This window comes from Saccostrea cucullata, unplaced genomic scaffold (genome assembly GCF_032062105.1).
Source record: "Saccostrea cucullata isolate Sc308-1 unplaced genomic scaffold, CSIRO_AGI_Scuc_v1 ctg49, whole genome shotgun sequence".
Taxonomy (NCBI): domain Eukaryota; kingdom Metazoa; phylum Mollusca; class Bivalvia; order Ostreida; family Ostreidae; genus Saccostrea; species Saccostrea cuccullata.
The window spans coordinates 23763-84710 of NW_026925976.1; the positions used below are offsets into that span (position 1 = coordinate 23763).

The 60948-nt window shown below is 32.4% G+C and overlaps 2 protein-coding genes and 1 long non-coding RNA gene across 4 annotated transcripts in view; all 3 read right to left on the reverse strand.

Annotated features, from left to right (window-relative positions):
* LOC134270226 (zinc finger CCCH domain-containing protein 10-like) overlaps positions 1–6818 on the reverse strand; it is a 17306-nt gene extending 10488 nt beyond the window's left edge. The window contains exon 1 of one of the 2 annotated variants that reach the window (XM_062752416.1): positions 6563–6818. The gene's annotated coding sequence lies outside the window, so the exon portion shown is untranslated. Of the gene's footprint in view, positions 113–6562 lie in introns of those variants that run through there. The other variant, XM_062752417.1, reaches the window with a different exon arrangement.
* Positions 6819–36968: 30150 nt separating this feature from the next.
* LOC134270201 (uncharacterized) lies at positions 36969–38574 on the reverse strand. Its single transcript, XR_009992743.1, has 2 exons — positions 38257–38574; positions 36969–37511 (listed from the first exon to the last, which is right to left on the reverse strand). It is a non-coding gene; the product is annotated as an uncharacterized LOC134270201 (long non-coding RNA).
* Positions 38575–39183: 609 nt separating this feature from the next.
* LOC134270227 (ATP-dependent RNA helicase DDX42-like) lies at positions 39184–51532 on the reverse strand. Its single transcript, XM_062752418.1, has 20 exons — positions 51333–51532; positions 50984–51110; positions 49174–49241; positions 48570–48723; positions 48203–48343; positions 47481–47600; positions 47198–47305; positions 46347–46415; positions 46017–46145; positions 45704–45803; positions 45327–45374; positions 45082–45179; positions 44481–44574; positions 44137–44217; positions 43418–43519; positions 42327–42428; positions 41782–41906; positions 41203–41313; positions 40748–40852; positions 39184–40343 (listed from the first exon to the last, which is right to left on the reverse strand). The coding sequence occupies exons 1-20, from the start codon at positions 51524–51526 to the stop codon at positions 40224–40226; spliced, it is 2196 nt and encodes a 731-aa protein (XP_062608402.1). The 5' UTR covers positions 51527–51532; the 3' UTR covers positions 39184–40223.
* Between the last annotated feature and the right edge of the window lie 9416 nt (positions 51533–60948).

Below are 60948 nucleotides of genomic sequence, written 5' to 3' on the forward strand. Positions count from 1 at the left end.
CTCTTAAATTTTGGTACTGGTCTCTGAAGCAAGAAAAATAATCAAACACCTTTTCGTCGACATTTTTCTAATAAACATGCCAGTTTCCTGTAGCAAAGCGATCTTGGCAGCACCAGAAAAATCTAGAATTCGTGATGACTTTACCATAATACGGTTATGACAGCCCCTTTTTCTTTTGTTTTCAGTTCTTTTAATCAACACTGAGCCCGAGCGAGATTTTTCAGAACAAGAAGATATTTTCGGTTACGCCGTATTTACATTCTGCACAAAAGCCATGCCTCTTCGCCAGCAATCTTCGGAAAGAAACGCACAAGAAGATGTTTAAGAAGGCATGGAGAAGATAGCATTTTCTTTGTTATAATATTAATTATGTTTTTAACGTCGATACCGATTAAAGCTGGAAAGCTTTTAGAGGTGGATTATTTTACACTTTCAGTAGCAGATGTTTACACTCATGATGCTGCGAATGAAATTAGTTTTGTCTTCGGTGTGAAGCGAAATCTTAGCCTGTTGTTACGTAGGGGGTTGGGAATTTCGATTTGTGTATTTAAGAAGTCTCCCATTATCAATAAAAACATCAAAATATGCTGGGAATCTTAAACCACCATATAGAAACACAGATACAGATGGTGAATAATCCACCAAAATATAAATATAAAAGCTCCATAGAATGCATGCTGAAGACAAGTTGCATGAGAGTTTCATCGCTTTCGTTGTTAGCAATATAATTTCGATCACGATGTACGATATTATTTTCACATTTCGTGTTACTTTATGGATAAAAAGATATATCCTATCAGATAAAGTTCCCTCTTCTCTAGGCTGCTGTGTTTTTCAAGTAGCATATGCTGCCTCTGAACAAAAGTCAACTTGAGTACAAGTTAAGCTCTGTACGGCTACTATCTTAGAAACGTTTTCTCCTCTACAAACTTGTTCAAAGACCATGAGAAACAAATGAACTTTGAAAATACTAGTTTACTAGTAGTATTGCTTCAACTTTGCATCATATTACACATGTACATCTCAAGGACACGGGAAAAGGGTGTATTAACTCGTTCTTTCACAACCTGTATATTCTCTCTATAATCGAAATCTGACAAGATTTCTTCTCAACACGCCTGACTAATACACGTATGTATAATACTAACTACATTGTTCCTTTTCCCATCTATACGAGTCAGTTGTCAAAAACAGGGGTAACATACATGCAAGTCATTCATTCTACAAAGTGCAAACACCATCCATTTACCCCTGTTGGCGTCACTTCTAGTAGACATCATACTTTTCGTAACCGTATTTTGAACTATACCAACCACATTATGCTTTTGTTTTGACGTACACTGATGTTTTTAGTATACTTTAAGCATACGAAATACTAAAAGGAAATAGATATCAGCGGGAAGCTTAAGATGTAAAATTATACATTGTTGCAGAGAATACGACACATCTATCACATATTTTCCAGACTTCCTTACATCAGTATACGCTCAGAATAAATGCCCTTTCTAAAATCGAATTAAGCGAGAATAAAATTGTCAACATAAATGCGGTGTCCAAATTTGAATAAAAAAAATGAAGCCGAATAATTAAAAAAAAAATGCGAAAGTGCAGCTGTCGTTACTTGGAAAATACTATAAATAGAACTGATACTTCGAAACTTGTAACTTCGAAAACATTGAAGACAGCTATTTATTTATGTGTTTCAAAACTCAGTCTGTCAATTGCTCAAAGAGTCAAATTCAAGTCAACAGATGCAACAACTGAAGTTTGAACAATAAGATATCTACTGACTGCTGAGCACCTTTTCAAACATTTATTTACTATGCCATGCATACATTTACGGCGTCTTTTCAAACTTGTGACAAGATAAATGAGTTTCCATACCATTAAATAAACATTTCACTTCATTTTAAACCATGCAGCTGTCAAGTCAATGTCTGTACGCAGTGTATTCATCAAGAATTACTGCATCGCTGACTGTATCTCACGATTACTGAAAACTTGACGCTGCAAGAAGCACATTAAATTCTAATATAGGAGAAAATTTCAATTTATAGAATTTGTTGCTACAAACTACAAGGCACTCTTCGAAGTCTCTGTGATAGAATTAAAAAAAAATTGACAGTGATCGATTAAAAAAAAAATTACAAAGAATGTAAAAGAGGAAAATGCATCCATCGTATTATATATTTTTCTTCCTGAAAGAAGATTTGATGCTTACTATATTTGTATGTTCTTTTGCGTATCGCTAACATTAAGTGATTTGTTTTCGCACTTGCCAAGTTATATTCAATATTTTCATCTTTCCCATTACCCTTTGCAATAAAAACATCAGAAAATAGATCGTAAAACGTACCAGGGTTGCACGTTGCATACAAAAACGCTTTTACTCAAATCTCAAATCTGCCAAGATCGAAGCCTGGTCTTTCAAAATCTATGATGTAATGAGAATGGATAGACAAAGCTGCATTAAGATTTGGCAAATTTCTCAACTTTACAATTAAGAGAGTGCATTTTCCCACCCCGTATTGTTTTAGATATACCACAGACAAAAGTAGATGATTTGAGTGCAAGCGCTGGGATTCAGGATAAATACAGGTAAATTACTGCTCTACTTTATCGCCAAATTTTCAGCCAAAAAGGGATACCATTTGTTAGTCACCATCTCCGTGAGCATAAAGGGCCCCCAGCATGTCAGCTAAATGCCTCATATATCTTTTTCCTCCCCAATTTCCAAGATACAACAGAATGTTAAATATTTCTTTGAGGTATCACACAGCATTTGACAGAAGCCGAGGAAACCACCCAAGTTTTAATCCACGTGAAAACATCCGCATGCAGAGATCAATATCAGGTAAGAGATAAGCCCATAAGTCCAACATTTCCAACCTTTTTTTTTAATTCAGAGACAGAACTTAGAGAGCATCTTTCTCAAAACCTAGATTTGGTGATTCTCTCCAGTATGCCTCATGGCACAATCTGAAGATTCAAATTTGATTCACGTTTCATACACGTCCTTGCACACGACTTGTGTTCAATTTTTTCATAACCGACATAATGAGACGGGCGTCCAATAACTGTCTACATAAGAAGCTTGAAGGGGCCAAATATTTTGCATATTCCCTATCGATACAAGATCGGGATTCATAATCTCGACCTCGTGTAAGATTATGTCTTCTGATACGATTTCAATCTGACATTGCACTTTGATATCGAGACAGTTCTTCCCGTACCGGATCAAAACAAGCTATTTAATTCTGCACCTAATGAGCTGTAAATTCTAGTCAGAGATATATGGGTGTACTCTTCAAAGAGTAAAGATCTGTTATTTTTATAATAAACGCAACATACACTTAATATTTCAAAAATAAAACTTTAGCTTTCATGTCATGTTGTAAACTTTGAATTAACAATTGGTGGAGGTAAATGAAAAATTTACAACATGACAGCAAGAAAGTATAATTAACTCCCTCTCTTTCTTTTTCATTCTGTCCCTCTTGGCCATACGTTTGGCAATTTGTGTAATAAGCATAATGCAAGAAGCAGAAGCAAGAAAATAAGAATTGCCAACATTATTATATTTTGTTTAAAAAAGAAATAACCTAACCCATTCATTTTCTATCAATATTTACTTAAGCCAGTTGAATACTGTCTCCTTGGTCTAACCAGTAACCACTAAAACTGAGGCACATGCTTCAAAAATTCCACATATCTTAACATTATTGGGAAGGCAGAAAATCAATGACGAATTTGTTACTCGGTTGCAATTTTTCACAGTCAATAAATTCACTCCAGGATAATAAAGAAGAATTCTTATTTAATGGTGCTTGTATTGTTATCTTTTAGCTATTATAACTCCTCTTGATAGGTTTTTCAATAAGCCAAATTTTACAGTTTAACGAATTTCTATAAATCTCTATGAAACCATCACCTCAAAGGTTTCAGTTGATTTGGTAATTAGATTGCAAGGACACCTGACAAAAATATTGTTTTAACACGACTGTCCTAAAACCAAAAAATATTTGTTCTTACCGCCTTTCCATCATTATTGTTGACGAATTCGAAGTCAAAATATAATACCATATCAACTGATCTTATAATGATATCATGAGATCACCGACTTTTAAAATTTGCCAGGTAATTTAAGCACAGCTACTGTAGAATCAAACACCAGGTGAAAGAAACACTCTAATTGACGAAATAACCCCTCTTATTCCTACCTTATAATCCAATTTCCTTGTCCATCTGAGAATGTGATATTTAAATCCGAGCATTATATATCTGGCACCAAAGGATTTCACGGCGTTAAAAAATAATCTTTACTTTTTGCATTATTCTTTGTGTGAGAATACCTATGTGAACTCATGTAAAAAACGTCAGGGATTTTTTTTTATTTTATCTGCGACTTGGGACAATACACCTTCCCGTGACCTCCTTGCCGTCAATAGCTGTACGAGTGTTTCAAAACTCCTTGATGAAAATCCCGGGGCTCCAAGCTTATCAATAAACAAAGCAGAGTAAATATTTTCAAACTTAACGTCCACTTGTTGAAGGAATGACAGTGCCTGATTATTTACAGCCATGGCCAACTGACAGCAAGATGTAAAGGCAGTGATACTTCAAACTTTGACCAAAAACAGATAAATTTTGTGTACCTTGATCGGAAAGGCCTTAAAATACAGTGGCCCTACATTTAATTCAAATGGACAATAACTGGACAACGCTTGAGAAAGCCTTACAACACACAGCATGTTATTACCTTAATGCTCCTACCGTTCCCGGCATGTTTTCTCAGTAGTCCGCCAAAACATGATATACAAGTGACTAAAGCACTCAGTGTAATCACGCCAATCTCCGGAAGTCAACGTCCTCTTGGACAGAAAATGTCCACATACATCTAGATTCCATTTGCAAATTATGTGGAAGGAGCAAACTTCTTGTGCGTATCATTTACACAGACACTGAGGCCAAATTAAAATTCAAAGTCACCACTGACTTGTCTTTAATGGGGGTATAATTATATGCAGAAAACTGCCACTGTTGCTAACTGAATTTTTCAGCACACGAAATCTAAATACAGTCTCTTGACAAGCGGGAGCCGTGATTTGTGTTTGCATTCCTGATGTTCACATCTTATAAGGCAAGAAGAGGTGAAAAACATTGGTCTCTAGAGTGGAGCAAGTCTTATAGTGGCTGACGTACGAGACCATTTATAATGGGGAAAAAACTTTATTTTTTTAGTTCAGAAACAATCTATATGATTCGAAAATTACAGAAAGCAAGTAGAAACTTACTCTCAACATCTTTATTTCCTTATTTTCCCATTTTTCATGCAGTCATAAAAAATTCTGCACAGACTACATACAATATGACAAAACACATACAACTATTAAAACATATCAAACATGCACCAGTGAACAAAACTAAATTTCTTTGGGAAATTCAAAAAAGACCAACTATAAGCTGCATGCAAAAGACTAGAGAGCACTCCAAGAAACTTTTTTTAAGCCTGAAGGATAAATATATTTATATATGCTTGCAAACCAACAGGATCGATGATTTATAGTTTTAAAAAAATCAATGTTTGAAGCGACAAAACCGCTCTTCGTCACTGACAGTATAATTAATTCATGGTATGTCAAGTTTCAAGGGAACGATGGTAAGAATATACTCGAGTTCTGAAGACACACAAAGAAGTGACACCCATTCAAGTAGGCCATCCTTAGACCCTAGCATTCAAGGTATCCGGGATTTCAAAACCTCTAGGATAATACAATCACATAATGGTATTAAGAAACATGGCATATTGAAAAACTAATGCATTTATGTAAAGCCAAAACTTTTTTCGTATTTAATGAAACCCTTATACAAGGCTTATACATTCATTGCATAAGACTCTTGAATTAGAAATGATTTTTGTTCAGTTCCCATCTCCTTGTAACAATGAGGACAATGGAAAATGTAATAATTATGTTTTCATATACCTAGAGCTTGTTAAGTATCAATATTTCTACGAAAGATATTTTCTTTAAAAGTACATTTTTGAAATGCGACAACCGCAGAGAAGAATCAGTTAGCAATATATTTAAATGATAATTAACCTTTGTTGGGACCTTTTGGTGTGCACTGCATATATTCAATTTCGACTCAAAAATCTTTTGGATTTGTTACACTAGCTTGTATTGCAAGTATGATATGTTTTCTTCAAAAGAAATAAGGTAATATAAATCCATTGTCAATATAAAAAAAATTCCCAAACAGAAAGACAACCTAGGAAACGACTGTATGAAATGTTTGTAAGATCCGAAATTACTAGAAAAAGGAATATAAACATGTAATAAAATTCGTATAAATTCAATCATGAGCAGCGACAGTATGACTTATAAAGCGCAACGTTCGCACATTTGCTTCAGTCGATAGCGCAAAAATTGGTAATATCCAGAATTATAAATACTTATATACAAATCACAAATAACCTTCTTTTAAAATAGAACTTCTAAATAAATAAAATAACTTAATTTGTAACACAGAACTTTGATTATTAACCCGAATTTGCTCTTACCTCTCAAACCGCTAATCAATAAATCCTAAACTCTTTAAAATTCCTCGTCGGTAAAAAGTCTAATAAAATTCACACAAACAGGAAAATCTTAACTCAGAAAATCGCGATCATTGTTTAGAAGGGACTGTACAATACTTTAAAATAGAAAACAAAACACTCTGTCACATAAGCTCGCCTACCGGCATGGAACCTTGGTCACACAAGACCTACACATACATCCACCGTCAGGTGCAACAATGCCGAAGTCATTACAGCCCATTATCACGTAACGATCGATACGTGCATACTCCTTATACCTTTACTACACCTTTTATGACCTCAACAAGGGGCTCTCTTCTATATCTATATATATATATATCATTGTGTAACTTTATACAGGTTTTTCAAAGTTTTTGATATAATTTAAAGAAATTACTCTCCACCAAGTTTTAAAACAAAAATTAATTTTAAAAAATGTTTCTGTATCTTATTTTAATCTGGCGCATATAAGGTTGCAGACACCGGGAAAAAAATTTCGTGTGCTATTATTAAAACATGTTAACTGTCTCGAATTCTCCAATTTTCCTTTTGCAGTTCTTTTTCAAACTTTTATTTATTTAATATTAGCAAGTTTCCAAAACTTATAGATCAAACTACAAGTCCCAAAACAAACACGAATTAAAACTGAGAAACTTGGATCTCTAACACCAAATATAATTTCTTTTTTATTCATTTCCAACTTTTTCAATTTTTATAGGTTGCAAACACAGGAAAAAAAATTGTTGTGTGCTAGTAATTGTTAAAACATTTTGTCACCAATTTCAAATTGTCCAATATTTTAAACTATAAAAAATTGAATTTATTTTCATTCATTTATTCTCTCTCAAAAAAAAAAACAACCATATGAATTGTACGAGAGGTAACACGTTTCCAAAACTTTATTAATAGACATTACTTTAGCCAAGGGATCTGTTGCAAAATATTTTTTCTTTCTTTTTCCGTCATATCCATGATAAGTAGCATGAGGCATGTAATATTGACAATCCATCTAAATCACAGAACTCCGTATCATAGCTATCAAGTGTACCTCAAGTCCCTAAAGTTCTGGAACCAAACCATGCAGCCGTTCTGAGTCAGGTTTCATTTGCGATCTTTTCTAACTGCAATACTGCTGCTTGATATACCAGAACTATCCAATATTTATTCTTTTTTATCTACCATGAAGTTTGCCTGCCATTTGTAACACTTCTGTATACTCTAATTATAACAAGGAAAATTCTCTGTTGCTTATCTGTGGAATGTCTATAAGCCAAAACATTTCTAACGTTTGACAAGACGAGCACTATTACCATAGGCTCCAGTTTATAGAAATAGACAAGGTTAAATATGGTACATGTACAAAGGTGCCATGAATATAGCAGATGTTCCGATTATATGTTTTTTTTGTAATGATGGCCATTTTTAAGGACAAATGCTATAAAATTTTATATACACACTTGTAAATCTCGTTCTATGAATCCATCGCAGTGAATTACCAAGGTCTGATTTTGCAAATACCAATAGCTTTTTTTTAAAATAAATATTAGTATTTTGGAAAAATAAGCTGGAAAATGAATATATATTTGAATTTAAGGGAAAATAGAAAAAAATTAATTAAATCCAGAGTTTATATTAGTCTGGGAGTTAAAACTTGTAATTCGATTATAAAACAAACTTCGTTCTGAATTCTATTTCTTTCTAACACACAAACAAAAATAAATAAATGCAGTGCTGATTTTTTTTAATCTAAAACGTTTGACAAAGCAAGGCAATCATTATCATCCTTTAAAGTTCCCTCGGCAGACTAAAAACGATTAAAAATTGATATTACCACGTGATTTTGGCTAAACTTTATCACTTTCAAGTCACCAAAACGTTTAAAGAAAACATGTCATCATCTGAAGGAATCAAACATTTAATAAACTCTGATATCATGCTTCGGTTACTCCTACCCCATTAAACATTTCAACAAAGCCATTAAAGATTCTAAAGAATATATAATTTGCACTTCAATACCAATGGAGCCTTATGAGATTCGATTAATGCCTTTAACACTTAATTTGCATTGGCTTATTTTCTTCTTTGAAAATATCGAGCAGATCTTTGAGCAAGATTACACAGACGTGTTGAGCTGGACAAGATTCCTATAGCTTTTAGACCTTTCATCTAATAGGGTGAATTTATCCCAAAAAATAGAAAAAACGGCGAGCATATTTTTGTAAAAGGACTAAGAGCTGGGCAAATCGGTACAATTTTTCTGAATGAATGATTTTATCGGGAAACCAAATGCTCTAAAACACCTGTAAAACAGACAGCTCGAATACGACGAACAACATTAAAATCAGATAAATATCAAACTCTCTGGATTTTTACAATTTTATCAAGCCACCTAGGGGCAATTTCACATATCTCTTACAAAGTTTCATTCAGAATTTACTTCTGTGCCGTGATTGCACTCAGATTAAATATTTCCTTGCGATTAAAAATATAGATCTTAAAAATATCTTACATAATAATTCTGGTCTAGAACTCAACTGTTAATGAAAAGACAGTGCATCTCTAAAGCAAATACCAAACATGCTAAACAATTCTATAGACAAGAGAAATAAAGACTTGCTAAGAGATATAAATATTTCAATAACTTACAGCCTTATTAAGTAAAACTCCTGCCACTTTTCAGAAAAGATGCAGAAAAAAAGGAATACAAGCCCTCATAAATGATAAAACACGGTACACATCCCCTGTCATCCAATATCAATTTCAAGCTTTGCTGAACACCATCCGGGCAACGATCAAGTATCTCGTCTTTTCTAAACAGTGATAAGAAATTCAAGTACCATGAATAATAGATTGAGGCTCTCGTTTCTTAAAAAAACGATTTTTCACAAAATATGCAAATTGTTACTTTATAAACGTATTTTTTTTTTCAAAATGCAAAATGATACGTTTTTTTTTAATGATTCATTATTAAATTGTAATCACATGATGTAGAATCGTTCCAAGAAGTGCCACTCGGATGGTTGACTTCTTTTATGATCTACTAGAAAGTTAATACCTTTCTTAATTATTATATACGTGTAATGGTTTTCAAGCTTCGAAATTATACTCCTTATTTTTTTCATAATTTTATGACGTAAATCATCATATACGGTATCGTTTTCTACATTTTAGATGAACAACACTAGTTCTTATATAATCTTCTTCCTTTTCTTTCCAAATATTTCAGTGACAGTAATTAAAAAAAATGTTTGCATATAGCAAGTTCTACACGTATATAAACATAAAATTGTTAGATTTTAATAACATTTAGAAGTCTTACATGACAAACAATTAGTTCTAATCTAAATTTTGCGTGTCCAAGTTTCGATTATGGCGATTTTTGATCGTAAAACCTTATCGATATTTGATGATAATGAAAACAGCCATTACAAAGAAATAAAAATATCATCACTTTTACAAGAACAAAGTCCAACTGACAATTTTCATGTTCAAAATCAATCAATACTGCATGTACATACAAGATGATTTGATTAATCAGGTTTGCCTTACATGCGTCATGAACATTAAACGATTAGTGCAACAAGTTTTTCATACATAAACACAGATTGTCAAAAATACAACCACCAGAGAGAGAGAGAGAGAGAGAGAGAGAGAGAGAGAGAGAGAGAGAGAGAGAGAGAGAGAGAGAGAGAGAGAGAGAGAGAGAGAGAGAGAGAGATGAACATGCATTCAAATGCAACCATCAAAATAATAAAATAATGACAGTACCTATTCTATCACATCCCTATGCATTTTACCTGAAACGATTTTCATCATGAATGACACATCAATGAAGATAGATTCCCATACTTCTATCACGGTCTATGTATCATTGACACTGTCCAATAGATGGTGCCAGGAACCCATTATCATTTTCACAGTTCAGAGAAGGCGGTTCTGGTATATTGGACACCAAGTACGACCTGTGATGGCTCGTATTGGTGGTCGGTTTTACCTTTTAATTACAGGTATGTTAATAGATGTCACCTGTCCAAAAGTCACCTCAGTAATATTCATTACATATTCCTTCTCTCTCTCTCTCTCTCTCACTCTCTCTGGTTATAAAACGTGGATGTTAGCCAGTCCAAAATATATTAGCCTCATCTCAATAAAGTGTTTTTACTTTAATGTTATTTTTGTTGGATCGTTACTCTTCCGAGTTATTTTTTAATAGAAAAGATGGGATTTTGCTCGTTGACATCATTCTAAATTTATTTCTTATCAGACAAAAATAAAAGTCATAGTCATGAATATTAATCTTAAATTTATATTAAATTTATCTTACTCAATACTTGAAAAAAAACTTACTGCACATAAAATATTGTTCAGCAATATTAATCATATTTGATTTCAAATCCAAAGACAAGTACAAAAGATAGAGTCAGTTGCTAAAATATTATCGACGTTATTTGTTCCATCTAAATGAAATATAAAGTTTAACAATTCAATATTCAAGTTACCCTTTTCAATGTTCAGATATTAAAAGGAATAATGCAAAATTCATATGATTTTGTTTTTGTGCAAACAGATTTGCTATGAAAGGTCTGAAGATTCAAATTTGTAATAAAATAGCAACCATCACCTAAAGGCCTTCAAGTACCACTTGAACAATAAATTCTTATATCCCCTAGCAAATTAGAATTTCAGTCATGATCTTGATCATTAACAAGCTTCAAACAATACTGAAATTTTTTTCAATATTTTGCTAAAGCTTTTGAAATTCCCTTATGTAAGCCTGAAGTCCTTTAATTACACATGCCTCTAATAAACCTCACAGAGGCCTTCATCATATTGAAGTTTCTCTCTCATCTTCAGACTTCTTCCTCATCAGTAGTTTTTAATTATGTGATGGAAACAATCATAAAGGACCATTATACGTAAACGTAAGGTTAGAGTATTGGCAAAACAGCACAGAGGTATAATGACTCCACTTTTAATTCAAACGAACATAGAGTCTATAAAGCATATTGACATTATTCTGCCGGCTTCCAGATATATCTGGGAGCTATGAATATCACAAATTGCTCTCTTAGTCAAAGCATCAGCATTAATCAGTAGGCCAAATGATGTAGGAAGAAATTAGAGCTATACTTTATTGTTGTGTATAAAGGACATCAGATATTTCTGTCTAATATTGTAAACCCTTCCAAGCAAAGTTAAAGAATCATTATCTATCTAATATATACAACAATTACTATAAGCATCTACCAATTGTATTTCTCCAAAGATTTTTTCTACTGTCTATCAAAATATCAATGAATTATTGTTTTTATACTTTTAAAAATTTCATTATTTCATATTCTGTGAATTTACTTCTTGAATTAAAGGTTCCATTAAAATAGACTCCATGTCGAACAAAAGTTATAAAAAGTAATTGTATTTTCAAACTTGGGTGAAAACAGGAAAAAAAAATTAATTTTGAACTGTATAGGTTGAAATTTAAATGCATATTGCCATCAACATGATGTTACTTAACAAGGTATTTCTAGTATGGTCATAGTTAAGAAACAGCAAAGTAGTAAAAAGATAACTTAGCGAAAAAAAAATCAGCTAGCAGATTAAGAATTCAAATCAGCAAGCGAAGGATATTAAAATATCTCGGTTGCTATTGTAACAAAATTCATTCCATGCACTGCAAAAATTTCAACAAATTCAAAATGGTCTTAAAATCTTTTGGAAGATCTTTCTTATGACACAGAAGTAAACAGATATATTTTCTGTAATCTTTTTTTTCATATCAAATTTTAGAGATAAAAAAGACTTACATTTTCCTCCCTTTCAAAATCTATTGCCAGAAGCTGTCAAAAATCCAGAAACTACAAGATAACAATCAAGATAGCACAGCACTATCACTTAAAGAACATGGAAAAACTTGAAACTGAACATGTACCATGAATACACACAATGTGTACTCCTAATAATGCATTTGCTGATGACATGGTGACAAGGATGCCTCAAGATATTAAACAACCAGGGCTAAAGGTCAAGTTAAGGTTAACAATGACAGTGGACACAAGGCCGTAAACTTCTCAATCCTCTATAAAACAAAATTATTACACAACTCATACTACATGTATGAATGAAGATCTAAGAAGCATTTGGTTGCAAAAAATGGAAAATAAATTGTCATATTCATTGCATTTATATGGCAATGCATGTCTATTCCATGTTCTTTCATTGTTTTGCTACTTCTTTGCTACTTCTTTTCAACTATGAACTAGACAGAGTGATGTATTGCAAAGATCTTGTCCACAAACTATATAGGTACACATGCACTACATATTTTTCATAGTGTACCACTACCAATCAACTCAAGAAATGATTGAAGCAGCATTATACTCAATTTAATGTTCCTGCAGTTTTTAAAATAGCCTAAACTTTACTTATCAAAAATATTTTTATTTCTCGTTTTATGAAAACTGCAAGACTTTTTGTCTGGATGTATGGCTGTAAACTACACCTTGACTATTAAACTACCACATATGCCTCCTTAATAATATCAGGGGGGTGTCTCTAGTATCCTAAACTAATCTAAAAAGCACACATTCTACTTCTTCTGTACAAAGAATCCTGTAAATCTAAACACTGCTAAAGTATAGGGAAATCTAAACTCCAAACAAGCAGAAACACTTAGGTTTCCAAACAAAAACCTTGGCTTTTGTTATTTGTGAATATTTTTCCATTCAAGTTAATTTGTTTTGATAGACAACTTAAAATGTACACCTCTTGATTTAAAAATATGGCTTTCAAAATTCTTGCTGCTGTGCTCTACCAGATTACAATAGAGGGTTTTAAAAATCAAAATATTTTTTTCTTAAAATTGCAATCAGGAATCTTAATTTCAATTTTTCAATGAACACTTTTTTTAAAACGTAGCATGTGTGACTTTAAATATATCTAATAAATGCAATTTTTTTTTTATACTTTACTTTACATTTTCTTTGCATAACATTTCACATTTTATTGAATTTTTTTTTTATCATGAATAAATATCAAATAACTAAAGTATTGTTTTCAACGATGGGGTAAATATGCGTTTTCTGTATTACCGGCCGGGCACCACTAGTGCATGTATCGGTGGGGTCTTATAATAATCTTTAATGTCGATTAAATGGCAAAATAACACATGTTTATTTAACTTTTAATTAAATGTTCATGGAATCTGGCACGAACGATGTTCACCAATGTATGGGCGATGTAATATGCATCGAAAACATCGTTTTATGATTAGCAATGCATCGCTAGGCCTTTGTTCCGGCCGGCAACCACGCCATTATTTTCATAAAACGCATTGGTTGCCCATCGTATGCACATCGCTGGATAATGTGACTGATACTTTTGGGACTTCAGTTGCATCGCTTTTCAAACCGGGAAATGTGACCTAGGCATAAGATTGTTTTCACAAATATAAACTGTATTCAGCATGTAATAATATCCTTAATGTCTTAAATAAATAAAATGTTTATTTAACTTTTAATTTTATGCAATAATACAAAAATTTAAAAAAAAACATAATTTAAATTAAAATATGAATACAAAAAAAAACATAAATATGACATTCAAAAACATGTTTTTTATAAAGTACAGCAAAACTCAAAATGTGAACATGTTGTGCTATAAACATAATTCAATGTTGTACAAAGTGAGGTCTGAATTGCAATAGCTTTTATGAAAATATGAATGCAAGGTAAATTAAAATCTTAGGTCTGAGTTATTGCAATATCTTTTATAAAAAATGAATGCAAGCTAGCTAATTTAAAATGTTAAAACCTGTCACTTTAGACGTAGTAGAGAATATTCATGTAAAAATTACTAAAATCCATTTTTTTCATCACTATTTTAGGCATAGTTTTTTTTTTGTGTTAATCAATAAAGACACAAACAATAAAGAACTAGGATTATTTTTAAGTATTACACATGTTAAGGTAAACCTGAGCCTAATTTGTTTCAGACATATAAATTATGTGGTCACCTTAACACAGGATTCTATAAATAGCCCCAAAGTATATAAAAGTTTATATCAAAACATCTGAGATGTGACATTACACATGCTCCAGGGAAAACAAGTTGATAAATCTTAGAAAAATGTAGAAAAGCGTAGAACAGTAAATAAAAAAAACCTTACAGACTCCCTGCTTTATGCAATATCCCCCATTCATAGTCCGTAATTATTATGATTATTGGATTTTTTCCTTAGAGATTTAATCAGGACTATCAATTTCTTATCCTTTGGAGAATTGTAGACCATAAAATGCTACACAGCCACATCTTTTTGCCATAAATCACAACTCTGCCTCGTTTCTCTTTCTCATTTTCATTTTTCTATTCTTCTCATATGATTGATAAAGACTAGACAATATCTAAGACTTTCTAACAAAATTTTATAGAGTTACATTATTGGATGATTCTAAAAGCTATATATACATACACAGTAACTGAAAGAGATTATAGTGTCTCATCTGCCGGTACTTTGATTAGGCCACCTTTAAAAATTGTTTGGTTGCCTCTCCCAACCCGATATTTTTTTCAGTTTTTTCCTCTTATCTGCTGTCAACAAATATGTTGAAATTTTCTGGAAAAAAACATCCCTCCTACCTACCGACCCAATAATTTAACCCTGAATGGGGAGCAAGCAAACATTTACATATGGCCTTAAATAAAATTTTTGAGGGAATTTAAGACAAAGGCTTATAGGAAAATCTTCTATATATATCTGATAGCTCAACCTCATTTAAAATCTCTGAACAGCCACAACTGATGTTAATTAAGATTATGGTTTAGAAATTTTTCCTGAATTTTTAAAAATCTGTTAGATAAAGATTTAAAGCATGCTGATTCCTACAGTTGTAACTGCTTTACTTTGCCAACGGAAGTTCAATTTTTAACTGAACTCACCTTGGTTCTAAGAGCAGTGAAAGATTTTTGGAGCTTTTAAGCCTTTTTATTAACTAAAACTATATTTCCTCTCTGTGTGCTGCCTTCAAAATTCACAGAAGAATAGCCATACTAAATGTATGTTACGTAATTTTCCTCTAAATCCCCAACATTCATCAAGGATAAATTCTGGTATCAACCCTTTCAAAATATGTCACAGTTCATTCTCTCTGAGATAGATTTCAAAGCAAAGATTTAAAGCAAATACAGGTATAGTATCAACTTATGTAACATCCCTTTCTTCAAAATGTATACAAAATTATTTGAAAGCAAGACTATCAAAATGTTTGCATGCAGAGAAAATAATATCCTCCTTCCTTGTCACTGAACTGAGCCTGAGCCTTGGTGACAGAACTTGATATAAATTCCAACACCTGGTATTTCATACCTATAACATCAGATACCAGGTTACACGGCGGAGAAAACACCCCTTTTGCATTATCTCTGGATTTCAGCAAGAATCCAGTTTCATCTACAATTGCAATTTGAGCTTTAAAGTCTGAAATTCAATTACCTTCCTTTCAAATCGTGCTTCCAGTTTTTAATAAATTGGCACTTTTTGGGGTTTATAATCCCATTATCGGATTACCGCCAACAAAATGTTTATACAACTCAGACATGAATTGATGAAATTAGTTTGATGCGTCTTTGGATTCCTGCAGATGTGTATTGAGGTTTGATTCAGCCTTCTTGTTTAATATCTTCCTATAACTGTTACTTTATGTTGGTATTTTCTCATCAATTACTGGAGCAAAGACTTTATTATCCAGGCAAAATTTTCCTGCTGCTATCACAATTCACAATCACTGTGGCAAAATAAATTCTACATTTAATGACCAATTCATTTACACTGCAACTGGTTGTTTTTAACTTATTTTAAAAAACAATATCAACAAAACCCAGAATTTTTTTTCTTAATGTAGGTAATTCATTATTAGGATGATGTTTATCTCGAAATGTGGAACTTTTAAGGGACCATGTAAAGTACCTGACTGATACTGAGTTAATTAACATTAAAGCATTTTTTTTAGTTATTAGCATAATGAAAGTATCTGCAATCAATTTTTTTTATATTGAAAACAATTAAAATGAAGTGTACAATAAATTGTGAGTCTAGTGCAGATGATATGCAGTCGATTTGAATGCTGCACAACATAATTATATAACATAATTCTCTTGCTGACACTTGTTTATAGACATTTTAAATCTATATTTTATTTTCCAAACTATAAAATTCTCAAAGAACATAATTAGTATCTGATCAAAAAATATTTGCCAATTTTCATTTTAAATGTCTAATTCACAAACCGATAATTAAACAGACAAACATTTCCCATTGCTTCATCCGATTACAAATATAATTTTCACCGATATATTGATAAAACATCAGCATTATTGCAACAATGTCAACAAAAACTTTTCCCTGGGAGTGCGATAATAAAACACTCGATTCTATTTGCACTGTCTTTTTATCATAAAATGATATTGTTCTGTGTATTGTCTACCTGAAGTGCAGCATGTTTACCTAATCAATTATTAACTAATTACAGTGGGGAAAACGGAAAGTTTGTCAATAGACCACCTCCAACATAGGGGAAAATTCAGCATATCTAATCAATGATTTAAATTTATTCCTGTTACATGAATGGCTATCAAAACATTTCTTTACAGGTGGCTTGTTAATTATTTATTTTTATAATGAAAATTTATGAAAAAGAATGGTTATGAATTTTGCATATCTTAATTTAAGACATAGGAAATCCATAACTCTTTTGACATCTCTCTCTATATTAAGTGACAGTTGTTAGCAAACACTGAAAATTCAATTTGTCTAGTGCAACCCTCAAATTGAACAAGTAATTTTAACAAATTAATAATAAAATATATCTCACTGAAGTTCTTACTATAACATACAGTTATGAATGGAGATTTCTTTACACGTATGGCTCACAGAATTGTGCATTAGTAAAAATATATTGTCATTAGCAGTATTGAAATTGGTGTTGCTAATGAAAACAACCAGCATATGCAATGTCATTCCTATAAAATAATAGTGATTACTTACATATTTATGGATGCACCAGAAGGCCAAATATATGTGATGAAAAACAAATATATTTCCTGCCAAACACAAACAAGAAAAGAATTATGTGGCAAAAAAAAAAAGATGAGAGAAAATTTCCACAGAATACAAACTTATGGTACATCGACAATGAAATGTACTTTTCCTATACGTCAGAATCAGAGTAAACATTCCACAATTTCATGTTTACAGATAGGCTTATCTGCTCCTGAACAGAAAGATAATATCATTTACAAGGCTGATACAAGTCATTTTTGACAAGGCAACATAAGATTCCTATCTCTTTTCACAGTCTGCCCCCATAGCTATATATTCCAAGGTTTGTATAAAAATATATCCTTCCATGCATTTGGATGGATGGAAATTGAAGCTATGTAGATAAACACCTTTACAATACTTTTTTATTTATGTGAATGTATTTTAAATTCTTGAGGAAATAAAACCAGATGGAATATAATACATAACAAAACACCAGTGGCCTGTGACAATGCAAAGTGCAGTTTGGGGATTTTTAAATATTTTGTAGGTATCACTGACTATATGTTAAAAGATAAGCACCAGATATTATGTGGATAAAAATCATAATCTCAGATGTTTGAAAATCTGAAAGCAAATTCTCTGACAGTTTCAAGCACTATAATCAATATACATGAAGATACAAGATTCCAAAGGACTTTTTTATATTTTAATATCAACATCAATACTAAAAAAAAACCTTTTTGTAAAATGCAGTTGATTATATAAAGTTGATCATTACATGAATTTTGATGATCAAACCATTTAGATTGCATATTTGTATATTAAACCATAGAGAATGACAATTTATACACAGAAGTACAGCAAAACTCGGTCATAACGAAGTCACTGGGACCTCTGAAATTACTTCGCTATATCCGTAATTCTTTATAACCGTATAAGAAATTCAGTAAATTTGAATAGCTTGGGATCCAAAATGACTTCGCTATATCCGTGAATTCGCAATATCCGTGTTCATACTAAACGAGTTTTACTGTACAATATTTTGACATTATCATTCAAACTACGAATGGCGAAAATACTCAGTTAAATTCTTGTGTTAGAGTTGGAGACTATATTAATCAACCAATAAAATTATATGGCTTATTTCTTTAAAGAGTCTCAAAAAATTGGTTCAATAAAGTGATTTAAAAAGGTTTGGTCAAGGGAGAGCTTAAAGTTACTATTGAATAAACCTAACTGCTATAAAAATGTTACCTTCATTATCATGCTTTATCCAGAAAATGTTGGTTAAATCCAGCATCTGAAGTGAGTCTGGTAGTGTGCATCAACAAATAAATCTTCAATGCAGGTTTGGTCAGGCCAAAAGGCTTACAGTTACTTAAATGAACTTTTTCTAAAAAAAAACTTTACCTGGTTGTTCATCCAGAAAATATGCTCATCCAAACCAACCACCAGAACAAGTCTAGTGTTATGTATACTGGTACTTAGTGTACCAATACTATTGATACTTAAAGTTATGTATCAACCATACAACTTTGGTAAATATACATGTTTGGCTTTAAAGGAACTTACTTCAAAAATTCTTAACCTAGACATTGATTTGTATGTCAGATCCAGCATCTGAAGCAAATCTAGTAGAAAAATCAGGTAGTGTGCACCCTTATATGCATCATTCCTTCAAGTCTGGGTAAAAATAGATACCAGGGTATTATGCATGTAGTTATAGAAATGAACCTCCACTAAAAACTTGCATCTGCCTTAAAAACTTGGACATTCCTAAGCTGAAATTGAAGCAACTACAACCTGGACTAGATTGTTATGCATCCTTCTCTGATCAATATTGAGCATAAAAGACAATGCCATTAGGGTATAACATAAATTCCCTCAAAACATGCTTCATAGTTTTAATTTTCTTTTAACATTTTTAAAGATTCTATTTCCATCTATAAATCGAATTAAAATTACTATGTACATGTACCAAACTGTACATTATATGCATAATAATCTTGAAATTGACTGTTACAGTGCATTAGGTGCACTGATAAACAGAACAAAAGTCATTACTGCCAAGTTAAAACATCACCTGCAGATTTCCTAAAACACATGCCCATAAAATTATAGCCATGCCTAAATCTTCCACAACTTTATAATTGTATATACATGTAGATCTCTTTTTAATCTTTGAGATTGATGCAGCGAGTCACTTTTTGTGTAGGTGAGCATTTAACTTTTGTTGGCAACTGTCAAGTTTATCTCTTTTAAATTATCAGCTCAAGTGTAGATATGTATTTACCCATTATTTAATGTGTTTAGCTAATTAATATGATAAGAGTGCATGCACATCAGGTGTCAGTTTCCATTTCAAGCTCAATGATCACTGACTGATGTATAAATCTATCAATTTTTGAAGTGTTGTTTGTATAACATTTTTAGTTCTTGTAAATGTATTTTTGCATTTACATTCTTGTATGAGGGTTGTCCCGAAATTCTGTGGTCAGGTTTTGTAGGAATCCAGTGTCATAAATTAAAAAAACTTTAGACAAATGTACATTTCTATAGTTTTTATGATGATTTTATTAAGAATTTTATTCTTGCAATAAGAGTATACCCATCAAAATTGAACAGTATGTAGTGCATCTTTTCTGACATTATAGATTGCTCCTGATGTTAGGAAACAGTAACACTCGTCTGAAATTGTAATAACTCAAATTCTTTTCAAGTAATCCTTTTAAAACTTTGTAAATTTACGACAAATCTTATCCATCCAGAAAATTTTACAAACTTTGTCTGATCAATATTGAGTATTCTTATACATTCATTTTAGTTAAAGATATGAGCTCAATCTATGGAATTTTAGGAAAACCCTCATATTTGCTTTAGTTAGAATATCTTAATTATATTGAAGCATAAGAGAATTTGCATATTCACAACTTTTTTTCTGCTTCTTTAATGGAATTGTCTAATGATGAAATAAAATCATAAATATTTAATTCATTTTTCTAGTCTCCTGAGTATCTCAGGACCAATCTAAAAGAAAAAATGAGAACTTTCAACTTATGTGAGCTAATAAATTATTTACCCTCTCTAAAAAAAAATATCAAGAACTAGATCGAGCTTTCAACTTAAATGAGCTTATGAAATATTGACAGGCTATTGAAGGAATTTCTGAATTTCTAGTTTGTCTTGATTTTGATGATGATGATGAAGTTTCATTTTTCCTCTTTATGGTCATCTTTCAGTCATCAGCAAACATATATAAAGCTATCATTTTCAATGAAAAATATTAATCTGTACAGTACTAGTATATTGTTTATTGCAGGAAAAAATATATTAATCAGCTGAAATCACCTGAAGGAATAGTAAAGAATAATACAAATATGACTATTCAGTGTTTGACATCCGAGTCCTTCATCTAAATCTAATTTATTGGAGTTAAATAAATATAGGCGATGAAAGAATAAGCCATATTAAAAAAAAATCCAAGATTCAAATTCCATCCCTCCTTGATTTCCAAATTTTAGATAGAAGATAAAGAGGAAGGGTCAAATCCGGGTCACTGATACCCATGTACCATATTGCATCTTTAAAATCTTTGTTTGCCTTCTTACCGACTCCAAATAAAAATTATTCGTCAGTAGGTAGGTGGGAATTTTTTATTTTTAATTTCAACATATTTGTTGATGATATAAAAGGATCAAATGAAAAGGGAAAAAATTGTGTCCTGAAATGTAGAAAAGTTTTGAGTTAGGTCATTTTTGTCAGACAGTTGGGAGAGGGCACCCAAACAATTCTTTTAAAGATGGCCTTACCTTAAAGCACAGTTGATGAACTTCTGGAGGAATAAAATCAATCCACAGTTGCTACACGTGTTTAAATAAAACAAAAATTCTAGATACTGCCAAGAAGCCAAGACAAGACAGGAAATTGTGAAGCAATCCTTCAGTCAAGCAGATGTGAGCTAAGCTAGTTTCTTGGTCAATCTTGGAAGAAGAAAATCTTGTTTGCACAAAGGCTTTCATTCAAACAGGGGAGCATCTGTGTCATCCAAATGTATTAGAGACTTCTGGGTAATAGGATTATGGAATGACAGTCCTAAATGAAATCTTCTGTCTTCATCTGACCAAAACTAGCCAAACAATCAAGATTTCTATATTGGATACACAAAATGACATGTATTGACAAGAAGTATTAATAAATAGAGGCTGACAACAGAATGTACATAGACAATCTAATACTTAATTGCAATATATGTTACACCGGTAAACTGTCTAAAACCTGGCTTTTCTTACAATGCCCAAAAGTAACACAATGGAATCCTTATATTGTTAAAGGAAGTTATGCAAATTTACAAGAAAAATTCCTTTGATATAATCATTTGCTTGTTTTGCATGACCCAGGTCCCCCTTTCAAGACACATGCATTTTCAGTTAACTTATTATACTGAACAAAGCTGACAAGTATTCCTCTTTTCTGATTTGATAGTAACACATACCCTCAGTCTCTAACATATACAGTATGCTGCATTTTTTACTTATTGCATAATCCTTACATAAAAACTAACAATTCCTGACTTATAATCCATATGGTACCTATGAATGTCTCATAGAAAAAACATGCACTGTCTGGTAGAAAATGCCAAAAATAAGTGACGACAAAAATTTCATATCAAATGCAGACAAAGGCTTACCATAACACCAAGCAGTCACTTAAAGCTCGTGTCTTCAAGAGGCAATTACTAGAACACATGCAGGGATTTTAGCCGATGACAAAGAAGTGCATTTTCCCGTTAATATCTAATACAGGGAAGTCACTTGACACAAAATGAAATCGTCGACAATGGCTGAAGTGAATATCCTATTCTGAAATAGCAGGAAGCCAAGCAAAGGAACGGAAATTGCGACACAGAAAGACACTGAGAGACACAATTATCAATTTATAATCGACTCTGCTTTAACTTCATGTTTACACCACAGGTTTTTTTTTCCTTTTCGGTTAAATGTTGAGTGTTTATGATCTTTATACAGAATCTTACTAGGAGTTTTTTTAAGATTGTCATTTCCCAACTCAACTACATTTCTTGCAACAATCCAATGAAAAAATTATAGCGTACTAGATTATTGCATTTTTTGGGTATTGAAATCGTTCGAAATTGTCACATACATGTAATTTGTTCATTACAGAAGCATACTTTGTTGGAAAGAATAGACTGAACAGAATTATTAGTTTTACTATAGCATGACAATCCTCTAAAAATTGATGAAGATGGGACTGAAGCAAATGTTACTTTAACTTATTTACTAAGTACCAAACGGGGAAAATTTTGAGAGAATCATTTCTGAAGATGAGCAAAATTCTCTAGAGGGAAGCATCAAAGATTATCTCCTACTTCCTTTTTTAATGATCATAAATAATTTGCTGTTTCGGTATTTAACTCTATCATCCAATAACTTGGGAAAGTGCGGCATAAATTCTATATGAATCTAAGCAATTAAAACCAAACTTTTTAATCATGCACAAGTGATCAATGCAATTTATATCAAAATAGGAATTCCCAGACACAATTTAAATTTAACAAAGTTATTCTCGTACAAGACTGCAATTTCCACTTTATTTAATGGGTAATATAGACAGTATTTTGTGAAATTATGTAAAATTATATTCCTTAAATCTATACAATTTTGTGTTTATTCCATGGTTGAATTATCTTGTGTATTAATCCATGCAGACTTAACAGGAAAACCACAGGGAAAAAATTTTGCAGGTGCAGGTTTTAAATGCAAAACAAGCTTTGCAGGTCTTGTAAACCCTATAAAAATGTGGAAAAAATTAAGTTTTTTTTTCTTTACAAGAGTCAGATAAGTAATTTATAAATTTGTTTTTAAAAAAATATGTTTAAATGCAAAGCAAGCTTTGCAGGTCTTGTAAATCACATAAAAATGTGAAAATTCTTTTTTTTCCCCTTAAACTTAGTCGACAAGAGTCAGGCAAGTAATTTACAAATTTGTGTTTTTTTTAAAAAAATGTGTTTACATACATAAATATTTCTCTCTGATCTGTATCTCTGCTTCACATGCCTATATTATATCCTCCCCTACTCACACCCCCATCTGTTTCACCTTGCTCAGTGTCCACAATTCTTCTAACACAAAGAACTTATGTTGTCTGCATTGATTACAGATTGGTGCATCCATGTGACATGTATATATCTGAAAAGACTTATAGCTTCCACAGAACATCCCATTCCCCTCCATATCTTGACAAAAGACATGAATAGAATTATAGGAAGTCGCATTCATCTAGATCTAGCGGTGAGTTCAGGAGTTGACGCAGAAAGGGATTTATGAGGGATATTCAGGGAGGGGGGATAATGGACCAACAGTCTGTTACATGTACGTCATGTTTACAGCAGCTTGTGTTTTAAAAAGGACTGAATCTAATAATCTTACATCTTTAGCATGAGAGATAAATTCAGACAAACATAAAAGAGGCATAAATTATCATGTCAAGTTTTGTAGATCATGCCAACATCCACATTCACTAATATTCAATGACATATTCTGAAAAAAAAAATATCAGTTTCTCAGATCATCCAAGTGAGTGAAGGGGAGATCTAAACTTTTTAACAAATCATTTAACAGTCTAAACACAGAAAAAAATATTACATGACGTGGTCTCCTAGCTACAATGAGTTTTGGATATATAGAACATAATTATAATCTTTAATTAACTTCATTAGCTACACAGCATTTAGATATGTCACATTGTGTTGTGAATATCATATCAAATTTTCATATGCCAACTGGGATTAGCAACAAAAAATTTAATTATAAACTGTGACAGCTAGCACTCTCATTTTGATATTACAGAGAACATGCAGACTTGTATATACTGTCATTTCATGTTTCACTTGCCAACATAGAAATTTAAAAAAATATGCAGGCAAAATAAAGATTAAGCAGTACTGCTCAGCAGTGAATCATGAAAATTAATAAATAAAATTATCTACAAATTACCTTGAATTTGTACCTTCAAAATTATCCCTGCATTCAATATCACTTGCATGTCAGAAAACCTTCATCCTAAAATACACAGAGAAGAAATTAAATTATGTTAATTAACTATTGTGAGAAACCCAAGTTTCAAACAGGTCATGAGAAAGTGTAGCTATTGGCCCCTCTCCCAAGTTTCAGTTTAATCTTTTTTCATCTCATTAAATATGTCTTTAACATGAACTAATTCCTTCATTAATTTCCACTGCACGCCCCAAACGCTCTAGCCTTAAGATGTATAAAGAATTTAATCTCATTTGTTTTTCGTTAACTTTAATTAATATTAAAAGTAACTTTTGTACTTTGACTATAATTACTGGATCAATCTGATTGACCTAAACAAAGATCCAAAGAAAATTTAATCACAATTAAATTCTCATGAAAAAAAAATTAAAGTCTTAATATGGCTTAAACCTGAATTTAAGACATGAGAACTTTAAAACCAATAAGAATGCATTTAAAAATTTGAGCTAGCTCTCATATTGTCTTTATCTTTATCTCACCACAGTCTATTTTAAATCTGTTTTATTAATATTACATGACTTTTCAAGAATAACCATAGCCAACATCAAGGACAAAAACTAAATGCTAATTAAGAGTGACATAAAAATTGGAAGTTTTCCTTGGACAATTTTTTCCTCAAGCCTAGCCACACTTTATATATCTTCTTAGACAAGGTGATTTATTAACCTCAGCTGCATTAATATAGAAATACTGTATATTAAATAATGTAATTTAATATATGTGGAGGACACAGTGAAATAGAGACCATAATTACTACGACTGTATATCAAATAGCATTTGCCAGTAAGATTTCACTTTCCATCAATTTTACATATGTAAATGGAGAACAACTGCTTTTCTGATTACTAAAACATGGTTTAATAACATGGTCTTGATCATTTTAGCAGCGTTTTGGCAAACTGACATAACTGAATTTTAATTATTTTTAGCAATTAAAAAAGCATGAAACTGAGACAGATCATAACGAAAACTAACTTCTCAATTCTAAACAAGTGAATCTCTTATTTCCGTATTATCATAATGGCAAAACAAGAGACGTATTGGCTAAAAAATTCAAATTTAATGAACAATTTTTGAATTTTGAATTATTTTGATTTTTTTTTTCCCAAAATAATTCTTACCCGGTAATATAAAAGAGGCAGAAAATGTGCACTGTAGACATCCTCTAATAAAAATAACTAAACATTTCAACATCTTTTCAAAAGATTCTAAAGAATTCTTAATTTTGCATGTTTTTTTTTTTTAAGTGAATATTTACTATACAGTGGTAATAATCAAATCAAAATCATAATGCATATTGACCTTGACAAATGAACTTTTGACTTCAAAATCAAGAGAGGTCTTCCTTATGCCTTTGTGAATTGTTGTGTAGAATTTCATAACAAAACCTCAAGGATCAGCAGTATCTTTTGATTCAGAAGTATACATATGTGGAAATTTAAGGTTTTATTACATGTACCACCTAGTACCATCAAGTTCAATTAAACCACTTTTTCTCCTTTAAAACTTTTGATGACAATGTCAAGTTTTTGCTTTTATTTATTTATTTTTCATTTAATAGTTGTGAGAAATCAATTTTTTGAATGTGCTTAATTTGCATTTTATTTGCATTTAGATTTCAAAATCATTATGCAATTAATGCCACCCACCTTCCAAATTCATGCACCAATGCATCAAAGTATAATTTCGCATTAATTTAAAAATAATTGTGAATCCTTCAAGTTCATGTTTACCCTGATATAACATGGATGGCCATCCTCTAATCATTTTATACAAAAAACATGTTTCCAAATTAATGCCATTAAGGTAACATTTTAATTAAGTTTTAATTACATGAAACACTTTAACAGGACTTTTTCATACAGACCATGAAGAGTTACCCTTCTTTATCCACCTACCAATAAAGCATGACATACAGGGCCCACTGCTTTGGGGGGGTTCTCCGGGAGGCACCTGCGCATCAGATTCACATCCCCCTCTTCAGATTGCCTGTCCCGTGAGGGTGAAGTCCTGAGGGTCCCACCACTGCTCACTCTCTCTGCCTGTTTGCTCAGTTCTGCCTGTCACCAGAAAAGGCAGTGACTAATAGCTAATGTAAGGAAAATCAATATGCCACCAGCGCTCTCAGTATACACTGAAAATAAAATAAAACACAGAGAATAAAAGAGACATCCTCATCTCTGGTGACTTGACCGAAAATAAAAATCTCCCCCAAGTGTTGATTCCGATAGATTTAGGCTTGCAATAAACTTGGGATTAGAGTAGTTTTTTCAGATAAATTGTGACAATTCCTACAAGTGCCTGTGACACTAACCTGTATTTTCTTGAATTGTTTCTTCATTGTTTTCAATGTGTATTATGAAATTGCCAAACCTTTATACATGTATTATTGTGTCATAGTGTCACAAAAAAATCTCCACTGATTTTTAAAATTCTTAAATAGGGCATGCCAACTTCACTAAAGGATGAAAATGAAACAACTAAAGCAGACTGTAAGAACTGAACTCAAGACATTATAAACATGAGTGAAATACTGAAAATGCTGGTGAATGTTCAGCTAACAGTCGAATAGTGAGTGAACAGTACACTATAATCAAGTAAATGTAGTACAAGTCATGCAATTAAAGCAAAGGAAAATAAAGAGTGGAAATTCTAATTAGACACTCCAATCCCAATGTACATGTTACACAGGTGATATGAAAATTTCCAATTCATATGATAATCCCTATAGGAGCTTATTAATTTCCCTGCTTTCTTATTCTATTTACTTCTTTCCTTATAGGCCCTTCCACTGCACTGTCTTTGCGTGACAACAAATGACAAGAAACAAGACAAATATTTTTTGTTACCGTGATTTCTGCACGTTATTTTGAACAAGGCATGTACCTCAACAATGTATCAAAATCCCAGAAATTCCATACAGCATGTAAGCTAATTGTTTTAATAATGGAGGATTAAAAAAACTCAGGTAAATTCTTGAGAAAAAATCTAAACAACATGAAAAATGCACGGCCCTTAACTTCCACCAACATTTGTTACTGCTGAAACCAAATCCGTAAAAGCCTGGTACTCAATCTTTTTAATGTTCGAAATCCCATCCATTCCCAGAAATCCTTGTATGTTCTCTTCATTAGGGAATTTCATAATTCCTGCAGCAGAATCGAAACAGTGACACGCTTCCAAAGTAAATCAGCAATAAATCCGTAATTAGAGGTTTTTATTACACTTTTCAGCCCTATATTTGTATTGATTGAAGTTTTCTCAAATCATCACGATCAACTGCTGTTTCATTAGACAGAGTTATGGCTTTACAATTTCCTATAAAAGTCTTCCATTGCAAATTTTAAACAACACTGCTTTTTGTTACCTATTAAGTTTACAGCGTGTTTCAATGTTTTCTTTTTCTTAATGAGACTTTTTTTTCTGTGTAGTGATTAACTTCATTAGCATTGAACTACTGATCAAAGTATGATCCATAATCTCTTAGCATTTGGGGATCTGGTTCTAAATTTGTTTTTATATTTACTTGATTACCAGGCTACAATAATTGCAGAACATATTAAAAGAAAAAAACTCTGAATACATGTAATGAAAATGCTAGTTTTAAGCGTTCTCTTTTGTATACATGTACATTAATATGTACATGGATAGATGAATAATGCGGTAAAACTTGTCTCATCCGGAAACCACTGGTTCTAAAGACATTGGCTGGATTATGCAACATTCTGGATTAAAAAATACCTTGAGGTTAAAACACAGGTATTTGTTTCCATCAGTCTTGATGCTGGTTTTCCAATATCAAATAAGACATGTTTGTGAATGGGAAAAAAAAAATACAACAAAAAAACTAGACTATGTGCTACATGAAACAAACACCTCTGGGCAAAAACTGTAAAACCAAATGTACTTTTAAATTATGAATGAAATCACAGAATTTATATAGTCCTTAAATAACTCTCCCACATTATTTCTTTTTATTGACAACGGATTAGCAGACAGGCCATTTTTTTCTTAATGTTTCTGGAGAATTGCATGTGTCCCTCTAATGATGTGATATCCGACTTCAGGTAATGACCGAGATCCGGCCCGTGATTGGAGCTTAGTGATCAACGAGAGATAAAAGCCGAGTTTGGTAGGGACAAAGGACTAGTAACTACCTGTAATGGCCGAATTATGTGTCTGTGATGGGAGAACAAGAGGAAAACAGTCATATAACAGGTATAAACACTCTAATGAGCTCCAACATTACAGCTGTATAGATTGAATCAGAAAATCCAAATTAATGCACATTTCTTTCTTTTTTTTGCTTTTCTTTTATTTTTTATGCAATACAACCTTGTATTTTGCCCTTCTATAATTTTCTTGCACATTCAAGACTCAAAAACTATGCCTTAGATCTGATTTTTTAAATTAGTAACACAAGAAAAGAGCCTGAAGCAAAATTTTCAGGAGTGTAACTTTCAAACAGAAGATTACAGATGACATGACAATGTTTGACTTTGACACAAAGAGCAGGAGCCACCTAGGGACTTTTTTGGCCCTGAGATTCAGAGAATATCTGAAAAATTGAAATTGCTCAATTTTAATTGAAAATGCAGCATTTATAACTTGGACCCTTTGAGACCATGTATCTATAGAACATGATGTAATTTTGTCTCTAGTCAATGCATTATGACGTCATAAAATGTGTGATATATTTTCCATATCCTGTAAATTCCTTTAAAAATGGCCAAAAAATGAAGCATTTTTTTCAATATTTTATATAGAGCACAACCTCTGATTCAAAATATGCAATTGCATAATGAAAGATCTGTTTCTGAAGATCAAAAAACATGTTTTAATTTTTGGATCATGGGCTGTGCTTATATTCTTTTCTGAAGGTAGTCAAATATGCACATTTCTGCAAATTTAAAGAACACAGCATTTTTTCAAAGCCGTTTTCCAATACTTTGATTCTCAAAAAGAAATTTTGTTAGAGGAAATGAAAGCACTAATTCTCTACTTTACTTTCAAATTGATGTATGAAAGGGACACAGGGTGATTCAGTCAATTATTTGATATAAGGACAGGGCCATTTTATGAATAAAGTGAACCTAGCTCTTTGAGTCCTATTCTTCATAAATTACAAACTGATATTTATAAATTACAAACTGACTCAGAACATATTATAGCATTTATTACAATGTACAATCCAGAATTATGTTGTTATGAGGGAAAATTGTGACAATTAATTAAATATCTAAATTTTCATGGAACATGGAGACAGACAATTGGCCAAATTGCAGAAACAAAAACACTAGAATCTCCTCAATGTAATAACATTACTCATTAGTTTTCCTAAACATGTACATGTATTAATATTAACTTTTAATTCATTTTATATTAAAAATTGGATCATATGACTTTTACAGAATTGTAACGATGGTAACCATATGTCCAGTTTAGAAATCAATTACCTGCTAGTTCCTTAGTTCCAACAGGGCAGCAATATTGTTATGTGATGTCCTACATTGTCACTTTCACATCTCCATGGACATCTGCAATGAACTGTAAAGTTTTCTCTTTGATTTTCAAAGTGCTCTCTGTAAAGATTAATTTGAGAAATAAAGTAGTAGTTTTCATATTTAATTGAATTAATGATACACATGTATTTATCATAAATATAACATCAACTTGACTGTCAAAAAAAATCAAAGAATAAATAAATCAACATAAAAGTTAGAATTGATTTCATAAATTTATGCGATGCAGACTTGATATTGAAAAGCTTTTTTGTCCATATATTTCTGTTTTTCTCATACACATGATTTGTTTTAATTCCCTGTAATTAGGTCTCTAATTTTCAGACATGGCTACTTGTGGATTTCTCTCGTCCCCCATCCATCATTGTGGACAACTTCCTGTGACAAGTAATCTTTTTAGACATTTCATTCCCTCACAGTTTCTATCAGAGGATTAAGAATGAGAAGCCATGCATAAGAAGTACAACACAGCATGCAGAGTGAATTCTCACTCATAAAAGAAAACCTGATGGCTACAGAAATACTGGGAGTTAATGAATAATCAAGATGATGAAGCTTCTGGCACAGCTGATCCCACCTCTCTCTCTCTTTCTATCCATCTCTCTCTCTCCTTAATCCTTCATTACCCTCTTCTTTCCCTACATCTCTTTCTCTCTTGTTCTCTCCCTCTATCTTGCTACCTATTTCTCTTTCTTTTTACTTTCTTGCTTCCTCCTTTTCTCTGCTCTTTTTTCTACCTTCTTTTCTCTCTCTTTTTCTGTTTTTCTCCCTCTACCTCCCTCTCTCTTGCTACATGTACTACCCTCCCTTCCTCTCTCTCTCTCTTGCTACCCCCTTTTCTCTCTGTCTTTCTGGCTTGCTCTCTCCCTCTCTCCTTTGCTACCCTCTTCTCTCTTTCTTGTTCTGTCTTGCTCCTCCCTTCTTTTTTCTTGCTTCCCTTAAACCCCCCTCTCTTTAATTTTTTAAATCTAAATTTAATGCAGCCAAGACATGACTTTCAAAATTGGATACATGTACTAAATTATCATGATTATTATATCAAATCCAATAATTATAAATGAACTGACAATATGAAAAAAATCTCGAGATTTTAATTATTTTCTTCATTTAACATGTTTAAGACTAGTACGAATTTAAAAGGACATAGTGTAACTCTTGAACTGACCTTTCTATTAACCTCACTTACTAATTTTATTAATAAAATGAAAATGCATTAATCTACAAAGTCTTTATGACATATCTTCTATGCCTTGAGAAAAAAAATTACAAGCAGTTAAATGATGTGAATTCTAATCTTTGAACTGCATTGAACAGTATTCCAGAAGCTGAATGCTGTACCAGTAACTGACTTCAAACCTATTGTATCACGATATACTGTAGAAACACAAATTTTCATGGGCATAAAATTTTGATGATTTGTCATCTAAAAAGGTTTCCTTTTTAAAATTTCATTGTATCGAAATTAAACCAATGTAAAATATAGTCATGATAGTCATGTAAAACTTTTGTTCGGAATTTATATTCATTGATAAAACTTTGTTAACAAATAAATAAACAAAATTAAATCCCCCTTGAATATTTCTGCTTCTATAGTACATGCAAGAACATGTATACTGATATATCTGTACACATCATGCACATGCACCCCCTACAAGTCAATCATATATGGCACCAAATTTAATTAAATTTAACCCTTTAATAAGAAATGAGAAAATTTATGGCTGGACCACAAAACAAACCTGGCACAGTTAACACCAAGAATCTCTAACAATTATACATTTATTTAGCTATCCAGGCCGATATAATCAATAATCAATAGTGTGGTACCGATTATCAGCAAACATTGATTGTCAATGAAAAAAATGCTACCGATTCCAATAATCGATTATAATTTTTCATAATCGATCATTGGAAACCTATTTCTTATAAAATGCATTCTTTAATTATCACTACCTGGTTTAGCTGTAGAGCTGTAGCTACAGATCCAAGAATTGTGAAAACCTTTGATTTACACCTCCGCTTTTTTGTCACTCACTTTGGGTACTTCTTGTATTTCCCCAACTTTAAAAATGGTATCCTATAATTAACCATACAATTAACTTCTATTCCTGACATTTTATTTACCAAAAGGTTGTTTGTTGGTACTGATGTTAACCAGAAGTCTCTGTCGAGACTGAAGCTCTACTGGTTTGTACTTATAATAAAGAAAGAGAAAAGTAGCAGTAAGGATATAAAACTTTACAAAAGCAATAAATAGAATAATGACAAAAACTGATACACAGAATTATGTACATTAGTGTAGTCTACTTGTGTGCCAAGTTATATTGAAATCAGACCAAAACTGTAGGAGGAGTAGCATTTTGAATAATTTCCACAAAAATTTCTATTTTTAGTAACAACAACAACACCATTCATCGAAATCAAAAACAGATACACAGAATTATGTATTTTAGTGTAGTCTACTTGTGTGCCAAGTTATATTGAAATCAGATTAAAACTGTAGGAGGAGTAGCATTTTGAATAATTTTCACAAAAATTTCTATTTTTAGTAACAACGGCAACACCGTTCATCGAAATTAAAAACCGATATACAGAATTATGTATCTTAGTGTAGTCTACTTGTGTGCCAAGTTATATTGAAATCAGACCAAAAATGTAGGAGGAGTAGCATTTTGAATGATTTTCACAAAAATTTCTATTTTTAGTAACAACGACAACACCGTTCATCGAAATTAAAAACCGATACACAGAATTGTGTATTTTAGTGTAGTCGTCTACTTGTGTGCCAAGTTATATTGAAATCAGATTAAAACTATAGGAGCAGTAGCATTTTGAATGATTTTCACAAAAATTTCTATTTTTAGTAACAACGGCAACACCGTTCATCGAAATTAAAAACCGATACACAGAATTATGTATCTTAGTGTAGTCTACTTGTGTGCCAAGTTATATTGAAATCAGTCCAAAACTGTAGGAGGATTAGCATTTTGAAAAATTTTTACAGACGGACAAAGACAGACAGACAGACGGACGACGGACACATTACTATCGCATAAGCTCTTCTGGTCTCTGACCAGTAGAGCTAAAAATGAGAATATTTTGAACCAACATTTCAAATGTTTCAAAACAACAAAGGACTGTTTCCGACCTTCAAAGGTAAATAAAGTATTCATAATTTGAGTAAAATATATGGTCAATAATCCTATATGACTCTAAAGTCTCGGGAAAGCATACACTTCAAAGAATGAGAGTGACAAAATTGTGGCAGCATAAATCTAATTAAGGTTTTTACAATTGATGCTTTTACCTGACAATTTCTAAAGATTGGTATTCTTGTGAGGCCCAAAAAAAAAAAGTCTTGTTTCCTGCTACCAGCCTGAAAAAAATAGGGTACGTAGGTAGGAAAATTATTTCTTTTTTTTTTTGGATATGAACGATGACAAAACCAAATTAAACATGTCATATGTCAATATTATTGTTTGAAATAAGTAGTGTTTTATGAAAGTCCATATTTAAAACTTATATTTCATGAAATACCACTTGAATTTTTTTCCCCCCTTTTGGATCATGAAATTTCTGATTTCCCCCCAAAAATAAATAAAAACTTAAGGGTCAGGTGCAAAAAAATAGGGTAGGTCGGGTAGCAGGAAACAAGACTATTTTTATTTTTGGTCTGACAGTAGCGTGTATGTCTGTATGTTGAAATTGTTAATTTTACATGCCTGTTGTGTAAAATGAGGAAATATTTGAGTCGAAATGTTAGGCCTTGTTGAATTTTCCAGAATCAAAACATGGGAATGGATGTTGGCAAAAGCCTGTCCATTTCTCTGAAGAGAGTTATTATTTTTGGACATGCTGGAGAGTGGTCCTAACATGTAAAATAAACTTACATGCACTTTACCTGTATTTTTTGCCCATAATTTCAGAGTTTTATTTCTGCAGTTATATGAAAATTAAAGGTCTTTTTTCATATTTTAGGAAAGGTAACTCTAACAAGACATGCGTTTTGTTCCACATTCATTGTCCTCTCACTTTTGGGTAACTATTTAGCTAATTTCCTCTATTGCTGTGCAAATAACACGAAGTATATCTATAGGCATTATGGCCAAAGATATACACAACTTGCATCTACCAAACTACATGTAGGACATAATACTCACCATAAACAAACTAAACCAACCAAACTTGAAAAGTGAAAGTAATGCTGCGATATTGAAACATCGAGCCCGATGATAAATAATCAACACGATGTTGAACCCGTTGTTTGTATTTTTTTTAAATAAACAAGTCTAATGTTTCTATATAAAATGAAACATTAATAATAGATAATTGTTTTGAATTGCTTAGTTCAGTAAAGTTAATGTCGCCGAAAAAAGGGGAGGGGGAAGACCAATAGACAGAAAGACAAGATAATTCAACCAGATACCATATATACCTTATACCTTGCTTTGAACTTTTTACCTATTAAGAGAAAATTTGAGATGTCCTAAAACAAGAGATTGGTACCAATTTTAGCTTATGTTGATATCAAACTTCAGGGGCACTCAATGACTCTCATCCACTGTAGTACACAGGCACCTGTTTCGATTCATTTTTTTTTTATCTATATTATCATAATTATTATACTGTAGGTTTCTTTTTCCCCAAAACAAGTGCCTGTGCAATAACACTTTAGACAGTGAGAGCAAGTGCCAGCCATGTGAGCCTCAACTTGTTTTTCATCAAGATTTAATATATTTACAACTGAAACTTCCTATGCATTCTATGCAAAATTACTAAGAGCATGCCCTTATCAAAATGAAATCCATTTAGATACCATTTAAAAGCCATTACTTTTCTGACCATTTAAAGACCATTCAGAAGCCATTTTATTTCATCAAATCTTTCAAGAATTCTCAACAGAAGGGATGACCATTTAAAAACCATTTTTCATTTTATCTCCATTCAAACTCCATTCAAACCCCATTCAAACTCCATTTTTTTGGGCCCTGTAACATGCAAATTAACCATTCCAAAACCATTTATGCAAATGAGATAAAAAATGGAAAATAAATGGTTTTTGTTTTAACCATTTAATATCCATTTTTAACACATTTTATTTATAATTGAAAAATGGAACATTTCGCTGGGTCCTTAAATAATCCATATGCAAAAATAAACACTTTAAAAATCCATTTTCTTAGTTGTAGAGTTATGCAGTCACAAAACAGAGGTCACTTGCTCAATTTTTTCACATATATGCATGGTTTTGAATCCTGGAATTTTTTTTGTCAAAATCCTTATGGTCTGAATTGTGGTAGTCTCCATCTTTAAAATTTTATATTTTGAATCCCATGTCCATTTTGGTGCTCCATCATGTCCATATATGGAAACAGTACTCTAAAATTTAAAGGAAATGCAAAAAATATAATTATTTTAAAAAATTTACAATTGAAGTTTAATCAATATGAATTTACAAAAGTATAAATCCAAGTTCCCTAAGTCTGACCCACTTTAAACAAGATTAATCGGTTTGTAGATTATTGCATCAGCATGTTTAATGAGCATTCTTTATGTGTTTTCTTTGGAAAAAGAACATTTTCTGTAACTGTGCATGACATTAATAAAAATATGTACATATTTATACTTACCACTCAAAAAGAATAATAAGGTCTTTCTGTGTATGGTAAGTGTGCTGCATTTCTTCTGCCTTAGAATACTTCCCAAATGTTGGAAACATGAAAAACTGTCACATAATTATCCTCCTCCAAGAAGTTAGTAATTCTTTTTTCTGCTTTGACCATCAATGTACAGTTTTGTCAGCATCAAAAATCACTAAAAACCCAAATACTCCTTGAAGAATAACTTTAGCCATCTAAACTCACTACCAGCTAGGTCAATGTGCTCTTGTCCATGCAATATTCAAACTTACTGGAAAAGGCGGTCACTACAGAGCATTGGAGGAAATCTGATATCCAGTGCCCCATTATAAAAACCTGGCACATGGCATCAATTAACCACCAACAAATCTATCTAAAGCTAACCATTTTTTTCAATTCTCCATTTCTCAGAAAATAAATGGGAGAAAAATGGTCCACTCAAGCAAGCTGGATCACCAAACTGGCATTTCTTTTCCATTTACTCAAATAAATGGAAAGAAAATGCTGCATGTTGACCATTTAAAAAGCATTTTCTAACAGAAATGGTTTTTAAATGGTTCTGAAAAAATGGTTTTGGAAAATTGAAAGATAGATAAATGTAGGAAAAATGGTTTTGAAATGAAAAATGGCAAAAAAATGCTGAATGAATGGAGATAAAATGGAAAATTGCCATTTCTTTTTGCTATGGGATTCTTCTTTAGACAGTACCGTATTGACCTTGACTGAAAATCCAGTGTCAAAGTTCAAGGATGATATTATTACTATGTCCCTATCAATAATTCTCTTTGAACTGTTCTTCACTCACATAGGGACACCTGAAGTTTTTTGTAAATAAATAATAACCTTTCCATTTTATAATTAGATCTGCGTTTATTTTAAAGATCTATAAAATGCATTTCTCTCAAATAAACCTGTTTCACTGAGATGCATGTAATAATCAATCATGTAATAACATAATCTCTCACTTATAAACCGTTCATAGAAATATAGATTCCACAGTTATATTTTAAAACAATAAGAAAAATATATTATTTAAAACTAGAGTGTATAAATTGTATTCAGAATCATGTAACATTTGAGAAAGATTTTGAAAACTACCACAAAAATAAAACTCAAACATATGTTGTAATTTCTAAATTTTATTCTTAAATCAATTTTGCATAATTTCTTTTTTTTTTTTGTATTAAATCCATGATCAGAGACTGAGAATAAACATAGGTAATCAGAGATTACAGAGCTCACCTCAACGAATGTTGCCTTTAAGTAAGGCAAAGTCACACAATTACCCAACAAAAAGTGTACATCCAAAAATGCAACATTTATGAAATTTTGATCTGATACTTTGAAATAGACCTATATAAAAACTTCAATCTAGTTCTTCATCACAAAAATGTGATCAAATCCAGCATCTGAAGCAAGTTTAAGAGTTTTCATCCCTTGATGCATCATTTGGGCAAGTTTGGTTTATTTAAGCCTTATAGTTTCTTGGTGATAGACCTGCACCCATAACTTTTTACCTGGTCCATTATCTGGAAAATGTATGTCGAATTCAGCATCCGGAGCAAGTCCATTAGTATGCATCCTAAGATGTATCATCCATGCGAGTTTGCACAATATAGGGCTAATAGTTAATTAGAAATGAAACCTGCTTAAAAATTTAATCTCCTCATTCATCCAGAAACAAGAGATGTTTGTAAAACACTTATGCCCCCCTCCCCCCAAATTGGAATTTTTTTGTAAGTCCAAGGGGCAAAACTCTGTCAAAAATGGTGCGATCATACCCAGAACAGAACTTGACCTAGATATTAATGTGATTTATCTGTATACCAAATTTAATTTCAGTATGTGCAACTGTTCCAAAGAAAATGAGCGGAAACTGCAAATAATTGAAATTTTTCTAAGTCCAAGGGGCATAACTCTGTCAAAAATGGTGCGATTGTACCCAAAACAGAACTTGACCTAGATATTCATGTGATATATCTGTATACCAAATTTGATTTCAGTACGTGCAATAGTTGCGAAGAAAATGAGCGGAAACTGCAAATAATTGAAATTTTTCTAAGTCCAAGGGGCATAACTCTGTCAAAAATGGTGCGATTGTACCCAAAACAGAACTTGACCTAGATATTCATGTGATATATCTTTATACCAAATTTGATTTCAGTATGTGCAATGGTTGCGAAGAAAATGAACGGAAACTAAGTGGAATGACAGACCGACCGACCGACAGACAGCAGCAAAGCAATATGCCCTCCCTTCTTCGAAGGGGGGCATAAAAAATGTAGTTCAGATTCAGCATCTGAAGCCAGCCTGGTAGAATGCAACCTTAGATGTATCATCCATGCAAGTTTGGTCATTAAAGAGCTCATAGTTACTTGGAAATGAATCCTGCATCAAAAACTTTAACCTGTTCACTCATCCAGAAAATGTAGGTCAGATTCAGCATCTGAAGCAAGTCTGGTAGTATGCATCCTAAGATGTATCATCCACGCAAGTTTAGCCATTATAGGCTCATTGTAACTTGGAAATGAATCCTGCCCCAAAAACTTTAACCTGTTCACTCATCCAGAAAATGTAGGTCAGATTCAGCATCCGAAGCAAGTCTGGTAGTATGCATCCTAAGATGTACCATCCATGCAAGTTTGGTGAACATAGGGCTTATAGTTACTTGGAAATGAGACCTGCACCAAAAACATTAACCTGTTCACTCAACCGGAAAATGTAGGTCAGATTCAGCATCCGAAGCAAGTCTGCTAATGTGCATCCTTAGATGTACCATCCATTTAAGTTTGGTCATTATATGTCTCATAGAAACTTGGAAATGAGACCTGCACCAAAAACATTAACATGTTCACTCAACCGAAAAATGTAGGTCAGATTCAGCATCCGAAGCAAGCCTGGTTATGTGCATCCTTAGATGTACCATCCATGCAAGTTTGGTCAACATAGGGCTTATAGTTCCTTGGACATGAGACCTACACCAAAAACTGCACCAAAAATGTTAACCTGCTCCAAAAACATTAACCTGGTCATTCCTTTGCTGAAATTGCAGCATCTGAAACTTTGACTGGTACAGTGAAACACATTAGAAGCATCTTTCATGCATGTCTAATCAATATAGGACATAGAAGTACTTAAAAAGAAAACTGCTCCAAAAAACTTAACCTGGGACGCCGACACCGACGGTATTACATAAGCTCCCCCAACTTCGTTGAGGTGAGCTAAAAATGTTCAAATCCATGTACAAATGTTTCAAAACTTTTGAAAAGGAATCACAGGCCGTACTTACTGTACATGTATCTCCGTTAGAAAAGACTTTGAAATGTTCTAAAACTTCTTTCTAAAATTCTTTATTTATGAAGAAAAATAAAAGCTTCAATGGTGATTTTTTTTTTAAATTTACCTTTAATACATGTAGCTATTTTAATATCCTTACTTCCCTGTATACATAGATTTATATTTTTCTGTGGAAAAGTCTTGTCAGACCTTAATGAACAATAAAAATGTTCAGAATAGAATCTTCAAAAATATTGAATTACATGTATGGACACAGATTAAATACTAAAACAAAAAAGTCACAAGAGAATTTGCTAACACATATACCTCAATCTTTAAAGAAAATTTATAGTGTTTTCCACTCCTCAGCACATACATGTATCTAGATTTTTAAAGAAAAATGAGCAGACTGGATTTCCTTGCATAAAAAGGCCCAAGCATGTTTTTCCTGGCCTTAATTGACATAAAAATGGTTAAAAATCTAATTCTGAATATAACAAATATACATTTTTCATGACAGTTCCATGTAATGCCAATTCAAGACTTTCACTTTTGATTAATTACTGATGTACACTGTACAAAGAGATGAGATCTCCATTTCATAGAATTTTAAAAAAAATATTAAAATTTGTTTTTCAGGCAACACTAACAAGATTAACATTAATTCAAACCAAAACAAATATTAAACATAATTGTGAAAAAATTTTTCTTCCATGATTTACATTTAAGTGAGTTTATAAGCTGGTAATTCTACATCAGAAAATCAAAATTATCAGTTCAAACAATTTTCTTAAGCTTGAATAACATATGGTTTGGTGTCACTGAACCACAGTAAAAATCAGCAGTCCATATTCAACAAATGTTTATAAACTACCACTGAAAAATAGCCAACAAGATTTTACCGCCAATCACAATATTCTGAATAGATACTGTTGTTACAAAATCAGATGAACTACATTGTTTCACCAAAGGTGATAACTAAATCTATTCAGATTTCACTTCAAATGGACCGGGGAGGAACTTCCTTCATCCCTATTTTAGATGAATGACTCACGCTTCCTGGTATGGCATAATGACCTAATTCCACTTACAAATGACCTAATTCCACCGGCTCTTTTTCTTGCGGGTGCTGCTGCTGTTGATGGGGTTATAAACTCCCGGTTCCACCTTTGGCATACCCGTGGACTCAGCCGCCACAAAATTGGATTTGAATTGAGCCTGTAAAGAGGGGGAAATTTCAACACATCAAAATCAAGCATTTATTTCTCACCTATATGTTAATTTTGAATTGGCAAATTATATCCAGATAGGAATACAAATTTTCAGTGCATGCAAACATGTACTGTATGCAGGGAAAATTTTCGCCCCTTTTAATTTTTGCCCCTTTTGCCCTCTTCATGGTTGGGCGAATTTAAAACTGGACAAATTCAAAGTCCACAGCATAATTTTTTATATAGACCTATCACCTATGTCTGGGTGAATTTAAAACAGTGTAAAATTGTTCCCAAGTGCAAAGGGCGAAAATAACTCAGGGTTTATACAGTATGTAAAATGAAACTGACAGTGAATACTCTTTGTACTCTTCGTCTCCCTCACATGCCAGCAACAGAAGTATTACTTACAGAGAATGCAGCTTTCATGGCTGCCAGTCGATCACTCTGAGGTCCTGCTGATGACCCAATTCCTCGAAAACTTCCAAGACTTGTGGAATCCTGCACTCTGGTACTCTATAAATAAAATTTAAATTGGTCATTTTACGACAAGAGTACTTAGAGTAACTCATTACATATACCTGTTCCTCTTATAATAATGCATGAAATTCTGTGGTCTGTGGCTACTTCAATAGGCAATTTTTAATATTCATTAAATACTTTGTTAATGAAATTATATTATTAACAAATATCTGTATTACTTGCGTCAACATACAAAATCATGAGCTAGGACGATGAAAGGGTTAATGCTATAAAACTTAAGTAGAAAACTCCTTTGAAAATCTTTAGCACCAAGAAATTGAAGATACCTGGTATATTATCAAGATAATTAATTATTCTTCATGACCTTTGACCTTGATACTCACACTTTCTGCACCCAATCCTGGCCTCTCCTTGAATCCCAGTCCTTTACCCCCCAGGTTTAATTTCTTTCCTTTACCGCCCTGTTTGCCTCGGATTTTCTTGAACCATGGATTCTAAAGAAGATAAAATTTCAGATAAACTTAACCATCAAATAACTTGACATTAAACAGATGAAATAGCAGGAGGTTTAAACATCTCAGCATGAAACACATAGCCAAAACTTGAACCAGATACTTAGCTATCATATATCTATTACACTAAACCATCGGAAATAAAGATTTCACCTTTTCAGCAATCTCTAACACTAAACATTGTCAAGTGGAAGGTGAAGATTTCACCTTTTTGACTTTCTCTCACACAAAATCAGTGGACATGAAGATTTCACCGTTCCAACAATCTATCTCTAACACTAAACCACTGGAAATAAAGATTTCACCTTTTTGACTTTCTCTTACACAAAATCAGTGGACATGAAGATATCACCTTTTTGACTTTCTCTCACACAAAATCAGTGGACATGAAGATTTCACCGTTCCAGCAATCTATCTCTAACACTAAACCACTGGAAATAAAGATTTCACCTTTTCAGCGATCTCTAACAGAGCATGTGGGACATGCTGACCAGCTGTTTCCAGATTACGAACAAGATGTCCAGCAAAGTCCTTGTCTTTGTCTGTAACCAGGGTGTAAGCAAATCCCTTCTCTCCTGAAAAACAAAATTTGTTTGAAAATATTATCGTCTTACAAAGAATCATATGAGCTTGTAAACAAAAGCATAATGCCCCATCCCCATTTTTTTTTTCAATACTTTTATTTCCAATACATTTGATAATACTTTTCTTATAAGTACATGTACTGATATAATTTATTTGAAATTTGAACTGAAAAATTAAGTGTTCTATTCTATATATAGCTTTTGAATACAATACTTCAATGAGCATTTTTGGGGTGATCATACAAAGGAAAACATTTTATTCAGGTCAAATGAATTACATTTATGTATAAAGAAAAGTAAACCTGCAGGTCCCCATTTGAGGCCTTTTCTACTAAGTAAATTTAACTGATTTCCAAAAGCATAATCCAAGAAAAGAAAATCAAGCACATAGACAACAGCTCTAAAATGTACCTGCTCTGCCTGTTCGACCAATCCTGTGTGTATGTGTGTCTATATCTCTGGCAACATCGTAATTAACAACCGTCTTAATGGAGGGAATATCAAGACCACGGGCTAAAAAAATTAAAACGTGACAGGTACGGTAATATTCATTCTCTGCTTGAGAAAAAGTACAGTAAAACACATTTATAACAAAATGTCAGGGTTGGGTGATTCTGCTTCTTTATAAGCGTAATTCATTACATCTGTTAGGTTTTTAATATACTGTAGACATACTTTTTTCCAGGGGTCATAATTCCGCAAAACCTCAATTTCTGTTGAATCCGCACGTAGAAAATTACGCAGATATCCTAGATAGTCACTATATGTCTTACATTTATACTAAGTACGCTTGGACAAATTTCCGCAGAAAAATTGTGTCCGCAGACATAGTGTAAATTAATACCACGCAGAAAAAGTACTTCTACAGTATTTTGAAGTCATAGGGGAAAAAAATCACTGTTGTAAGCATCACTTCGTTACAAGCGTGTTCCATATAACCATGTTTTACTGTACATCATTGATAAAATTTAACAGAGACATGATCTTAAATAAGATAGTTATTCCCTAATTCTAATGAAATAATTCACTTTTACATTTTCTGTTGAAAATATTTCAACATTCACATTTATTACAGATATGAAATATAGAGTTTAAGAGATTTCCTGAACATGAAAATATGATTGGCTAATTTTAAAAAAGAAGCATTTATGCTTAATGTAAGTAAAAATAGCAAATGCATCTTATCTAAAATATTTTTGAAGTTTAAACTAGGAATACAGTCCATACATAAACAAATATTTTTTTAAAAAAAACATGAAGAGACTGCAGTCACCATATTCCAATTTATTTTTAACATCTATTGATCAGTTGAAATTCTAATTCTTATAATTTCATTCATTTATCTGGCATGAGTGTCACTAATGAATCGTTTCCATTATGCATAAATTCTGATCAAGTTTTCCTTTACATATGGTGAACATAAATATAGCAATTAAATCGAATGAATTAAGTCTTGACTTGTATTGACGTGATACTGTATTACATGTGTACTCGTAACCTACCTGCAACATCTGTAGCTACTAAAATTGGCACTTCTTTCTTTTTAAATGTTGTGATGACTTCATTTCTCTCCATCTGACTCATGTCACCATGTAAAAGACCCACTGAAAAAATAGGTTACTTACATGAATTTAGTTCAAACTGTTTGGAAAAAGATCCCTTTTTCCCATTTTTAATCATCAATTTCAAAACTATATAAAGGGAAATTTTTTCACCCATTTTATTTTTTCCCTGGTTGAAATCGGGTGAGCCCTTTGTACAGTAAATGTAAATCTTTAATTTATATTTTTAGAGAAAAATACAGAATATAATATTCATATTGTATAAGAGTTAAACATGGAAATAAAAAGAAAAAGAATTTTGATCTGAAGTATTTGGCCACCATGTACATATATGATTTAGATACATGTATGTTTCACAGATTATTATCAGAATATATCTACAATCGTCTTGTATTCCTATCAAATAATATTCTTCCCATTTGTAACCATTCATTTTACATACATGTAAAATCTACAATACAATGGCCATCTCTTAATCTAGTTTCAAAAATATATACAGAAGACAGGGAAATTTTTGGTATATTGTGCCCCTTTTACCCTTTTTGCCAGAGAGTATATAGAATATGGGGTGAATTATCTGGAAAAATTTAAAACTGGATAAAATGTTTTCAAGTGAGAGAGAACAAACATAAGGGTGAAAAAACCCCATTGGAACTTACGTTTCATGTCCCTTGCCCTTAGGTTTGTTGCCAATTCTTCGGCATTTGCCTTCCTGGTAACAAAAATTAACACACTGCCCACTGCAAAACAATATCATAATACAGCTCAAATTTTTAAATTAACAAAAAAAACTATTTTATGAACTTTTTTTTTATAATTATTGCACTGTGTTACTTCCAATTTTGAATCTTTTAAACTAAGATTTAAAAATTATATACTTCAAAATGTTTTACTACTTGTTTTATTATATGCATATAAAATATCCAAAAATCTTTGAAAAAAATCGTGATTTTTTTTTTTTTTTTTTTTTTTGTCACAAAGTGTTATCCCCAATAAAACTTACTGGTTGTAAATTCTACAAGTCTTTTGACCAACCAAGTCCACTTAGCAGGACCCAGGGGTAGGACTTCTACTATCTGTGTTATGTCTTCATTAGCCTGACAATACAAAGGATTTCATTAAACCCATTATAGGTTTTCAATTAATGAATTAACTGAAAACTTTTTCATAAAATAATTATAAGTATTATATTGATTTTTCCTTTTAGGAATGAAAAATTTCTTTGGCAATTAATTTTGACCATGACAGATACAGAGGTATAAAAAGCATTGACATACATTTTTTATGACCAAAATATGCAAGAAATATGTACATGGAGTATTAATTAACATGATCAAGGTACAGTAAATAACCGAACAAAATTTCTAAAACAGAATATCATCCTGTTTTTAAAAAACAAATTTTGTTTACTGTAAATTGCTTTTTACTCATGACAACTTCATTTTCGCGTAATTACGCTCGCAAAAATTTAATTCTCGCGAATGTTAGTATTCTTTAGGATTATAGAGAGTAATAACCACAATTCATGAAAATTTTGTCTCATTTATCAAGAATCAATGCTTATCTTATGGAAATAAGGTGTCAAGAAAATTTATTTGAATTACCTCCCCTGCTTCCCCCTGTACAACACGTATAGGATCCAGCAGAATGTCTCGAGCCAGCTTCTCTACTCTCTTCCTGAATGTTGCACTAAACAACATCGCTAAAATTAAAGGTAGCTCATATTGTCACTTGATACATGTAACTTCCTCACACAACCAAATGTTTACAATCCATTAAGTTGAGAATTTAATTCATGTAGCTTTATGCTTTTCAATTTTAGCTCTTCAGAAAGATAAAGTTCACTTACTCTGTCTGTCTGGCCGAACATGGTTAGCTATAGACCGCACCTGAGGCTCTAAAAAAAATAATATAATTATGTTTTAATACATGATAAAAACAATTTAACATCACAAAAGAGTTATCAGTGAATTAAAAATATCTGTTGGATTAATACAGATCTGTTCTCTCTTTATCTAAATTTTACATGTCGACAAGAAAAACAACACCAATGTGAACACTTTCTGGATACATTCCAAACACATTGTACATGTATACAACTTCAATATGGCAACAGTTTTCTTTTTCCATTTCAACTTTTATCAACATATTTATATCAAATGAGATAACTATTGTAGTGTATTAATTATAAGGGAAGTGTAGAAACAAATAACATTACTAACTCACCAAACCCCATGTCAAACATTCTGTCTGCCTCATCAAATACAACATATGTTACTCTCTCCAAATTAGTCGCTTTTTTCTTCACCAAATCAATCAGTCGGCCCTACAGATTCAATATAAAATGTATAATCAATTTCATTTATACATTTATGTCTGATATTATATTAATTTAAATCTTTTGCAAATTCAAGAAGTTATAATTCTGTTAATTCATTTGATTCAACTTTAGGGTTGCAGGGGCAGCATAAATGAAAGAGGAATATGGTGGACAATGCATTTTCCGAGTAGTGTTCAGCTTTACTGTGTGTTGACTTACAGGTGTGGCCACAATGATCTCAGCGCCGTCTTGACACGCCTTTGTCTGTTCCCACATACTCCCCCCACCATATGCACACACCACGTTGATGTTGTATACTTTGCCAAACTTTTTTGCTTCATGATAAATCTACGGGTAAGAAATTTATGGGTTTGAAAAAATGAGTACAACCTTTAATCTTCTCTAAAATTCTTTATTTAAAATCATTTTATTATAAAACTAAAGGTACACATGTATATATTCTATATATTCTGAATACAGTATTTTGAAAGTGAACCGAGTGAACTGTACACATCTTGCCGAGTTTGCAACATATGACGTTTTCTTTACCTGCTGAGACAGTTCTCTCGTTGGTGCCAGAATTAATCCAATAGGTCCCTCCCCCTCTTCTAGCTCCCGCTACAAAACAATAAATCTGTAATGCTCTAAACTTCTTTCTTTATTATGAGAAAAGTCTCTCTTGCCAGCCTTTCTCTGATTGTCTAAATATATTTATATACAGTAAAACTCGTTTAGTACGAACAAGGATATAGCAAATTCACGGATATAGCGAAGTTTCTCGGGGTCCCCGGCAAAATTCTTAACAATTCTTTGTAAAATTTTAAGGTTATAACGAACTCGAATATAGCGAATTTACGGATATAGCGAATTGATTTTGAGTCCCGTAGAGGTTAGAAATAATAAAATTTACATCTTTTATGACGAATTTTTAAAAATCTCAAAGGTAGTATTTTGAACTTACTTTACTTTTAGTAAGTATTCGCAAATGAAATTCAAGTTGTAATGGAAAACCTAAGTTAGCCAAGGTATGTTTTTGTAATAATTGATTCCCTACCATATTCGGTTGTACTACTTGAAGGAAAACGTATATATTGCGAATTCTCTGCGTACACTTATACGAATTCGTTTTATGGATACAACGAATTACGGATATAGCAAATTAAATTCGAAAGTCCCCAGGACTTCGCTATAACCGAGTTTTACTGTACAGTCAAATCTCGTTATTTTGAACACTTTGGGACTGAGAAAAAAAACTTACTGATAACCAAGGTTTCAAGATATCAAGAATTAAATACACTGTACTTAAAAAATAAGTGGTTGGGACCTCAAAATCACTTCTACATTTCCATGGTATTTGAGATATCAATGTACAAGATTGGGAAGTTCAACTGTATACTTACTTGATCCATGATATGTACTAGCAATGGCCACAGAAAGGCGGCTGTTTTACCACTACCTGTCTTGGCTATTCCTATTATGTCACGCCCATTCAAAGCTATTGGTATACCCTTAAAAAATATTTAATTGCTAGTAAACAAAATTTTCTTTTTCTTTCACCTAAATATTTTGTGTACAGAGACAAAAATGAACAAGATATTCATGGTTATCAATTTGAAATAAATGTTGTAGTATCTGTACAATATAAAATTTTTAACTCATATGCTGGAAAATGAAGAAACTCACCTGAGCCTGAATGGGGGTTGGCTGTGAGAATTCTGATTTTCTGATTGCATTCATCAAATTTTCATCAAAACCAAAGTGAGCAAAACTTGACACCGGTTTGGGAGGGTTAAAACCAGACACCTGTTGAAAAAGTAATTATTATATGTTAGGTTTTAATGGAATTCTTTAATAGAGCTGATCTCCAGTCCTACATGTAACTAATGAATATATTACCAGTATATACTTTATTTCTAACCAAATTTTTTCACTGTACTTAAAGTATACTTCTATAAACTACACTGTACCTCTAAGATTTCACACATTGTGATAAAAAATAGAATATTAGTACATTAAGTTCACTGTATAGGTAAATGTACCAATTTTAAAAACAAAAGAAGCATCATAGTTACACATCTATATGAAAATTTGGAGAGAATTTATGTTACAGTAATTTTCTTTTAATTCAAATGGGACTATAGAAGCACCATGCATCTTAATAAGTTATGTTAACAATACAAATACTGTAAATATATTATATATTTAGCGGTAAGTGATTTTTAAACAAATTAGCATAGATTTGATTTAGCACATTTCTTAATGTTCTTATTCATGTATCAATGTTTAAGACATTTAGCGATGTACTTCAATTAACGGAAGTATCTCTCCGCCAAAACCGCTTAAAAGAATACACCGCCAAACGTAATATGTTAACAGTACTTTCTGTATTGATGATTAACATATACCCTTATGCTCAGTTTTTTCCGCAGCTCGTCCACTTCATTTGGTTGTAGTTTGGCTATCTCCTCATGCTCCACATAAAAGTTTTTCTCAAATGGTCCATAATCAATCTCGCTGTGATCAACTGGTGGTAAGGGATCAATAATCTGAAAACAAAAATAAAGCATGTTCACAACCTAGACATCTAGTTTAATAACAAGGCTAGCTGCTACAATTTAGAATGCAGCCATCATGCTACTTCTATATTCTAATTTTATGGAAAAGGCAAAAAAGTGGTTATAAGTTTGACCTATGAAATATCACTTATAACGTTTCAAAGGCCTTCTAACTCCATAGTTAAAGAAAATAGCAATTCGAGTACAATCGTTTTACTTTATTTTTCTCTGGGATGATGGGATTTCCTTCTTCATCATATTCTATAACTGTGTCATCGTCATCAAAAACCACACCCGCCATTGGATTCTCCTCCATATAACGGAAAAAAGACTCCTGGTCATCTTCCTGGTCAATATCATCTCGGACTCCTCTGTAAAAGTGGTCAATCTCAATCATACAGAAGCAATCCTTAATTTCAAACAGTTTCATCAAAGGGATTTATCTATGAAAAATCTCAACATCAGCAATGGATGTGTGAAATTACTATGGGAGTCTAGGGGAATCCACCGTGAACTTTTCAGATTAATGTTTAGGTCAATGATTAGCATATAATACTTCAATCAGTTTCATCACTACACAAAATACTGTTTACAAGGCAACCAACCACCATCCCACCCCCAATTTTATTTATCCACATGTCAAAGGTGGGGGAATTTAAAAGGGGGCAAATATAAAGAATACAGCATTATCTCTAAAATTCAACTCAATCAATCCTATGTGTATTTAAAATGTGGGAAAAATTGTTTGCAAATGAAAAAAGGGAAAAAATAACCCAGAGTGAAAATAACCCTATATACAGCATGTAACAGAAATTAGTTACTTGTCCTTTTTCTTCTCTTTTACTTTTTCCTTTGCTGTTTCTTTGGGTTGTTGTGACCTGACCTCTGTCTGTAAAAGAATATATAAACAGTATACTGAAGATTAACAAGGCAACTGTGCATTAATTTTCCTATTTTAAACATTTGTTAACTTAACAAGGCCCGATCTACTTGATCTGCGCATGTTTTAACGCAGCGTCGACTCAGACACGTCACAATACCCTTGACTGCCGTCACAATTGAACACAATAACGTCACAATTAAAATGACGTCAAATTGCGCTAAAATGTTTCGCTGATCTTGCTTACCTAGTAGCTCTTATAGACTGTGCATTGAAAGCTGGCATTTCTATTATCTTTTTTTAAATATTTAAATAATAAACAACTTTGGAACCTAATTAATTTTGAGGGATCAATTCTGTGGTACAGATTCATTAATTTTATCTTGTTTTATTTCAATTTGTGAGTTAAAAAAAAACACTGCAACCAAAAGTAAACGATTATAGTCTTTCTCTATGAACATGTTATCTAAAGTGTTTATACACACTCTTTTTATTGCGGACGTAAAATGCATGGATTATCTTCAGTTTTAAAAAATAAAATAAGTCCATTAAACATTTAAATGCAACCCCGAAATATTTTATTTTTCTATATATTACATGATATTAGTAAAAATCGTAATTTTGTTGCCTTTACCCCCCCCCCCCCCTCTACTCCTTTTCTCCACGTAAAACGTTGCGTGTTAAGAGAAAAATAAAGCATGGCGAGAAAATTATTTCATAATGTAAGAATTATTTATTTTTTAGAAACTATATAAATACAGTATTGCAATCGTTTGTTGGTATTATATAAACCCATTGCGACCTATAAAATACGTAGTTGGATAGAATAAATCCAAATTTTGTGTTTTGACATGCTCCCTTTTCACTGCAATAAAGGCTACCTCCAATTTTTTTTCATATTTTATAAGAAGAATGAAAATTGCATGATATATGTGAAAAACAAAGATTTTCATCATGTATTTTTTTTTAATTTGTAAATTTCTTTATTTATTGAAGAGTTTTAGTATGTAATTGTGTATAAAAACACGACAAATGGTCCATATCTTGAGAGTGTCCCCATTTGACTACAGTAAAGGCAAGGTAACAAAATTTCATTCTAATTTTTCTATATAAGCATAAAACATACAAATATATTTCCAAGAATTGAAATTTTTTATCATTCCGTTTTCGTAATTTTCAACTAGATCGGGCCTCGTTAAAATGGTTTGACCCATTATCAAACTTCACCTACTATGAGTTAATGTATAACAGTAACCAGTCAAACATGTTTAAAGAGGCCACCTTAGAAAAATTTGGAAAGTGGTCACTTTAGACATTAGAGATTTTGTAATGCAATACATTGCAAAAATTTAAACTGTATTGCAATATGTATTGCAATATTTTTAACGAAAATTAAAATGACATTTTCTTATTACATTAACTTTAATTTACATGCAAGATGTACATAACTAAGAAAAGTTACTTAAAGGAAAAAATCTTGTTGATTTATTATTGTTATTCACTGAAATATGCCCATAAAATAGCTTCTGACTTGCTGATTTTGCCAGCATATTGATATTATTTTTGTCATTGCATTGCAATATTCCGAAATATTGATACTTCTGCCCAGCTTATTAGACATGTGGCCTCTTATTCCAGTTTGCCCTCAAAACAGTCACAGTCAATAAATTATACAACAGCATTTAACACTACAGTTGAATTGATAACAAATAAGAATATGGAGGCATCCAATGGATGTGGTGTAAACTTACCTCAATGTCTGCCATGAAAGCATCTAGGGGGTCTTCTTCATCACTGTCCTCAGGTTTCTCCTCCCCTGGACTCCCCGGGGCTGGCTGATAGGCCATATTATCTTCATCATCATCTTGTTCAAAGTACCTTGAATTTATTGAAAAGAAATGCACACACAAAAAAAATTAGAATACTAAATTCACAAAAAAGGTTATTCTTGATTTATTGCTTGATTCCAAAAAATTGAAATGTGTGTAAGGCATTATGAAAAAGGTATTCTCTGCTTGTTCCCACAATAAATTGAAACCTTTCAAAAGCAGTATGAAAGATTCCAAACATTCATGATTCCTGGGGAAAAAAATCACTCACTCATCTTCATTCCTTGCTCTCTTCTTGCCAATGTTTGTGTGATACCCAAATGATCTACCCGGCATAATGCTGGATCCTCCACTAGGCATCCCTCCTAAGCCAGACTGACTAGGGGCCTGCTCTTCTTTCTTGGAAATCGAGAATCCAGAAAATCCAAATCCTTTAGGTTTCCCATCCCCTCCTTTGTGAAACATTCTGAACAAAGTCTATTTAAAAAAATCAATAAACAGCAGTTGATTTTTTCATTTACTTTTAAGTACTGTTTAGCCAGAGTCTGGAATTGAAAAATTCATACTTCCAGTGAAAAAAAAATCTGAAATTGAGTCTGCATGCTCAAGCACACAAATGAAAATAATTTTTCATTGTATTTATCCCCATCATAAACTTGAAACATCATAACATGAAAACAATTGTTTAATGCAGATATTGTGGATCAATAGAAATAGCAAATACAGAGTTAGTGAATAGCTTAATAAAACTATACAGCTTATTCAAGCTATATAGAAAAACCAAGAGATTAAGCTGGACTTGCTGTGAGACTAAGATTTTCTTGTATTTGGAAAGATGTGTTTCTTACCACAAACTTCAAATTTCTACCTAGTGCATTGAATAACTGGTCTCATTTGCTTTATTTTATTTGAAATATACCAGCAATTGAATGCCAACACATTAATGTTTACATTTTTGTATATCCTTACTCCAAATTCTGTCCAGTTTTCTTTTGCTTGGCGCTTATTTTTATCTTTAGACGCAGAAGAGTTCTAACTTGGAGAGGGTAAAAGACGATATTTAAGCTCAGTACTGATAAGCGGTAAAATTAGCACTCCAGACGCCGGATGACCTTTTTTGTTGCATTTATATGTTTATCCTCAAAACATACATATAATTCTCACAAATAGGGCCTTTAATATGTGTACAATATGTATATTGATTCATTTGATAAATACATACGTGCATACTGTTTACAGGTTCCAGTAAATGTTCAACCAGGGACTTATATAATAGTATATAAGTCCCTGGTTCAACCAAGCCTCTAGATCTGTAGATATTAACAGTAGTGACTTAGGAGAAACTTCAAGAGTACTGAGCAACAATAAATTGAAGAAGTGGTGTGAATCAGATGTGGATACTCAAAAATTCCAAAGAACTTTTGGACAATTTGAAATCACAAGATTTTACCAAAATCAACAGCTTAAAAACTTACAATTTTCAAACTTTCCAACTTTATACACAAATAATTTAATTCTGGTTGTAACGATGTATTTGATTGGATAAAAAATTACTTTAAATCGTATAAAATGGGTTGCGTACGTCACAATGACTTGCGTCAAAAACGTATCAATCCGCCTGACGTTACATTCAAATTTTGTACAAATTGAAGTCTATGGCACGCCAAATTCACAAAAATGAGATAATCATAGTTTCACAATCGATAAACTAGATTTATCGGTTGTAAACTATAGTTTACGAACTGTAAACTATAGTTAACAACGTTAATCCATATTTCACATCTGTAAACCATAGTTAACGCGATAATCTATGATTCACGACCGTAAACTATACTTAACACTGAAAACAATCATTTGCGATTGCAAAACATAGATTTTCTGATAAATACAGTTTCACGAGTTGTAAACTATAGTTTACAAACCGTTAACTATAGTTAACGATCTGATAAATATAGTTTCACGATTTGTGAAACTATGATTAACAACGCTTAACTATAGTTAACGATCGTAAATTATAGTTTACAGACGTGAATCTATGTTTATCAACAAAATCTATTGTTAACGTTTCATTACAGACAGATAAACTTAGATTATCATTCGTAAACTATAGTTAACAACCGTTAATTATAGTTTTACAGATGAAAACTATACTTAACGAATCGTTAACTATAGTTTACGGTTTGTAAACTATAGTTTACAGTCGATAAACCTAGTTTATCAATTGTGAAACTATGATTATCTCATTTTTGTGAATTTGGCGTGCCATAGAAGTCATTTTGTTTTATACGGTATAAACTGGGTTGGAACAGTTTACGCTTTTTTATAAACCGCTTCGCGTAAACTGTCCCAACCCAGTTTATACCGTATAAAATGGGTAGCTATTAAATTCATTCTTTAACTACTCTCCACGATAAATCAAAGTCCAGGCTTTTTGATAACATTGACAGAGCTCTGCTTTTTCAATAAAAATGGAACTCGTAAAGAACTATTTGCGGTATACTGCATATCTTTGCCCCCCACAAAAGTCAAATTTTGAAAATTCTTGAAATATACTGAATTCCATAAATTGTATAAGAAATATAAATTAACAGAACATATTATAATTTCAAAGTAATTTATTGACTATTTTTGTTTTTATGACGTCACAAACTAGTCCGATTTTATATCATTTTTTAAAAAGAAGACAAAATGAACAAAATTTCAATAATTTTAACTTTAAAATTTATAGAGCGCAAGTTTGCTCAAGAACAATATTTACATATTTCATTGATATTATCATTCTACATATTATATCAAAATATTGAGCCTGATCAAACCTGCGCTCGGTGATTTTTACTCAAAATATCGACGTAATATATACATTTTTCTGTAGAAATCATGGAAATTTTAAATTAACGTCATTTTCGTGACGTCATTTGAAACATATGACGTCATTGCTTATGAAAATATTTAGTGCTTTGAAGTCAGCATATATCCCCCTATTTAAGAATAAAAATTGAATATTTCTCCGTCAAAGTTTGATTTGGGAATATTGGTTATTATCGAATAAAGTTCTTTAATTACCTGGTCATTAGTCATTTGCAAAATTATTTTGAAGCAGAATTTGTGCAAAATCTAATGCGTGAAAAGAAGACAACACTTGCTGTGGCCCTCAACTCGACATTTAGATATATCGACGTCGACGTACTGTCAATTAATTAACAATGGTAATTTTCATTCCTATGTCGAAACAATATATTCTAAGGAGCTTGAGAGAAAAGTTACCACAGAGTCTGACACATCTGTTTCATACTTGGATATTTACTTGAAAAAAGACATTAATGATAATCTAACAACCAAGCTCCATGATAAACGTGATGACTTTCAATTTTTTATCGTCAACTTCCCTTACCTATGCAGCAATATACCTTCATCACCTCGATCCATATAGAGTTTATATATCTCACTTGATTCAATACGCAATCTTCAGCATGCTCTACGTATGAACAATTTCTAAAACGGGATAAATTATTGACAAACAAGTTAGTGAAACAAGAATATCAGCAGTCTCGTTTAAAGTCATTATTTCTATGGTCGATACAATGACCTTGTCAGCAAGTACAATTTATCATTGAGTCAAATGCTGACAGGCGTTTTTCATACCAATTGTTAGTCCATTATTTATATACTGAATTGACGACGGTTTTTTCCGTTTTTTCTCGATCATGACAAGGATCACACGGCGGGTGTGACCGGTCTGTGGTGGATGCTCACTCCTCCATGGCACCTGATACCACATTTGATGTTTTGGAGGTCCATGTTTGCTCTGCTCCTATTTTTGTATTGTTTCATGGACTTAAAGATTTAAGATTTGATGGGAAAAAAATACAGACACTCTCTTCTCTAGTGTGAGAAAAAAGCCAAACATTTTTAACTAAGAAAACAAAACTAATTGAAATATATACCAGTACATATTCTATCTAATTCTTTTGTCGCTTCTGGATTATTGAATACAGAAGGATAGATGGTTTTCATAATTTCTCCTTAAATGCGAGCTCGATTGTAACATAGATACGATACACTTAATCCAAGTTTCGAGGGGTATTATAGTGCACTGTCTGTCTGTTTGTCTGTTTATCCTCAAAAACTTTTGCCCATAACTTTTGAGTGGGTGGGGCTATGGCTTTCATATTTCACAGGTGTATTCCTTGTGACAAGGCCTTTCTTTCTTTGGGCACCACCAAATTTGACCTCTTGAGTTTGACCTTAGAGCTTGACCTACTTTTATAAAAAATACTACTTTTACTTTTGCCATAACTTTTAAATGGTTGTTGATAGGGCTTTCATACCTCTCATCTGTATTCTTTGTGACAAGACCTTTCATTGGATTCCAACAAGTTAGACGTTGACTTTCAGTTGGTAGACTGACCTACTTTTAAAAAACTTTAAACTTGGCCATACTAGCGTTTGACTGTAAGGGCTAGGGCTTTCATACTTCACACATATATATATTTTTTGTGACAAAACCTTTCATTCGATTTCAACAATTTTGACCCTTTGACTATGACCTTGGTAGATTGACATACTATTAAAAAACGTTTACCCTAGGTCTGGGACTTTCATACTTCATTTATGTAATCCTTGTGATAAGACCTTCCCTAGGATACCAACAACTTTGACCCGTTAACCTTGACCTAAGATTTGACCAACATTTAAAAAAGTTTAACCTTGGCCTTAAATTTTGATCAGGTGGTGCTGGGGCTTTCATATTTCACAACTGTATTTCTTGTGAGAAGGCCTTAGTTTGGGTACCAGCATATTTTATTTGCATTTGAGATAGTTGCCTTCGCTATGTTGCCATACGGGGGCCTCAGTGTTTTACAAACACATCTTGTTATTCTCGAGTGATAAAATCCAAGTTATAGTTTACCTTTAAACCTGAACCAAAAAAATGAAATAGTGTCATATTCTTCCTTATTGATATATACTGACGGACTTTAAAAACGCAATACATATTTTTTCATTATAATTATTTTTCAAAAAATATTGAAAACTTTTATTGCAATCTTCGTTCACCATATATAGTGCTGATTTTTAAATTCCACTACCCGACTTACCTGTGCTAGTTGTTTGCATGATGTGAGTAGTATTGCACGAGATATTCGGGCCTTTTTAAAAACATATGGAAAAGTGAAAAGGGGGTTTTGTCGTGATCAATCAACTTTGTTGATGAAAGTATAGTCACCACTAACAGAATAAATCGAAATAAAGACCATGCCGCGGTTAAATAATGAAATGCGAAATCGAGCACTCGGTCTACTGCAAGCAGGCGTTAGTCAGCGGGAGGTTGCTAGGCGCTTTAACGTTCATCCCTGTACAATTAGCCGGTTGCTGCATCGGTTTCATCAGACAGGATCAATAAATGATCGTCCAAGACCAGGTCAACCGCGTGTGACAACACTACGTCAACAGGCCTACATACGCCAACGTCATTTGCGAGAACGTTTTACGGCAGCTGCAACCACGGCGAGGGAAATTATTGGACGTCATGGGAGGCCTATACATCCTAGAACAGTTTCTAGAATACTAAATCGCCATGGGATTCGGTGCAGAAGACCTTACAAAGGGCCACAACTAAAGCAGCATCACCGACGTAACAGATTGCTATGGGCCAGGCAGAATCTGAATCAACGCAGGAATTGGACACAAGTTGTATTTTCTGATGAGTCTAAGTTTAATGTTAGCAATGCAGACGGCAGATGTCGAGTTTACCGTCGTTTACATGAACGTTTTGTGGACAATTGTGTACTTGAACGCGACAGATTTGGAGGGGGTGGCGTCATGGTCTGGGGTGCGATAAACCACCATTTTCGTTCACAACTGGTCATTTTGAACGGAACTCTCACTGCCAGGAGGTACATAGACGAAATTCTTCAGCCTGTTTTAGCACCATTATTGCATCAGCATAGACAAGCGAACAGGCTTATTTTTCAACAGGACAATGCGCGCGCACATACGGCAAGATTAACGCAAAATTTTCTGCAAACGAACGGCATCAACGTCCTTGATTGGCCCGCTTTGTCTCCAGACTTAAATCCGATTGAACATTTGTGGGACGAGCTGGGTAGACGTGTGCGCAGACGCCAGCCTCAGCCTCAGAACCCACAGGAACTTGAGAGAGCTTTGTTGGAGGAGTGGCAGAATATTCCTCAAAGGACCATTCGAAGTGTCTGCCAGTCAATGACACGTCGCCTTCGCGCCGTAATCCGTGCCAATGGAGGCCACACACGGTATTAGTGACCAAAACCACATTTTTGACGCACCCCTCTTTGACATTCTTTTCTGTTGTACCCCTTTTGTGAAAAAAATGATATTGAAAATTAAAGAATACTGAACATTGAACATGGTTGAATGTATACAAGAAATAATTTGTTTATAAGATATATGAATAAATTTAAAATACCAAATATTTTTAGGTGTTGCGTTTTTAAAGTCCGTCAGTATATTATATAAATAGAAGCCTCAGAAGAGTGTCCTATTATATCAATGTATATACATGTAATTAGTGTTGTTCATATACAAAATTAATTTTAATTTTCTTTAAAATGTTGTGTGTAATCAATACCGTAGTTATTTTGCAAATGTGCATCTTTCTCTTACAGAAATCTGGATTTGGTGAGTGCCATCTTTTATACAATTACTTTGTGTTTGGCAAAATAATCAAACATTTTAGATGTAAAATGTTCAGGATTTTAAATGAACCTCAGGCTGCGATAAATTTTCAGCAAGATATGTCGATACAAAGTTTTAGTATTAAGATGTGAATTTGGAAGAGGTAACAAAAATAATTATTCATTGGGACCGAAGAAATTTGACTTTGAGATTTTAAATCTTTGTTGGGTTACCGATCAGCGTGGCCTATAAGTGGTAGGGTGTTCGCTTTGTGATAGTGAGGACCGAGTTCGATTCTCCCCTAAGACGTAAATATGATTAATGACAGTCATGTTCCTTTTCCAATCTCGAATTTTTCGGATCAAAACCTTGAAGTTCGTTACTTCTCGAAATGTAATAGCAACGCGAAATGTAATAAACTCGGATTAATTATTACATTTTGCGTTATTAGATTTTTCAATTTAATAACGCAAAATACAATTTTCGGATTTTTACGTTTAGGGTTGTAACATTAAAGGAATGAACCTTATTTTAACGTATATTATACGATATAACATAACTATATATAGAAATTGTACATACGTAGAGCATGCTCTTGCGTATCGAATAAAATGAAGATATAAACTCCGTATGCAGGTGATGAATGTATACTGCTGCATAAGTAAGGGATGTTGACGATGGAAAAGTTTGAGTCATCACAATTATCATTGAGCTTGGTTGTTAGATTACCATCAACGTCTTTTTCAAATAAAATAGCCAAAATGAAACAGATGTTTCAGACTCTGTAGTATATTTTTATTTCAAGCTCACCGAGATATATCGTATCGACACAAGATTGGAAATAACCATTGTTAATTATTGTCAATACGTCGTCGATGTATCTAAATGTCGAAATAAAGTCGAAAGCAAGTGTTTTCTTCTTTTTACGTATAAGATTTTGGACACATTCTGCTTCATGTGAATACAAAAATAGGCCTGCTAATAACAGGGCCAATTGGTACCCATGGGAATTCCAATAGATTGTTGGAAGACCTAGTCTCCACTCCACATATATATTGTAAATGAGAAACTCAGTTATCTTTTTGATGTCAACTTCAGGGTGTTTGTGTATACAATCAGAATGTTTTTTAACAAAATAATTTTTCAAATGACCACTAAAACAAGGTGAGTCAATTTCGAGTTCCAAATATTTTTATTGAAAAAGCAGCTGTCAATGACATCAAAAAACCTGGACTTTAATACGTGTTTTTTTATTTTGAACTTCCCGTGATAGTTTGCTGTTTTGCGGAATGTATTTCATATATCGCTTGATTCAGAGATTGATTTAGTCTTTTTTGTGTCACTCGATCTCTAATCTTTTACACATTACGGATTCAAAAAAGTCAATATGTTAGAATATTTTGATGTATATGGAGGCGTCCTTTGTAATCATGTATATAGCGGACTGGCACAGATTTATGAGATAATTATAATTTACCAGAGATTTCAAAACTTGTTACCCTTGGCTATCAAGGCCTACAATTTGATAATTTATAAAATGCTTACACGTATCAAAACAAATAGATCGTAAACGCTAGGCTGAGTCTATCATTATACATGTTATATAAAAGAATAGGTGAATTAATGAGCAAAACTACATTTCTTCACTGCTGAAAAATATAAATTTACGCTTTAAAAACATTCATCCATATTCTTTTGCTTTGTTCTTCTCATCAATAATGTCCTAGAGAATTCACTAATTAGGGAATAACTATCTTTTAATTTGGTATTTGCGACCGTTAATGATGATTTAACGGTCGCAAACTGAGTTTTACCGGCGACGCGTAAGCGGAGCCGGTAAAACGGATGTTTGCTTCCGTTAAATCAGCATTAACGGTCGCAAATACCAAATTAGAAGTTTAGTTATTCCCATTCTGATGCAATCCATGCATTTTGTTTGTTGTTTACGTCCTATTTTGTTGAATTTAGTTACATGAAATGCGTCACGGAACATTGTATTTTTGTGTCGCTCTATTATGACGTCACAATGAAAAAGCTTTCACGCCCGTTTTACTGCTTCAAACATCAGTGCATTAGCCAATCAAAAAGTGTTTTACAAAATAATTGCATTAGAATATGTGTTGTTCATAGATTTGTGAATAGGTGAATAATATTTATACGCAGTAATAAGTTGACCTTTTGCTGGTACATGTATGCATTTTAATATGCAGGAATATAAACGGGTTTGCCTTATCCTTGTATTAGATGCAAGTTCAAAAACTATATTATATGTATATTGTTGTCCTACCTGGAGATATGAAATTTTGAAATTTTGAGAAATGACACAAACATCTTTTCATGAATATATAGCATTATCAGTTTTACTTTAGCTATAAAAAGAATCAAGGACAAGAACAATATAAGATATGCTTTTCATGGCATGAATAATTTAAAAAAAACTAGGCGGTCATTGTACATGTTGATAGTGGACATGCATCTCAAATATTTTGTCATTATACACTAAACACTAGAAAATGTATATAGGTTATTAACAATTGCTTTCATTTTGTGTGTTTTCAGTTAATTTTTTTTTCACTTCTCAAGGAATTTATCCTTTTACATTTCTTTTTATTTTTACTCATGAAAATTCATAATATCTGTGCTAAAACTTTACAAGTAAACATGTTTATTGTTTATAACTTGAAAGGACATAGTTTATTGATTTTATATTCATTATGAAAGGATAACTTTAAGGAGCCTTTGGGGCAATAAACTAACCATCAGATATTACTTAATTTTTTAAATTATAATATCTTAAACTGTCGACTATGATTTGGGAAAGAAAAATTTCATATGTTTTAATTTTTAAATTTGACCATTTTTATATAAATGGCGCTCTCCTTCTAAAGGAGATGAATATAGTCTGAAAATGGACACAATAACCCAACCCTCTTAAAAGACTACTTAAAATTAAAAAAATACTAAAGAATATGAACATAAAGATATGCGCATATGCACAAATGCTATTCTTATTGTTCTTATTATTTTTATTGAAGGAAATGGTGTCAAAGTTTCTTACTCTTATCCCTTATTACCACCTGAAGAAGTAGAGAATAAACCCAAGTGTAAGTAATTTGGTACATAAAAATAGTGATACTGCTGATAAATGTGACATGGTTAAGTGCATATTTGAATGAATGAATATATAAAAATATACTAGTGATAGCCATTCAACAGCTGAATCTTATCAAGAACAA

Excerpts from the sequence above, each read along its gene's own strand:
- LOC134270227 (XM_062752418.1), bottom strand. The coding sequence starts at position 51,526 with ATGTTTCACAAAGGAGGGGATGGGAAACCTAAAGGATTTGGATTTTCT. Across the intron at positions 48,344-48,569 it reads TCATCCCAGAGAAAAATAAA|ATTATTGATCCCTTACCACC; the intron begins GTAAAACGATTG and ends TTTTGTTTTCAG. Across the intron at positions 44,575-45,081 it reads TACAGGGGGAAGCAGGGGAG|GCTAATGAAGACATAACACA; the intron begins GTAATTCAAATA and ends TTGTATTGTCAG.